This window comes from Grampus griseus (assembly GCF_964374135.1).
Source record: "Grampus griseus genome assembly, chromosome: 4".
NCBI lineage: Eukaryota > Metazoa > Chordata > Mammalia > Artiodactyla > Delphinidae > Grampus > Grampus griseus.
Window position 1 is genome coordinate 33,763,449 of NC_138997.1, and position 72,089 is coordinate 33,835,537.

At 36.9% G+C, this 72,089-nt stretch overlaps 2 protein-coding genes across 3 annotated transcripts; both read left to right on the plus strand.

Annotated features, from left to right (window-relative positions):
- Positions 1-27,037: 27,037 nt before the first annotated feature.
- On the plus strand, positions 27,038-28,192 carry NPY2R (neuropeptide Y receptor Y2; the record flags this gene model as incomplete). 2 transcript variants are annotated; one of them, XM_082653951.1, is made up of 2 exons in its annotated part: positions 27,044-27,134; positions 27,474-28,192. In XM_082653951.1, 2 exons carry the CDS (start codon positions 27,044-27,046, stop codon positions 28,190-28,192), a joined length of 810 nt encoding a protein of 269 aa, XP_082510077.1. The 2 variants fall into 2 exon arrangements, with proteins under 2 accessions (XP_082510076.1, XP_082510077.1); XM_082653950.1 differs by having other exon boundaries at positions 27,038-28,192.
- A 3,205-nt stretch (positions 28,193-31,397) lies between these two features.
- Positions 31,398-33,134, plus strand: LOC309822245 (F-box only protein 22-like; the record flags this gene model as incomplete). The annotated part of the gene is made up of 3 exons (XM_082653989.1): positions 31,398-31,430; positions 31,994-32,228; positions 32,386-33,134. The coding sequence occupies 3 exons, from the start codon at positions 31,398-31,400 to the stop codon at positions 33,132-33,134; spliced, it is 1,017 nt and encodes a 338-aa protein (XP_082510115.1).
- Positions 33,135-72,089: the final 38,955 nt, after the last annotated feature.

A 72,089-nucleotide genomic window follows, 5' to 3' on the forward strand; every position in this document is an offset into this window, starting at 1 on the left:
GAGTTCTAAGAAGTTCTAGGAGGTACAAACTTTCAAGCTTTCTATATGGCCTTTTAAATATAAAATTACAGGTTTTATCTATGGGTCATATTACCAAGCAAAGCAAGTGCATTCATCTCTGCCAGCTGTCTTGAATATGACATTAATCCTGTTTTGAACAACAGTACTTGTGATCCAAAATTACTTCACAATTTCATGACTAATGCACAATGAATTTGAGAGCCCAATGTTACCTTTAACTTAAAGAAAAATGCTGGAAATACGAATTCATGGAAATACAAAATGAAAGTTAACAAGCCTCACCAGAAAATTAACTATGATGGCTTACATCCTATTATGCATAAAATGATGACTCTAAAACTCATCAAAGATAAATGGTTGCTGGAATAGCCCTAAAAATTACCAAACAACGTTTTGTTTAGCAAAGATTTACTGAGTATGTTCTGTGTGCCAGTCACCTTACCAGTCACTGGAATAAAGTATAAAAAAATTACAATCCTTGTCCAAAAGGTTTATAAACTAGTTAAAGAGCTGACTGTATGAAAAATTAACTAGGTTGCAAAGTGTTAAGTGTACCAGAAGTCCACAAGCCACAAATTAAAGCTAGAGAAATGCATGGTTAATTTCCCCAGGGAAAAGTAAAAGTGCTTTACTAGAGATAATATCTGAGCAAAGGTTCGAAGAATGAGTAAGAGTTTGCCAATTAGTCATGGGAAGAGAAAACACAAGTATCTACCTCTAATGGTGTACTTGGCACAGTTTTAAACCCCTATGCCTTCTCCTTCCTCCTACTTCTTTCAGAGAGATGCATCTACATTCTTTTCTTCGCCTCATCCTTTTGTTCCTTTGCTCCCTCGTTCTAAAGTTTTCTGTAAAACCAAAGGTGCTTTATCTCTCCCAAGTGAATATACAGTTACCTAGTTGAGAAACGCTGCAATACATGACTTTTAAAGTCCCTTCTAGCTATAAAATTATGTGATAATTAGGAAACAATTATTCTTTTTACATATAAGATTTAAATTCTGAAAATGGAAATAAGTTCACAAAATGGAAATATCTAGTGAGAAATTCAAACAATAATAACTTTTTAATGATTTCTGTACAACAATGAAAGAGCCAATATGGGGGAAAAAATACCAATTTGCTTCATTTTCCCTTAATAAGACATTTTGATATTGAGCCACCTGCTTGTTTTATTCATTTGATCAATGTTGATATAACCCCATATATTAAAATTCTGAAAAAGCACTCAGGTAAATTCCAGTCAAACTGCTATTGATATTTGGCAATCCAGGCTTAGATCACTAAATGAATCTTTGGGTTAATTATGCATGGAATGTTTCTTTATATTTTCCTAATTCCTAAACTCTATTCTTTTGTATAGATAGTAAGAATTTCAAGTGTATTTAAAAACTACATAGGAGTATCTAAGACAGGAACAGGTACATAAAACAAGCATCCCCATCTGACTTAGCTTTATCTGCTCCTTCTTCATCAATAGGAAACAGGCAGGGTAAGGCCAAAAATAAGAGGACCGCGGCAATGAAAGATGTTGCCTGTTTATTCTTGAGTAGTCTCTCAGTTATTTAATCTACTTTATAATTACAGAACATGTTTTCAATACTTTCCTCAAAAATCTGAATAGCCATGTTCTTGACCCTTCCACTTAAAGGAAATAATATTTGAAAATGGGTATCTAACCCACCCCCAAGCACTAGAGTGCTAGTCTTTAATTTTCAAAGCATTTTTCCCTACCAGTTAAGAGAGCCAGAAAGATAACTTTTTCTTTAACTTGAAATAAGGATTTTAAAATTTTTATTGAATTAAAGTGTTTTCCATGTAATTCTTACATTGTCATTGCATTGTTTTCAAGAAATATTTAAATGTCGATTTCCATATGGGCCTGAGCTGTATCTTCTCTTCCTCTGGGGAATTAAAAATTGAAGTATTGGCCCTGATGTGTATTCAGAGTCTAACATAAAAGAAAAAGCATTTGTCTAAATATGTAATTTGATAAGACTAAATACACATGAGCTCTGCTTTAAAAACAAATAGCTCAGTATAACTTAAGAGCAAGAAAGTGTAAGCAATATTGAAAATAACTTTATGCTCTCAAAAGGATTTGTTGCTTTACAAAAGAGTTACTGAAGAATTCCTTTAAATGAAAGTCAACCATATTATTTGATTTATAAAATATTGAGTTAACAAGAAAAAATATATGTTAAGAATAAGGGTATGTATAGCATTTTATGAGCAACTAAGGCTGAACACATTTTTTATTCATTCTGTATTTCATTGAACAACAATTTTGTGGCATGAATTTGCTCTATGCACATGATGGATATCTAATCTTTAACAATGTTGCTGTAAACAAAGATTGATGTAATCAGGTCTAGGCCATGTGAAAGCCCATAATTTACTGCTCAAGAGACAAATTATAAAAGTTGATTATGTCACAAGGTTTTATGTCCCATAATAGATATGTGATTCACAGAGGAGATGAAATTTTATTTGTATCTTGTAGATGAGGAGTTCACAATTTGATGGAAGCTAGAATAGAGGGTCGAAATTCTAAGTAGTTGAAACAAGAGTAGCAAATGCTTGGTGATAATAAAGGGTCTACAAGCAGGATCAGTTGCATATAGTTTAAGATGCCTTTTGTGGCGTGACTGGGAGATTTTATGGGGAGATAAATAGCAGCCAGATAATTTAGAGTGTTGAACTCTCTGTTAAGTAGTTGCATTTTATTGTATTTATAATGTGTAGTCATTGAAAGGTTTAAAACAACAAAAAGTGTGGTCATTTTTGAGTTTAGTAAGAACATTCTGTTAGCAATGTAAAAGTTTTGGGGGGAAGGAAGAGTGCAACCTAGAGCAGTTATACACAGTCCAGACAGATCGTAATGAGAGAATTACACAGATAGCTTTAAAATACTCCACAGATATCTGGTTACCACCCTAAATTTAAAGAATCACATGGGACTTGAAACTGAGAATCTATATTTTAAACAATCTCCCTTATTAGTTATATATTTCTGCATAAGAAATTACTGCAAACTTTGCAGCTAACACAACAGACATCTATTATCTCAGTTTCTGTGGGTCAAGAATTGTAGCATGATTCAGTCAGGTCTTTTGCTTCAAGTTCTCTAACAAGGCAACAATCAAGACCTTGGCCAGGGCTGTGGTTTCATCTGAGGCTCGACCAGAAAAGGATCAACTTTTAAATTCAGCTGGTTGTTAGCAGGATTCAATTCCTTGTGGGTTGTGGAACTGAGAGCGCAGCTCCTTGCTAGCTGTTGCCTGGAAGCTTCCCTCTATCTCTCTTTTTACATGGGCCTCTCTACGTGGAAGTTTACTTCATCAAATTTAGTAAGGGAGAGCATCTGCTAGCAAGAAGGAAGTTATGATTTATGGGAGAAAGCTCCCATCACCTTTGCCTTCTTTTACTGATTAGAAGAATTCACATGTTACCCACACTCAAGAGTAGCATATTACACAAGGGATTGAATACCAGGATGTAGGAAAAATTGGGGACTGGATTAGAGTTTGTCCATGACACACTTCATGTGATTCTGACACTCATTCAGGTTTGAAAACACTGACCTAGAGAATTTAGGACACATACATACAAAATAGCTAGGATGAAAATTAGAGGACATATCTCAAAAATTTTGAAAAAGAAATATCCCATAGATCAGGTGATTATTTGTGTGCAAGGGGTGGTGTTAGGGAGGAGAGTGCTTGATTATCAAGCTTTGAACTTGGTGATTGAGTATATCAATGCCAGTAACAAAAATAAGAAGTCAAAAAAAAAAAAAAAAAGAAGAGAAAGAAACCTGTTTTGAAGAATAATGCTGGAATTGATGTGCCTATGGGATATGTTATGAAAATATATTTACAACTTTGAAATATGCCCCCCCAAAACAATAAGTGGCATGTCTTTTCAATGATATAGAGTGACATTGTTTACCAGGCCTACCGAAGTTTTGTTTTACTATCCAGGAAAGTGTTCTTTGTTCAACTTACTGTTTTTACAACTGCTTAAAGTCCCCAGACATAGTGAGGTTACACTTTAACTTGTATATTTTTGTCCAATAGAGTTACAAATAATTTATTTCCAGTACAAAAGATAACCCAAACGTTATGGCTTACTTTTCTGTAGGACATTAGTACTTCTATAACTAAATTAGCAATTGTATGTTAATATTCCTTCATCAATTGACTATGAATAACTAGATCCTCAAATGCTCTCTGGACCAACCTTACCATCTCACTGTCATTATTTGACAAGTTGAATAAAATATCTGACACATTTATACTTGTGTGAGTCATTTTATTTCTTCAATTTCACTTTTTGAAAATTATCCTTTAGTGATTGTGGAGGTACCACCAAGATGTCCAAGTGAACTCACTTATTGGAGCCAATTACACTGCACTGACCATGAGATTTCTCTCTGTGTCTCTCTCTCTTCCTCTCTCCCTCTCTCTCCCTCCTTCTGAAATTATTTTAAGTGGCAATAAAACTTTACCTTTGTTGACTCTCTGATTCTCTACGTTTTATTTATACTGATTTCTTTCTTTGTTTTTGTTCACTCAGGTTCCAGTTTGCACATAGCAAATGTCATTCTTCAGTAATGGCAACAATGACCAGAAAACCGGTTTTATAATCTGACCATTTGATAATTTCTAACAAGGTGACTGAGATCTATTCTCTGTTGCATGATAAAGACAGGGAATTCAATTTCTTATTGTTTTATGATAATCTATTTGTGCACAAAAATTACTATGGAATCATTTGGTGACCACTACAAAAGAGGAAATCTTTTTGAGGTCTGGAGTAATGGATTTTTGTCTTTCTGTGTTCACTCTACCCAGAGCTGAGGTTGTAGAACTGAAACTATAAGTTGCATGCTTGTGGGTCTGTAATTGAGAAAAAAGCCTTTATCTTTTGAATGAGTCCTACTTCCATTAGGTACTAACTAATTAGATTTTGAAGTTCCTCTAATCAAAGGAGCTCTGTTGTAATTGGTTTAGAGAATAAGACTAGTATAAGTCTCATACTCCCCCATGTTTGTAGAATAAAGAAGCTGAACTTTTCATATTATCATGTGCCAGAATTTTAAGGAAAATTTTCCTTTTCACTGGTATCTAAGAAATATTTTATATAAGAATATAAGTTCATGCAATCAAGGTAAATCCTGAGATAAATCAAATTACTTACATAAGTTTGATTTACTTTGAGAGGAGCCAAGATGGCAGAGTAGAAGGACGTGCTCTCACTCCCTCTTTTGAGAACACCAGAATCACAACTAGCTGCTGGATAATCATCGACAGGAAGACACTGGAACTCACGAAAAAATATACCCCACATCCAAAGACAGAGGAGAAGCCACAATGAGATGGTAGGAGGGGTGCAATCACAGTAAAATCAAATCCCATAACTGCTGGGTGGGTGACTCACAGACTAGAGAACACTTATACCAGAGAAGTCCCACTGGAGTGAAGGTTCTGAGCCCCACGTCAGGCTTCCCAACCTGGGGGTCTGACAATGGGAGGAGGAATTCCTAGAGAATCAGACTTTGAAGACAAGTGGGAATTGATTGCAGGACTTTGACAGGACTGGAGGAAACAGAGACTCTATTCTTGGAGGGCACACACAAAGTAGTGTGCTCAACAGAACCCAGGAGAAAGAGCAGTGACCCCAGGGGAGACTGAACAAGACCTACCTGCTAGTGTTGGAGGATCTCCTGCTGAGGCGGGGTGAGGCTGTGGCTCACTGTGGGGACAAGGACACTGGCAGCAGAAGTTCTGGGAAGTACTCCTTGGGGTGATCCCTCCCAGAGTCTGTCATTAGCTCCACCAAAGAGCTCAAGTAGGCTCCAGTGTTAAGTTGCCTCAGGCCAAACAACCAAGAGGAAGGGAACACAACCCCACCCATCAACAGTGAAGTGGATTAAAGTTTTACTGAGGTCTGCCCACCAGAGCAACAGCCAGCTCTACCCAACACCAGTCCCTCCCATCAAGCCTCTTAGAAAGCCTCATCCACCAGAGGGCAGACAGCAGAAACAAGAACTATAATCCTGCAGCCTGTGGAACAAAAACCACTTTTACAGAAAGATAGACAAGACGAAAAGGCAGAGAACTATGTACCAGATGAAGGAACAAGATAAAACCCCAGAAAAACAACTAAATGAAGTGGAGATAGGCAACCTTCCAGAAAAAGAATTCAGAATAATGATAGTGAAGATGATCCAGGATCTCGGAACAACAATGGAGGCAAAGATCAAAAAGATAAAAGAAATGTTGAACAAAGACCTAGAAGAATTAAAGAACAAACAAACAGAGATGAAAAATACAATAACTGAAATGAAAACTACACTAGAAGGAATCAATAGCAGAATAACTGAGACAGAAGAACAGAGAAGTGACCTGGAAGACAGAATGGTGGGATTCACTGCTGCAGAACAGAATTAAAAAAAAAAAAAGAATGGAAAGAAATGAAGACAGCCTAAGAGACCTCTGGGACAACATTAAACACAATTACATTCACATTTTAGGGATCCCAGAAGGAGAAGAGAGAGAGAAAGGACCAGAGAAAATATTTGAAGAGCTTATAGTCAAAAACTTCCCTAACATGGGAAAGGAAATAGTCACCCAAGTCCAGGAAGCACAGTGAGTCCCAGGCAGGATAAACCAAGGAAAAACACATTGAGACACATAGTAATAAAATTGACAAAATTGAAAGACAAAGAAAAATTATTGAAAGCAGCAATGGAAAAAGACAAATAACATACAAGGGAACTCCCATAAGGTTAACAGCTGATTTCTCAGTAGAAACCCTACAAGCCAGAAGGGAGTGGCATGATATACTTAAAGCAGTGAAAGAGAAGAACCTACAACCAAGATTACTCTACCCTGCAAGGATCTCATTCAGATTTGATGGAGAAATCAAAAGCTTTACAGACATGCAAAGGTTAAGAGAATTCAGCACCACAAAACCAGCTGTACAACAAATGCTAAAGGAACTTCGCTAAGTGGGAAACACAAGAGAAGAAAAGGATCTACAAAAGCAAACCCAAAACAATTACAAAATAAGTCATAGGAACATACATATCAATAAATACCTTAAACGTGAATGGATTAAATGCTCCAACCAAAACACATAGGCTTGCTGAATGGATACAAAAACAAGACCCAAATATACGCTGTCTACAAGAGACCCACTTCAGACCTAGGGAAACATATAGACTGAAAGTGAGGGAATGGAAAAAGATATTCCATGCAAATGGAAATCAAAAAAAGCTGGAGTAGCTATACTCATATCAGATAAAATAGACTTTAAAATTAGAAATAAAAAAGGAGAAGTTACAATGGACACCGCAGAAATACAAAGCATCCTAAGAGACTACTACAAGCAATTTTATGCCAATAAAATGGACAACCTGGAACATATGGACAAATTCTTAGAAAGGTATAACCTTTCAGATGGAACCAGGAAGAAATAGAAAATCTGAACAGACCAATCACAAGTAATGAAATTGAAACTGTGATTAAAAATATTCCAACAAACAAAAGTCCAGGACCAGATGGCTTCACCGGTGAATTCTATCAAATATTTAGAGAAGAGCTAACACCCAACCTTCTCAAACTCTTCCAAAAATTGCAGAGGAAGGAACACTCCCAAACTCATTCTATGAGGCCACCATCACCCTGAGACCAAAACCAGACAAAGATACTACAAAGAAAGAAAATTACAGAGCAATATCACTGATGAATAGAGATGCAAAAATCCTCAACAAAATACTAGCAAACAGAATCCAAAAACACATTAAAAGGATCATACACCATGATCAAGTGGGATTGATCCCAGGGATGTAAGGATTCTTCAATATATGCAAATCAATCAATGTGATACACCATATTAGCAAACTGAAGAATAAAAACCATATGATCATTTCAATAGATGCAGAAAAAGATTTTGACAAAATTCAACACCATTTATGATAAAAACTCTCCAGAAAGTGGGCATAGAGGGAACCTACCTCAACATAATAAAGGCCATATATGACAAACCCACAGCAAACATCATTCTCAATGGTGAAAAACTGAAAGCATTTCCTCTAAGATCAGGAAGGAGACAAGGATGTCCACTCTCACCACTATTATTCAACATAGTTTTGGAAGTCCTAGCCATGGCAATCAGAGAAGAAAAACAAATAAAAGGAATACAGATTGGAAAAGAAGTAAAACAGTCACTGTTTGCATGTGACATGATACTATACATAAAGAATCCTAAAAATGTCACCAGAAAACTACTATAGCTAATCAATGAATTTGGTAAAGTTGCAGGAGATATAATTAAGGTCCAGAAATCTCTCACATTCCTATATAATAATGATGAAAAAGCAGAAGGAGAATTTATGGATACATTCCCATTTACCATTGCAACAAAAAGAATAAAATACCTAGGAATAAACCTACCTAGGGAAACAAAAGATCTGTATGCAGAAAACTATAAGACACTGATGAAAGAAATTAAAGATGATACCAACAGATGGAGAGATATGCCATGTTCTTGGGCTGGAAGAATCAATAATGTGAAAATGACTATACTGCCCAAAGCAATCTACAGATTCAATGCAACCCCTATCAAATAGCCAATGGCATTTTTTATGGAACTAGAACAAATCATCTCAAAATTTGTATGGAGACATAAAAGACCCCACATCTCCAAGGCAGTCTTGAGGGAAAAAAACGGAGCTGGAGGAATCAGACTTTCTTACTTCAGAGTATATTACAAAGCTACATTAATCAAGACAATATGGTACTGGCACAAAAACAGAAATGTAGATCAATGGAACAAGATAGAAAGCCCAGAGATAAATCCATGCACCTATGGTCAACTAATCTATGACAAAGGAGGCAAAGATATGCAATGGACAAAAGACAGTCTCTTCAATAAGTGGTGCTGGGAAAACTGGACAGCTACATGTAAAAGAATGAAATTAGAACACTCCCTAACACCATACATAAAAATAAACTCAAAATGGATTTGAGACCTAAATGTAAGATCAGACACTATAAAACTCTTAGAGGAAAACATAGGAAGAACACTCTTTGACATAAATCACAGCAAGATATCTTTTGATACACCTCCTAGAGTAATGGAAATAAAAGCAAAAATAAACAAATGGGACCTAATGAAACTTCAAAGCTTTTGCACAGGAAAAGACACCATAAACAAGATGAAAAGACAACCCTCAGAATGGGAGAAAATATTGCAAACAAATCAATGGACAAAGGATTAATCTCCAAAATATATAAACAGCTCATGCAGCTCAATATTAAAGAAACAAACAACCCAATCCAAAAATGGGCAGAAGACCTAAATAGACATTTCTCCAAAGAAGACATACAGATGGACAAGAAGGACATGAAAAGCTGCTCAACGTCACTAATTATTAGAGAAATGCAAATCAAAACTACAATGAGGTATCACCTCACACCAGTTAGAATGGGCATCATCAGAAAATCTACAAACAACAAATGATGGAGAGGGTGTGGAGAAAAGGGAACCCTCTTGCACTGTTGTCGGGAATGTAAATTGATATAGCCACTATGGTGAACAGTATGGAGGTTCCTTGAAAAACTAAAAATAGAATTACCATATGACCCAGCAATCCCACTACTGGGCATATATCCAGAGAAAACCATAATTCAAAGAGATACATGCACCCCAATGTTCATTGCAGCACTATTTACAATAGCCAAGTCATGGAAGCAACCTAAATGCCCATCGACCGACGAATGGATAAAGAAGATGTGGTACATATATACAATGGAATATTACTCAGCCATAAAAAGTAATGAAATTGGGTCATTTGTTGAGACGTGGATGGATCTGGAGACTGTCATACAGAGTGAAGTACGTCTGAAAGAGAAAAATAAATATCGTATATTAACGCATATATGTGGAACCTAGAAAAATTGTACAGATGAACCAGTCTGCAGGGCAGAAATTGAGAGACAGATGTAGAGAACAAACATATGGACACCAAGGGGGGAAAACCACAGTGGGATGGGGATAGTGGTGTGTTGAATTGGGTGATTTTGATTGACATGTATACACTGATGTGTATAAAATTGATGACTAATAAGAACCTGCAGTATAAAAAAAGAAACAAAAAAAAAACCAACTAATAGTAAACTTTCTTTGGTTACTTGTATGGAAATATGTTAATATAAATGCTCAGACATTACATGAAATTTCTAAAAATCTTATGTTCTGGTATAATGTTATAATTCATAATTCTAGTTATTACTTTAAAATGTATATCTCAGAAATAACTAAATTTCCTTGTCAATTGCATGATCATGAACTTTCATCAAATCTTTAACTGTGGTCATTTTCTTTTTTTTTCCTGTACGCGGGCCTCTCACTGTTGTGGCCTCTCCCGTTGCAGAGCACAGGCTCCAGACGCTCAGGCTCAGCAGCCATGGCTCACGGTCCAGCCGCTCCGCGGCATGTGGGATCCTCCCAGACTGGGGCATGAACCCGTGTCCCATGCACCGGTAGGTGGACTCCCAACTACTGCACCACCAGGGAAGCCCCGTGGTCATTTTTTAAGTCTTTTGTCCTTTACAGAAAGTTCTGGGTGTACTCTGATGCTTTCGCAAAAATGTTCCTATAAAAGGGTTTCATCTTCAAGGAATTCATGGGAAAGACTCTGACAGGTACAGGTTTCTGGTAACTGACTATACTACTGAACTGAATGAATAAGCATTTTCAGAATTCTAATGGAAAACTGATGAGTTCATAAAACTGCTAACAAAAGATCAAGATAAAAAAATTAATTACATGAGACTGAGTGAACTGATGAGGATGATTATAATTTTTGTGACTTTCTGTTTGAATAAAAAAGAAAATCCCACAAGGACTCAGAGGCAAAAAATATACAAATTTATTTTCACTGCAAAGTAAAGGAGCTGTTACAGTGGAGGATTACTGGACTGAATGTCAATATTATGACATAGTATGAGTGTGTTTTGTGTTTGATAATTGCAATCGTTGTTTTTGTTGTGGTCATCCATTTACAATGCTTGGTGTCAGTTTATCTCTTGTAAAAATGTAAATAAATAAATAAATAATAATAAAAATTAAAACACAGCTCTGACTTTTCCCTGATGTAATTATCAGATGTGTGTTTGTTTTAATACTAATTGATATTAGTTCGTCTGAGCTTCCTAGATTTCTTATACTGTTTTACTGATCAAATAAGCTAACACAATGTTGATGATTATGGATAATGTAAAATTGTGTTAATCTAAATTAAACCAGTGTGACAAATTATTTTATATGAGCAGTAATCATGTTTCTAATGTGTCAGCTTAAAACATGATATTGAAGATCCTTAGTTAACTTTACAACCTTGGACTAATACTAAACCAGTTCATAAATAATATTTGGATCCCTGGATAACTTTTTACTTGAGAAAGAATACTGATACCTTAGCCATAAGGCATAGTTTTCATTTTTTTATTTTAAATTTTTAAAATTCTTTTTGTTGTGATTGTAAAAAGGATTGTTTTCTTAATTTATCATTCCTGATAGTTCATTATTACTGTATAGAAAAGCAACAGATTTCTGTATATTAATCTTATATCCTGCAACTTTACTGTATTCATTTATTATTTCCAGTAGATTTTTGGTGAAGTCTTTGGGGTTTTCTATATATAAAATCATGTCATCTGTAAGTAGTGACAGTTTCACTTCTTCCTTTTCAATTAAGCATAGTTTTTCATTATATGTCACTTCGATCCTTAGTTTAGTGTATTAAAGTGGCTATACTTTGGGGTCTTGCTAATGAATGTGTACTGTTATTTTTGTCACTTTCCAGAGAGATAAAAGTGATGTGTGTGACTCTAGGGGGTGAGATTTTCTTGTCTGCTGAATTGCTTGTGTATGATAATTACCATTTATATACTCTCAGTTAAATAGAAGGTAGCTAACTTGGTTAAATGCTATAGTTCTTATTGGTATTTGAGCCTCTGGTAGGAGCATGTATGTGTGTGAAATATGAAGTTTTCTGTTGTTCTCAAAGGAAGAAGAAAAAAGATTTGTTCTAAAATGAAGTGTGAGATTGTCCCAAAATATAAAAGAATTTAGTAAAGGGCAAAACTTGATTTTGTACAATTAGCTGAATAAAGTTTGAGAGAAGTGAAATTTATTACTTGGTTTATATTACTTAAGATATGATGGAATTATTAATTATGTTAAAATATTGGCAAAGTTCACTCAGGTTGAGGGTTTATTCAGATAGTATTTTTTAAGGAGCTTACAATCTTTTTATTTTCAAATATCATATTAATACATCTAGAACATGGTTTTCTCTCTGGTAGAATAACATTGTGTAGAGCATTTAGCTTACCCTTAACAAGGTATAGTAAATCATTTGTTTGTTTTACCTTCTATTCAATCTGCCCAGATTGTATATAATCTGTAATAATTTTCTGTGCTGGGGATTGACTGCATTATGCCTCTGATTATTTTAAAAAAGGCTATAGAAAATAAAAAGTTTTATTCATTCACATTATAAAAGGGATATGAAAACAATTAGATTTTTTGTTATGTTTCATATTTCTTAATTAGCTCCAAGAGTATTTGTAATATTTCCAGGCACAGAGTTGTTCAAGAGAAGGATAACTTTGTACACTAAAATGCTGCTAATATAGATCTTTCAGAGATTACAGATAGATTGGAGGATTTTGGAGGTGTTTTAACACCCTCACTGATGATAATGTGTCTTTAGGCTCAGGGGAAACATAAAATAAATTCTTATAGAAGAGTTATATGTTATACCCAATAGCAGAGTTTACTCTGTCCCTTTCCAATATTGTTGGTTATGGCAATAAATGAACTATAGTCATTCTGTTTCACCTGCAACTATAACATTTACTCTGAGGCTTTTAGCCTTACTATAAGCTCAGATCAGAATTTTTGTCTTAAGCCAAGAAGAACAGCTTCACAGCTTCAAGGAATGGACTGTAACAGAAACTCAAAAACTGATACTTCAAAGAATAAAGTCTTGTGTACAGATTCCCAGGCTGACTCACCTTGTGTGTCTTTGAGGTTGTGCCAGGGTACTGAGTCAAGATTTCTAGGGCTCTTTTTAGTCCAGAAGTGGACAACTTTATGAAAGCAGAGGAATTATCCAAGATCCAGTGGGTCAAAACTTAATAGGACCAAAAATACTGAAAAAGGACATTTTATTTTGATTATTTATTTGCAATATTGTTGATATTATGTTTTTGTCTTATAAGGAATATATGTGGAGGCCTTATTTCTTTCTTCTTAAGCTATCTCTAGCCCTTAATTTAGACTATGCATTTATAAACTGAATTTTAAACTATGCATTTGTAAAATGAAATATATTTTTAAATGGTATCTGATTCTCACTTACCCTGCAGAATTTGGAAACAAATATTGTGACTGAGTTTTCTTACTTTACAAAGCAATATAGTTACTTGCATAGGTTTAATAATAATCTGCCCTACATTATGCCAAGGCACAATTGGGCAAATTTATTATGCAATGAAGACCATTATACACAATACAATATTTGAGGATGATTCTCATTTATTCATGTAAGACAGGCCCACTACAAAGAAACAAGGATTGTACTTTATGTATGGAGTCACTACCTACAAACCCAACTAAAGAATACTATATGTAAGACCGCAAGAGTTGCACAACTCTTAAGATTAAAGTTAGTGCATAGCAAAGCATTCTAAACTCTCAACCCCAGGACAGCTAATCTTTTCTAGAACTAATCTCTGGACATGAGTTTGGGGAGGAAATCATTGAGGTTTTAGAAGGGAAGGAAAAAAAATTTGGCCCAGTGTTTGCCTGGTATGGATAATAACCCATTGTAGCTTTACAATCACCTGGAATATATTTGTAGGAATGAGTATCTACTTTTTAGTAGATAAGAATAAAGTAGGAGGTAAGGAAAGAATAGTTTTAAGAAATGTGGTGTTTAAGAGTAAAGATGTAATGGAAGAGATTATAGGATCAGGTAAATGTATTTAACTGAGAACTGACATGTAGTGGGAGAAGGCAAGATGCCTATTTGATAGTAATTACTAATACTTTCTAAGAGGCTACTCTGAGCTAGACTTAACACTCTGCGGTGTCAGATACTCTATGTATATTGTCCCATCTATTAATCTTTGCAACAGCTTTATAGGTTGGGTATTATTAACTCTGATTTCCAGATGAGGAATATGAAGCCCAGAGAACTTGCCCAAGCAAGTTGCCCCAAAATGGATGGTGAATAAATGGCATAATAAGGATTTAAATCCAAGTAGGGTAACCCCAGCCCTTTCACACTTAACCACTAGGCTGCAGCTGCCTCTCAGATGTGTGAGTGATTATTTATGTCAGGCACAAGCAGGGATTAACTTTAGAAATAAGAACTTGTGTGAAGAGTGGAATCGAGAAGGAATCGAAGGATTTGCATCCCTGAGTCAGAAGAATATGGACTTTCTTTAGCAGTTCAGGGATACCTAGTTTCTCAGCAGTTTAGGAATATATACTTTTCTTGCAGTGGAGAAGGATAACTTGTGCTTAGAAGAGGAGGTGAAGAAGGAGGGAGAGATCTGCTCAGAATTGTCTGTAAGAGAAGTGAGATCTAATTGGGCAAGGTAGTGATGGAGTAAGGAAGAGGAAATGAAGAGAGATGGAGAAGATAGTTTCAAAAAATTTGTGTAATGATAAGTTAACTGGTTAAAAGGAGGAATATCTGGAAGACTACCTTTTCATACCTCTCCTATACATGCAAATGTACAAGATACATTTAGTGTCATCTGTGTATGAGGCACTGTGCTAGAGGCAAATGATACAGTGGTGGCTAAATCAGACTTAGAGCTGCCCTCAGGGTCTCAAGGTCTAGTTGGGAAGATAGTTGTTCATCAGGTAGTAAAATCATCACATAGAAGTGCACAATTCAAAGTGTTACATGTGTTGAAGAGCCAAAGGGGAGTTAGAGCTCTCTGATAGGCAAATTTGACCTGTTTAGCATGGTGAGGGACTGTTTCTCTACGGAAGTGATTCTCTGACTTCTAACTAGAAAGTAAATTAAGCAAAGAGATATGTCCCTAGGAATTTACACTGGATACTTTTATATCTATAAATAATTTTATCTATGGAAACAAAATGTATTATCACATTAAATCTGTATGAACAGTAGGAAGTGAAAAAGTGCCCAGCAATTTCTGAACATAAAATGTCTGAATAATTCAGATAAAATTCTGTTCTGTCACTCTTGTTTATTTATTTGCCTCTTTATTTATTGGCATAAGAGAGATTTCCCCCTAGATTAGTGCTTGTCAAAAGTAGATATATATTTACATTATCTGGGGGGCTTGCCAATTGCAGAATGCATCTCTTACCCCAAGAGATTCTTTGGCTGCATTGTCTAAGGTAGAATCTTGGACTCGGCATTATTATGAGGGACCTCATACGATTTTGATGAAGGGAACCCTAGCACCACCGTTTGATAAAAGTAGCCCTAGTTCATAATTGTATTCCACATTTGTATTTTCTCCACTATGTTTATCTAGATATACTCTTAGTATCATACCTAAGTTACAACATATAATCCACTTAACAGAAGGCAATATTTACATTTTCTGTATGCTCTCCACATGACAGGTAAACTTAATTAAGTAACTGGTGTCCCCAAACAAAACAATTTCCTTATCATATTTCAGTGTGCTAGCAAACCAAGAGCAAGATGAATGAATCAGTCAAAAGCCTTATTATAGCTATTTTTTATACTCTCACAAAATGGAAGAGACCAAAAAGATGCCAGAGGACAGAATTGCTAGAAGATTATGTTTCTGTAATATTTGCTTTTAGTTATTAATGTTGAGAGAATAACTCAGTGATGATAAAGAAAATGTAGACTAAATCCCAGGAAATGAATTTTTTATTCAAGTGTGATCTAGATGTTAAATGATTAAATTGAATGTCTTGGTAATTATTTCCAAGAATTCAACAAAAGATTCTGAATATATCACCCATGCATGATACTTTGGTTTTCAGAAGGTTATTTCCAACAGAAAATGGTATCCAAGTGCTGGGTAAAGCCAAGAAGGCCTCTATCTAGGTTTACATTGAGTTGAGTTACTTCCTGCATGAAATACTTCCCTGATTCTTCCCCTTCCACTCACACAACTCTTATAAACAAAAACAAAAACTGAACATTCCTTCTTTGTGGCCTCAAATTGAAACTGAGCAGGACCCTGTGGGGATCCTGGGCACTAAAGCCTTTCTGAGTCCCTCATTTCTTGATTACAGGAAATAGGCTTCATTCAGCCTCCATGACCTTCCCTGAGTTCCAACGGGGCAGGTTCAAACAGCTGCTAATCGGGGAAGGGAGGGAATGCAGAGATAAGGGAGGATCAGTCAAGAAACAACAGTGCAGCCTTGGGGCAGGTCCTGGTTCCCTCTCAAGGGATACACATAACTATATCCTTGAGCTGTTTTTCAGAGACTGAAACCCCCACCAGGTGGGAGAAGTTAACTATATGCTGCCCACAAGCACGCAGACCCCAGATGGGTTGGAACCAGAAGGTTGATGATGCTGACTCCTGATTACCTCCCCACCAACCAATCAGAATAATGTCCATGAGCTGATCACACTGCCTTTGAACCATTACTATAAAATTTCTCACTACCCCCTCCAGGTTGGTACACACAGTTTTGAGGGCATTAGCCTGCTGTGGCCCTGTTTGCCTGACAAAGAAATAAACCTATTCTTTTTTACTTTACCCAAAACTGTGTCTCCAAGATTTAATTCTGTGTTGGAGTACAGAGGCCAGATTTGGCATTGAAATCCATTATGTCAAAGTCTACCAGAAAATCTCAAGCTGTTTATGGTACTTCTTTATTTAAAAGTCTACATACTTGGACTAGAAACAACCAGGTCTTTGTGTCATTCGCCTTGTATGGACATCATCTGGCACAGTACCTATAACAAATTATATACTCTATAAAGATTTGTTGACAGGAGTTGTGAGTAATAAAATGTTTACATGGATTTTTATATAATTCTTTTTTACTACAAAGAGTAGTGAGTCCTGAATTTAATCTTACTTATATTATTCATTTCACATTTTGAAATTTTTACTTTGAATAAGCCATTTCATCATCTCCAAAATAACATGTGAAAACTATATATAAATCTTTGACTTCTCATCTCTCAAAATAAACCAATAGTAATTTAGTATGAGAGTTTTGATTTTACTTGTACTTTTTTGAGAAAATTTTAAAACTAAATTTGTTTCAAGTGTATGATTCAAAAAATACATATCAAATTATGTCTCTATGCTACAAGGATAAACACTTACTAAATAAAGTTGATATTTCTAAAAGAGTGCAGGTTTCCCCTTTAGCCATGGGCCTCCTGTGCACGTTTCAGATAATCCAATGAACATTTGCATTGATTAAATTCTGAATTCCACATAAAAATATCCCTTCCTTTGTTCCATGTTAAAATTTGAACTGTAAGTCATTTGCATTTAAATATTCTTCTAGATTTGGCCCTTTACCAGTCTCAATATCCATTTGGATGATCACCAAAAGATAAAAATCTCAGCAAAATGCTGCATATGTTGCTTACAATCCTGCTTAATTACTTTGAATCTGTAATTTAAAATTCAAAACAAAAATAAAAATCCAGAATCCATAGAAATACAAATCATAGCAAATGATATTTATGTCCAGTTTAGGATTTAGCATACATTTCACTCTGAATGACTAGTTGCTTTTCTTGAATGAGACACCTGCCTACATAACACACTGCATACAAGGACTGTAAGAGAATCCAGACTGTGAGCTTTGTGAAATTCACTGTCTGGGCCACTTTTTGCCCACTCACATGTTTACTGGTCCACTTGTTCCAAATGAACTAAGTTTTCAATGAGATAGAAGGAAGCAGAACAAGATTACCTTTTCATCAGAACAAGTGTGATTAGACTGGCTAGTTTTTTAAAAAGGTAGACTAATTTAAAAGTTATTACACTTGCAGCTCCATTTACATAAACTAGTCTCTTTTCCTATGTCTACTTGGTACATCCTCCATTGTATCTGTTCAGATATGAACTTAACTCCCATTGTTCCTTTTCATATCCAATCAGAAATATATCTACAACCTATTGAGAATCAACAGTATAACAAAATGGACATTAGGATAGCTAGGCTCCATAATTTTTTACTATAGGAGAGTGTTATTGAAACTTTAAAAATAATTTCTGTAGAAAGGACTTAATAAGCCTAAGAATAAATAACTAAATTTATTGAACATTTAAATAAAGCAAAACAGAGTCAGTTTCAAATATACTAAGCACTATAACTAACTGTTAAGCTAACCTGATTATTAACATTTTCTAACTAGGGACTTGTTATTAGGATTTTTTTTCAGTCTGAGAATTTAAGTACATTATTTAATAAAAGCTAATAAGCCTCACTGAGCTTTTCTTACATGACTGGGTTTAGAGAATTCCTCTGCATGGGTTTGCTGTCCTTCCTCTTTCTGTTCTTTGCTCTTCCTCCCTTCCTTGGGCTGGTGTCCTGATTTATGGAGCTTACTTCTTTCTCCTTCTGGAATCAGCTTCCACATTCCAGCTGCACTACACTATTTCATTCTGTCTGTGATTTAAGTTAGGGTTGTATGGCTTGAAGCTTATTTAATAATCTCTCAGGAAACATTGAAATTAAGGGGAAAAAAATAGCTTTCTGAACTTTCCCCCAGGAATCAAAACACACTTGTTCTTTTCAGTGCTTTTATTAAAAAAATTAAAATTTAAAATTCAGTTTCATTTGCACTAGCCATATTTCAAGTGTTCAATAGCCACATGTAGCTAGTGGCTACCATATTAGACAGTGCAGATATAGAACATTTCCATCATTCCAGAAAGTTTTATTGGAAAACATTGTTTTAGATAATGCATATTTCTTTCTTTGCTCCCTTTACAATCGTTATAAATTACTTTTGTAATCAAAATAACTACGAAGTTATTTACACATTGGAGGATGCTTCCTTGCTCTCAAAATAAATTTAGACTGAAGGAAATCCATATCATGATTTACTTTATCTAAAAACTATGTATCATTAATGGCCTTCTATCCTGACATCATCTGTTTTTTTTAAATGAAGCACTTCTGTGAAATTTCTCATTCCAACCATCTAAAATACCAAACTGTTCAGTTATTCACCATGTTCTTTACTTCAGTCTCATTGAGAACACCTATTCAATCAGAAGTGGGGGAAAAAAATTACTTATTTAGCAATTAATATTTGGCTGCATTCCTTTTATGCACTGAGGAATGGTCTATGGGTAGGGAAAATGGTAGGAGAGTCATGTTTTGGATATTTTAGGAGGTTTGTCAAACATCACATACAAATATGAGAGGCTACAATATTGGAAGCCCATGGGCCAGGCTGCAGATATCTATCCATCTGTCTATCCATCTGTCTGTCTATCTATCCCTATCTATATCTCCTTATTTATTTTGGTCTGCACAGATCTGGGCCACCTGGGGGTTACTTTTTAAAAATTAATTTCCTTCATATAAAATCTGGAAGGTTTTTAATAATATGGATTTTTCTTCTCTTAAAATATCAGATCTCACAATACTGAATCTATATTTTTGCAGGGCAGTTCAGTGGAGTCTGAGAAGCAGCCTCCTCCTTTAGAAGAAGCATGTGCTTTGTGCTTTCTGACACATGATAGCCCCCAACCCTCCCTACTGGCTACTGCAGCCTAGGCTGCTGGTATATTGAGGTCATTGGCCCAAGCTAAAGGCATCTGAGTTTGAGTCTGCTCCCTATGTGAGGAGCAATCAGAACATATTCTAGTTAGATGTGAAATTGCCCAAGGAACTAAATGAGTTGACACAACAGAAATCAGGCAGTAAAAATTGTGTCCTGTCTCAATTTGTATTAATCAATATTTCACCACCACTTCCACCACTTTCTATCAGTGTCTTGATGGGGTTTATTGGCATTTATCGGAGTGGCTCATTGCTGCTGTACTACAGTGTATGTGCACACTAAAAGATATCTGTTAGATCTTAATGCACAAAAAAGTGTTGAGTTAATTGTCAAAACTATCCTTGATAATATGACACACAATAAAGCAACTTTAATTTCCATGGATCAGTTTCTCATGCAGTTGTGTACTTTATTGGAAAACATTAATCAAAGAAGTCATGCAATCTTAACAGGACTGCTGATTAGATGTCTGTGGAGCTATGTGACTCTTCTAAGACACATACGTGTCGGTAAGAGAGTGAGACAAATATTTGTATGTGCTTGCTAAGATGCTTCTGAAAAACAGTTTTAAAAGGAGGCAAAGTTGTTTTGTGCAACCTATGTCAGTGAAATCTGCTGAGTCCTCCAAAGCAATTACAGCACTCATCTGTTTTCCTGTGTATTTGTTTTTGTGATTGTTGTTTTAAGCCACTCCTACTCTTCTAGAGTTACAGCTCCTTGGCACATAGTTCATTCTTCACTGGTGCAAATATATTAAGAAACGTGGAACCTGTTGCAGAAAACACATGTGTGAACAAGGAATATTTCTCCAAGGTAAAAAATGTACAAAAATATTTTAAGTGGAACTGTGTAGAAAATCTTGGATATTTCTAGTTCTATGTATTTTTGTTTACTGGTAATTGAAAAGCCCAAGCTTCTTTGTTTTCTCAATAATTTCTCTTCTACTGTGGGCATAATTCTATACTAGCCAGAAGATCAATTTCAGATTAGGCTGAGTAAAAATGCCTTACATATGCAACACTATCAGGGTGTGGGCAAGCCCCCATAGACTGAAACCTCAATGCTTTTGACAAGAGGACTTAACTAATATTTTGGAGAGTATTTTTTGATTAGCTTACTCTTTTTTATACTTCACAGAAATTTCAAGTGAAGCAGTATGATCATCCTCATTTCAGAAATGAAGAGACTGATGCATACAAGGAAAGTAATGTGTGCTAAGCCCCAGCACAAGATATTGGAGGAAGGGCTTCGGTTTCCAGTTTCAGTCTTTTGTTTTCCTAGTTCTATGGGCTCTGCTGCCCCCTCTAAAAATGAACAAGGGGAAGAGAGATTGGCTGAAAACTGCGAGAAGGAATGGCTCTGAATTAAGAGTTTCTGGGAGGAATACTGAGGAAACAGACCCCGCAGCTTTGTTGACTGACTCCGCAATCCTGTTTTGCTCTGATGCTTTAATTCAGCCTGGCGGGCTCCAGCCATTAGCAGAGGGCATCGCCAGGAGGAGACTGTTGAGAGCATTTCGGAGGCACGCGCGCATCGTGGCACGAGTAGCTTGGGTCATGACCAAAGAGCGAAGGATCCAAAAGTCAGCTAACTGGACAGATCAAGATTTAGATTTGTCTTGTTTTGTTTTGTTTTTGTGACCCTTTGTTTTCTCTTTCCTATTCTAGCTTTTGCCCTGAGCAGCAGCGTACACCACCCGGGCTGCCCGCTTTTGAATCTGAATGCGCACTACCCAACTTGTAAACTGTCAACAGACACCAGTTCAGGAAATTGCAACCAATTGATCGCGGGCAAACAGGATCTGAACTCGCTTCTGCTTCCCGTTGGAGCGCAGCGACCGCCCAGTTAGAGTTGCACCGGCGCCCTGCGCTCCAGCCCTGGCGGAGGGTTGGTCTTCCGCGCGCAGTCGTGCGGCGCTTTTCCGTGGTTCTGCGCGGGGTCCAGCCCCCCACCTCTGCTCCTATAAGCAAAAAGGAGAGCGACTCCTGTTTGCAGTTCTGGGATTTTACCATCTCCGCCAAGTCGCTGGGCTTCTGCCTCCCAGATCCGCCTCGAGCCAGCTCGAGATCTCCTCTCACCCTCAGCGCCCGCAGCTGGGACTGTCCGCCCCGCCTTCGCCCTAGCCCTCGCCCTGGCCTTGGCCCTGGCCTCTCCTCGGAGGATGTGGTGAGCCCGGCCCTAGTCCGGGGTCTGTCCTCGCCGGGCCGTCTCTCATAGAACTGAGGAGCGGGAGAATAAGGGAGGGGGTGGTGGAAGGTAGGAGTGGTGCGAACACCCAGAGTATCAAACTTGGGGGTGGCCAGTGGGGGTCAGGGGAGAAGAGAAGCCGTTGCAGGCGGCTGTGGGGTCCCGGGAGGGGGCTCTGGGCAGGGTCCCGCTGCGCGCGTTCCAAGCCCTCCAGGGGGAGAGACCTGGACTCTGTTTCCAGCTCCATCGCACGGAGAATTTCCGTCCAGCCTTCCCCATTGAGAGACCCTTGTCCCCCACCCTCCGCCCCTGTTTCTTTTTCCTCGAGGGAGGGATTCGTCTCCCGCCTCCGGAGCCTCGGATCCCCACACGCTCCTCTGGCCGCGCAGTGCGGGGCGGGGCGGTGCCCTTGCGCTCTGCTGCGGAGGTGGGCTGCGGACCCCAGGGGCGCAAACCTCCTAGGGGCTCCGACTGTCAGGCGGACGCTGCGCTCTCCTGCTCTCCCGCGCGCGCGGCTGCCCAGCACCGTCGGATCGGACGGACTGGGCCTGCCTTTGGGAACCGCCCAGTGCCCTCTCCGGGTCGGCGGGCTAGATAATCATCAAACTGACAGGCGGCACACGTCTGGCTTCCACGTCTCAGCAGAAGCGCGAGGGCCGGGTCAGTAAGTGTAAGTCCTAACTGATTCACCTTCTGGTAATGAGAACACCCCAAAAGAAGCTTTCGGGTCCTTTGAAGAGGGATGGGGGAGGTCCTCATGAGTGTAGGGGCTTTTGTTCCACATTTAGGCCAAAGATGGGCATTGTGGGTGAGACCATCCCAGTTTTCTACACTCACTGGAATACTCCTCACCCATTGAAGAGTCTTGACTATTTCCCTGACTCTTCTTAGAGAGAGGTAATTATCTTTCCAGAACAGCAGGTTGTTACTGTTCCTGCCTCTTTAAAAATCAAACACCTGTTTAGCGGGGAAGGTCATACTGCATTCTCCAAAGCTGTTCAAGAACGGACACATTCATGTAAGCGTTCGCTGGTTCTGCACCAGAAGGTCTCACTCCCTGGTAGGAGCATATGATGGACAAAAAGGAGGCAAAAGGAAAAGCTTTAAGGCTTTTGGAAATAGGGACACATCGTGTAAACTCAGTGACATGAAATACACAGTGCTGTTTTCAAAGGTCAGAGGCTCAAATAGAAGAGGTACATTCCCAATCGCCTTGGTGAATATTTTCAACTTTCTGCTTATCAGGCAAATGGTCATGTCTTACATGCAACATTCTTGGATGTCCACACCCCCTCTCTCCAGGACTAATACATATAGGGCATATGGCATATTTTCTGGGATTCTTCCCTGAGAAAAATTCCTGGAAAGTTTTGTGATTGTAAAGGTATTAAGTTTTTACTAAGGCCAACCTGTGACAGTAAGAATACTGTTGCAAAAAAACCCCACAAATTTAAATATGGAGTCAAAGCATAAACTTGTTTCCCACTTAGATAATTTGAAGTTCTTTGACTTTCTGGGGGAAAAAAGTCCTGAAGCCATTTTCCTATCTACGAAGAAATAGTTCTATAACTGAATCTCTAACGATTCACTCGTTCAAGAAAACTACCACTCACAGTTCTCCTTGAATGTCTTGAACAGTGTGATGCCTCATTTTTACCTTATTTCATGGAAACGTTTTCCCCCTTTTCTATTCATCTTTGAATTGTTGTGCTTTTGAGTTTTTACTCTGGCGACTCCCTCTGTGTACTCTCTTATCCTCTTCCACTTTTCCAGAAGTGCAGTCATAAAATTATACATTCTCTGGGTAACACTCTGACCTGGTTGAAGGCCAGTCGTGTGCTTGAGAACAGCTATTAGAATCCACATGCTAATACCCTGTAGATCAATAATCATTCCTGTAGAGAAGCTTTAAAGAAGGGAATAAAGAAAATGAGACTGAAAAGAAAAAGCAAAATAAGTTAATAAATCAAATATGCTCCTAATAACCTTCAATCTTGGGCTTGCTCCCAATTTAGTTTGCTGCAAACCTCAAACTCAGACCTTCTGGAGTCTCATTAGTTCTGTTAAAGACTTGTCAGGATTGACTAATTGTGCTCTGTAGAGTCTCATTCTTAGTCTAAGGGAAATGAAAGGGCCCATCAAATAAAACACTCCAAGATTTGAATGGTTAGTTTCCACTTTCTCTAATCACTAAAGAAAGGAGGCAAGTGCAAAAGGCGGCCTGGACTCTTTAGAACATTCTATTTGAAATGTATGCAGAGAGAATGAGAATATATCAGTAAAGAAAATGCATGAGTATGTGAAAATCTCTATCATCTTTGTGATAAGCAACTATTAGTGTGTGTGTGTGTGTGTGTGTGTGTGTGTGTTAAGCCCTTGGAGAGAGAAAGTTTCCTTGTGGTATGTACTGACTAACAATTTTTAATGTTCTAATCAGAGATTATATCTTGGAACAACTTTCTTGTAGAGGTGGTTACCTGATTAAGAACAAGAAAATAAGCACAGAGATGTCATATCAGAGCAAGAATCCTATATAAGCAATTATCTTCAGTAAAGGAAAGGATCAAAATTGTTACTTTGTACTTTGCCGACCTCAATTATTCAGTAAAATTGTGCTTTCCTTATTTGCTAAGATTTAAACAATGGATGGAAACAATCCAGACTGTGTCCTACAAGACACAGCTGTGGTGAGGAGGCTGAAGGAAAACAACTGTGATGTGTCATGTGCTCCTTGCAGGATTAGAAGTGAGCACAGGTTGTCGAGATAAGTGAATAGGGAGGGCAGAGAGGCATGAGAAAGGCTGATGTGTTGCTGGAATTGGAAGTAGTTTGGTATGATAGAAGCATCAGGTATATCCTAAGATGTCAGGAGAGATGAAGGTAGGGTTGAGTTCAAGGAAAGCTTTGAATGTCATACTGTGGAGTTGGGGTTTTCTTGTGTATGTCAGTGTTACCAGCCTGTACATGCAGCAACTGTAGTGGGAGAGCAAATTAATGAAAGCATATATGCAGGGGAAGCTCAGCAGATCATGCAAAACAGAACCGATTCAAGAATGCAAAAGAGAAGGAATTTAACGCAGAAAATTGGTTACACAAGTGATGGAAGCCAAGCAGAGGATGTTGAGGCCACACAGGGATTAGCAAGAGCAAAGAATCATTACTACCTCCAGATAGAGGGACACAGGGAAAAAGCAGTATGACTGAATCCAGGGACCTTGTGCCTCCACTGGAAACAAAATCACTGCAGACCATTCCCGTGGGAGCCAGCCATAGAGGGAGCTGAGGCACTGGTAAGAGGAGAGAGGGAGGGAGAAGAGTACAGTGGCTTCTGGATTCTCCCTTCCTCCTGCCTCCTAGTTACCTGCCAGTGCCTCCTGTTGGCCAAGGGCAGCCAGCATCCCAATGTCCTGGGCGCCTGGAAATATGGTCAACAAGAGTCAGCCCTCCAGCATCAGGGGAAGAATGGAGCTGAGCAAACAGGCTCAGCCAGACATTGTCTGTGGCATGAATAAATATGACTCACCTACCAATGTAGGTAGATGTGATTATGATTAATAAAAAACAAATTCATTTCAAAGAGGTTCTGAATTAATGGTGGCAGCCTTTTTTCATTATGAGCATATTCAAAAAGTACTACCATTATGATGTTGGGCTCCGGATGTTTTTATAGACTTGGGAAGGTAACTTTATATTAGAAACTGATTAGTATTATTTGAAGCAATTTGGAGATGTTGGGGAAATGAAGTGATCACATCTGAATTTCAGAAAAAACACTTTAATGTCAGAGTATGCTCTATTCAGTAAATGTAAGAGCTTTAGAGTAGGGGCACTATCCTGTTGTTTTTTTCCCCAGCACAAATCCTAATTCCTGACAGTGGGTTTTAAATACTTGCTGAATGCATGTTTGAATAAGTATAAGCATCATGAGAGTGGAGCCACCTCTGGCATTTAGTAGATGCTTAATTATATTAGTTAAGTGAATGAATGAATGAATGAGGAAAGAAATGAAGGAAGGAAGGATAGGGAAAAGGGAGATAAGTTAGACAACTATTAGAGTTATTACAGCAAGAAATCAAGAAGGACAAAATTAACGTGGTAGAAATAAGAGGACCATTGGGAGAGATATTTAAGAATAGTCTGAGGGTTCTCTTAAACATGTGGGCTAAAGGAGATGAAAAAGCCTGTGTAGTTACCTGCTTCTTAGCTTTACGTGGCTTAATTAATTAGGATAGTATTGACCTAAGTAGGGCACACAGAAGGATTCTGAGGGTTGAGGTGGGTGACTAGAAAAGAAAGGTGTTAAAACTTTTGTATTCAGGGATTAGAGATGAAATTCAGATTGGACATATTTTCATACAGTTCCCATGTAGGATTCTGCTGTATGTCAGGTAGGAAGTTTATTTCAGATCATAAAAAAAGCTGCTGTTTTACACAGCCTACCTATTTTTAACGCTAATCCCTACATTAGAAAAACTGGCTATGAAACAGAATCTGCTCAGTTTATCTTAAATATTTTATGCTCCTAAAGTCCAAGCACCAGGCAAAGGATTTTAATATTTGTCTCTTTTCTGTGCAATTAGTTGCTATATTTATAAATGTAAAACAGTCAAGATATTGAAGCAAACTTTATCTACCTTAAAATTAATTTGATGAATTTATAGCAGTTATAAAATTAATTGATAATGTTTGTAATATCCATCTCACTTAAAATGGATTGAATCAATTTGGTCGCATTCACAAAGGAATTGTGTCTATACTATAGACATTACATTTTGCCTTCATAATATACATTTCAGGGATCTGATTTAATTCATCCATATTTGTGAATAGACCTATTAAGGGTCCACTTTATTGAAATGTTCTACTATATGCAAATTTAGGGATCAGAGGACAGGTACTTTGAGCCCCAACCAAAATGAAACCAACCCATTTGTGATATTCCTTGCACCCTTGAGTTTTCCTCGTTCCATATTTGTTCATTTTTTAAATTGTAGATTCTTGTGCTAGTTGATGAAAATGGGCCCATTAGGTGCAGAGGCTGATGAGAACCAGACAGTGGAAGAAATGAAAGTGGAGCAGTTCGGTCCAGGGCACACCACTCCTAGAGGGGAGCTGGCCCCTAACTCTGAGCCGGAGCTTATAGACAGCACGAAGCTGATTGAGGTACAGATCGTCCTTATATTGGCCTATTGCTCCATCATCTTGCTTGGGGTGATTGGCAATTCCTTGGTGATCCATGTGGTGATCAAATTCAAGAGCATGCGTACAGTAACCAACTTTTTTATTGCCAATCTGGCTGTGGCGGATCTTCTGGTGAACACCCTGTGCTTACCATTTACACTTACCTACACCTTAATGGGGGAGTGGAAAATGGGTCCCGTCCTATGCCACTTGGTGCCTTATGCCCAGGGCCTGGCAGTACAAGTGTCCACCATCACCTTGACAGTAATTGCCCTGGACCGGCATCGTTGCATTGTCTACCACCTGGAGAGCAAGATTTCCAAGCGAATCAGCTTCTTGATTATTGGCTTGGCTTGGGGCATCAGTGCCCTGCTAGCAAGCCCCCTGGCCATCTTCCGGGAGTATTCACTGATTGAGATTATTCCGGACTTTGAGATTGTGGCCTGTACTGAGAAGTGGCCTGGTGAGGAGAAGAGCATCTATGGCACTGTCTACAGTCTTTCTTCCTTATTAATCCTGTATGCTTTGCCTCTGGGCATCATCTCTGTTTCCTATATTCGTATCTGGAGTAAACTTAAGAACCATGTCACCCCTGGAGCTGCTAATGACCACTACCATCAGCGGAGGCAAAAAACCACCAAAATGCTGGTGTGTGTGGTGGTGGTATTTGCAGTCAGCTGGTTGCCGCTCCATGCCTTCCAACTTGCTGTCGACATTGACAACAAAGTCTTGGACCTGAAGGAGTACAAACTTATCTTCACTGTGTTCCACATCATTGCCATGTGCTCCACCTTTGCCAACCCCCTTCTCTATGGCTGGATGAACAGCAACTACAGAAAAGCTTTCCTCTCAGCCTTCCGCTGTGAGCAGAGGTTAGACGCCATTCACTCCGAGGTATCTGTGACATTCAAGGCTAAAAAGAACCTGGAAGCCACAGAGAACAATGGTCCTAATGATTCTTTCACAGAGGCTACCAACGTCTAAGGCAACTGCCATGTGAAAATATATGGATGAATTCTGACCAGAGCTGTAAACCTGGTTGAGTGGGGCGTGCAGGTGCATCCTCATTTCCCATTTTAAGGAAGCATCTGAATGGAAGCATCTGCAGTGTAATTCATGGAAAACTGGTTGTCAGAGTCTAGTAAAAACACTCAAATTCAAAGACAAGGCAACAAAAGTTTGCTTACAGTTGCTTAGATTGTAGGTTGAATTATGAATAAAAGCAGAGAGAAATGGTTTTGACTGTTTCCCAGAGTGAAGGAAACATGAACAAGGAGTTGGTGTTATCAGCATTGCTAAGAGGTGGTGGGCAAAAAAGTTGACTTTAAAATCACATTAGGGCATAGAACGGGGATGACGTATAATTCACTGCTCCCCCCTCATCTGATGAAAAGGCTGTCAACACCAATTTCCCTAGAAAGCCACAGACTCTTCTCTATTGTATTTTGCCTTTTTGTTATTCTTCCTATGGACTAAAACCATCAGAGAACACTGCAGGTAAATGTTACCAACTATTTGAATGACTTCAAGGAAATAAACCGAAATTTTCTATGTAATTAGTGTTTTGACAAATGATGGGGGGAATCTTTACCACCCAGTTAGCCAATTGTTTTTTAAAACCAAATGCACATTTAATGAAAAGTTTCTTCAACTTAGAATCAAAGGCTGAAATTCTCAGAGAAATGTAAACCATCATTTAACTTCTCATTTCAACTTGTCCCTGCTTTGTATAGTTACTATTTGAATAACAAGTAAGCATGCCACACAATACTTTTAATCATTGCTAATTGTAACTTTTTGAACACATTTTACTCCTATGTTGGAGCTGAGTTTGTCTTCACTAAAAATTAAATCAGATTAGGAGATAGTTTTGTGGCATTTTGCGGTTATTTGTAAGCAGTTTTTGCACAGGTACATACTCTAATGTGTTTACTGCAGTGTTATTATTATTTACTTTTGAAATTCATCTTCCATGGACCCATTCATGATTCATAAAACAATGTAATTTCATCAAAATGGAACCCATCTGGTAAGAACTATTAAAAACATTACATTCATTCCACTTTAAAAATGTTCAGTTTGGACCAGTTTCAACATAAGTTATCCTCCTTTCAAAATAATTAGCTATATTTTTGGATAACTTCTGAATATATACATAATAAAATTTTACCTATAAATAGTGGAACATAGATGCTGTAATACTTTTCTTTTAATGATTTTGTGAATACAATTTTTATTTCAATATTATCCAACCAAAGATGCTTAAAACCCTATTACATTCATGAAAAATAATTGAGATATTAAAATAGCTGTACTTCTTTGAATGTTGTTAATGAGGTTTCATTGTAATCATATTTTTTATAAGTATGACTGAATTTGTGAATAGATTCCTTAAATTTTAAGTAAATTCAGCATGACTGTTGCATTTAGTTATAAACATTAACTTTGTGAACAGGAGCAACTTATTTTATGGATACATTTAAAATTCGTATTATGGCTCTTACTGAATTATTTTCATGCTAGAAATAAAAGACTGGTCTTGAAGTAGACTGCACTTTTGGAATACTGAAAAAGAATGAAAACAATGGAAGTTAGATTAAGTGTAAGACTGAATAAGAAGTTGACAAATAATGTATATCTGTAACATATAATTGAATAATTCATTTTTCTCTTGGACTTGGCGTAACTGTCCCAGAAGAAGCTTTTTGTCTTTTAAATAGCAGTTACTTTGCTTAAGATGCTAATAGATAATTGTGCTCAAAGATTTTTTTTCCTCTTGGAGAATTCTTACACTGTAGGAAATGTGCATGCTACTGTATCACCTGTTGTCATAGTAAATTATTAGAATCCAATTAATACTTGTGATCTAATTAATTATGTTAACTCATTAATAAAATGTCTTTTATGTAGTGATTTTATCTGTTGAATAAAAAGAATTTAGGAAATTAGAGAAATGTGTGTTAATTTATGTCAGAGTTCCTGTCCAAGATGAGATAGCCTTTGACACAACTAAAGAAAGGGAAATCATGGTGGCTCCTACACAGTTAGTCTAGTGCTCTCTCCAGTCTGTACATGAACTTGAGTCAATGGACTCATTCCTGTGGTTGCAGATATAAACCATATTCTGACAATGCCTGAATATACCTCTATTTTCAGACCTGACCTTTCTTCTGGACGTCAAACCTCTATCAGCCCACTTGACGTGCCCACATAGTTTCTCACCAGCAGATCAAACCCAGTGTGTCTAAGTCAGAACCTGCCATTTTGATCCACACCCCACCCCACCTCCACTTTGTTTCCCTGTATTGCCTGTCCCAGTCATGACACTGCTATCCACCCAGTTCCCAAAAGTGTAAGCACTTTGGAGTCACTCTTGTCTCTTCTGTCTCTTTATAACACATGTCCAATTAATTCTCACATTTTGTGCTGATTCCTAGATGTTTCTTGAATCAATTCACTTTTCTCCATCCCTGTACTCCCCACCATAGTTCAGGCGGTGATTATCTCCCTAGACCCCTATATCTCTCAACTGGTTTAATGTAGCAACTTCCTAATTGTTCTTTCTATATCTCATCATTTTCCTATCCAATCCAACTTTGCCCACTAGCCAAGTGATTTTTCAAAAAACTCAAATTTTATCAAATCACTTTTCCCCTCATCATTCTTATGCCAAAATCTTTCTATGACTTGGAAGGATGTATAGTACCTCGTTGTACCTATATGTTTTACCCCTTGCAGATTCTCTCTTTTTCCAATCTTTGCTACATATGGAGCATATGAAGGCAGGGGACCAGGACTGTTTTAATCATTGTGTTATCACAGGTACTTGCAGTTCCTGGCACCAAGTAAGTGCTCAGTAAATATCCATCAAGGAAATTGAATTGATGAGTCAAGTAAATATTAAAGCAGATTTGAAGATACATCCATAAGGATGTAAATGATAAGCTACACGATAGGAAACCATCTTTATCATACAACTTGTAGAAAAGTAAGGTTTTAGCTATGCTGGAATCCAGTAAAGGTGCATATTTGTTCAAGATTAGATTGGCTTTATTTTTTGAAGGCCATTAAGGATAGACATTGGCATAGTTGAAGGAGCTCTATAAATAGATTCCACTTATGGCTCACTCAGAATTATCTAGAACCTTGTACAAGGGAAGCATGTAGCAGCCAATGAAGTCTATTAGTCATGATTCAGATAGCTAAGGAGAAGCGATCACAGGTATTTCCAGTAAAAAGTCATTTAATACAGGAAATTAAAATCTTGCAAAACCATTGGAGGAACTGGAAAAGTGAAAGTTAGGAAAAGCCTCCACTGACATTGAGGAAACAAGGAAGTGCAAAATTGCAGGAAACCACAACGAATACCTACAGCAGCAATGTGGACAATACACAGGAATAAGCATAAATTTATCTGTGAAAATGTTATTGCCTCCTGCTAAAGCCACTCTCCTGCTCATCCCTCCCATAGACTCAGTAATGTCTTTTGTTTCTCTTCTGCTTTCCAAAATTCATGTGAGTATCTCTCACTTGTGAAATATAACTCAAGCCTTGCTGGCAGGGATTTGGGGAAATGTAGTTCTTAGGTTTCCAGACCCTACAATACAGGCAAGAGCTTTGAATGGAGAATATGGTGCTTAATTGCTGTCCAACAATCTGGCAATCTTGAGAACTGCCCAAATGGTGCAATTTCTAGTTGCAACCACATTTTCTCCTTCTCTGTACCTCTGGGTTCTTCAGAGTTGCAGTGATGCAAGTTAACTATGCCTTTTTTCTCTTATCCAGGCCAATGTGTTAAAGATACTCTTTAAGCCCGGCCGTAGTGCTCCCGGGGACCTTTCCCAGAGGAGCCAGGTTTTCTCTGCCCCCGGCTCTCCCTCCGAACCGGCGCCCGACGCCTCCCCCTCCCGGGGACTTTGGATCCCGCAGGAATCTCCTGCAGTTGCGCTAATGGGTGGTGGGGGCCGGTGGTTTGTGAGCCGCGGGAGAGAGGGAAGTGAACGTCCGTTCACAGCCCTTTGTGCGTTTGCGTCCCCAGCGTGTGTCGCTTATGGAGGGAGTGTGTGCGCAGAGTGTTGCGGACCCATCGGAGTGTGACCTGAATCTCCGCGCGCTTGGCGATTGCCGGCCACCTGGAGGAGCATTGCTTGGTCCGCGTGGTAGCTGAAAAGCTTGAGTGACGCCAATGGGATCAAGGAGCAATCCACCTCAGGAAATAGAAATTGGAGAATCTGGTTTTGCTCTATTATTTCCTCAAATTGAAGGAATAAAAATAAAACCCTTTCATTTTATTATGGATCCAAAGAAATTAACACTAGAAAGGCATCAACTCACTGAAGTAGGTCTTTTAGATAACCCTGAGCTTCGTGTGGTCCTTGTATTTGGCTATAATTATTGTAAAGTGGGAGCCAATAATTATCTGCAGCATGTAGTGAGCACTTTCAGTGATATGAATGTCATCTTGGCTGGAGGCCAGGTGGACAACCTGGCATCGCTGACCTCTGAAAAGACCCCTCTGGATATTGATGCCACCGGTGTGGTTGGACTATCATTTAGTGGACATCGTATCCAGAGTGCCACAGTGCTTCTCAATGAGGATGTCAATGACGAGAAGACTGCTGAGGCTGCGATGCAGCGCCTCAAAGCAGCCAACATTCCAGAGCAGAATACCATTGGCTTCATGTTTGCGTGTGTTGGTAGGGGCTTTCAGTATTATAGAGACAAGGGGAATGTGGAGGCTGATGCATTTAGAAAGTTTTTTCCTAGTGTTCCTTTATTTGGCTTCTTTGGAAATGGAGAAATTGGATGTGATCGCATAGTCACTGGAAACTTTATATTGAAGAAATGTAATGAGGTAAAGGATGATGATCTATTTCACAGCTATACAACAATAATGGCACTAATTCATCTTGGGTCATCTAAATAAAACCACCTGTAAAGTGGCTTTCACAATGTATAACTTTTGGGTTCTGTCTTTTCCAGAAAATGGAAACTTGGGATATGTATATTACAAACAAAAAACTTTATATGTATCTGTTTTGTAGCTTTGACATTCTGAAGATTATTTGGTAGTTTTTAATATATTAGATGAAGGACAAGTTTGTACATAATGTAATGCAAGACCGGGAGTTGAGAGCTTTTGCATCAGGCACAAGTGAACCAATTATGGCTATACTGCACCAGATATGTAGCTGCTGTGTGATAGGACTTTAAATAGTCTTCTGCATAGGAAGACTGAAAAAGGATTCATCAACAGAAAGGAGATTTAAGACATTCCATGACTACCTCTGCAATGTTAGATGATCTTTCAGCAGACTCATGAAGATATTTTTCTCCCTTAATAAAGGAGAAAAATACACAGATGGCTTGGGAAATTTTTCTCTGCTTTACAATTTTTTTCAGAAGCTGTAACAAATTGCTGACTTTTTACTTATTTGATAAATGTTAAAGAACTATTTTTGTTTTAGTACTCTAAAGTTGCTTAGTCAAATAAATTGCCAAGACTAATCAGTATTTTATTACCTTATAAGGAAAAAAATTTTCCTTTTCCCTCAATAAAGAAATTGCAACAGAAAAAAAAAAGATACTCTTTAAAACTGGCCTATTAGTACAGGTGGACTAAGGAGTAAAGTACCAGTAAAGACCATTTTGGAAAGGAGGAAGAAAGATTTATACCAAGACTTTAAAAACAACAATCTAAAAACCACACAAGGATATACATTCTGAGTTAGCCTCCTAGGATGAGCAAAGGAAATGATGTTTCAGGGAGAAAATAATTTTAAAATTTTCAAATTCATGAGATGAAATATTAAATTATAAGGCAACAAAAGATAAAGAGTTTACTTTTCCTTAAGAAAATAAAGTCTAAAGAAACACAAAAATAGTGGAGAATACAAACATCTTCATGATTATGTCTTATGACATTAAACAAAGGTAGGAGTTTTATTTAACAAAGGATTACTAAGTGTTGATTTGTGAAGATTTATAAAAGACACCTGTCTGTTAGATCACTGACCTTTTTCTGCCTTGGTACACTGGTCAGATGTCCATATACTTTACAAGTTTTCCTGGGTATGGAAGAGTTTATAGGAAAGACTGTGAGTTATGACATTCACATGTTATCTGTAACTCCAACTCTTTCTTTTTAATTGGTGAATGTGTAAGTGAATGGAAGTAAACAGAAATGACTAACCCTGAATCTACTCTCCTTTATAAAAAAATCATTACCAAGTTTAAACACTTTAACAAATTACTTGCAAAACACCACATATGCTACAGGTGTGAGTTGTCACATTAAAATTTAAACATGCTGCATTATCTTCAAAAGAAACAAAGAAAAAGCAATTGAAGATTTTAAATTTGTTTTTTGCCCTTCTCATAGGAAAGTAACACACATCGTAAAAAAAAAAAAGTACAGATATGTATATATGCACAAATACACACATTTAATTACAAACAAAATCACGATGATGTACACTATCATTCGATATTGTATATTGCCTGTTTATAAACCATCCAACTATGTAACAGTGGTTATTAACCTTTTTCCATATGACACACAATTCCTACCAGGGCCCTGTGAAAGTATTTACCAGTGGCCTGTGGGTAGGACAGGGTGAAGACAGTGGGGGAATGCATTTTGGAATGTGAACAAAAATAATTTGGATATAAGTTGTTCTGCATAAAAGCTCCTTGGTGAGAGTTACCAACCAGTTGATAATCGAAGATGATACATATCATACTGGTGCTTATCATTTTGAACATCAACACATTTAAAAATGTCATCTATTAGGATAGAATAAGCTACAATCAGCCTCTAAGTACACATAGATCTATTGTGCAATTATTCCTGTTCTCTGATAGAAGAAAATCGGAGTCTTGTTTTGAGAATGCAATTGAAGGGAAGAGAAAAGTGGATTCAGTGCATGTATTTAGAGTCAGGACTGCTGAGTGCACTGTGTATATTAAGTTGGAGCCAAATATCATCACTCAAAATAGATCTACAATTATATCTGGATCCCATCAGACTTGACCATATTGAGGGATGTAACGACAGGGTCTAGGGGAACAGAGATAATGTAATTTTAGATTCACTGAAGTAATAATAAGAGAGGTTTGACACTGAAGGATTTCTTCTGCCTTTTTGTTCCAGGAAAAATAATTTACTGGAAGTAAAATCTTCCTGCTTACTACTACAAGGACAACTCCATGTAAACAGCTTTTGTCAAAGGCACAAAAAGCCACAAATGGACAGATACAGTACACTTAATAGCTTATGACCTCTAAAGCTCCACAGGAGATATACAAACCTGGTTTGTCTCCATTATAAGGATTTTACATTTACTTTCTGATGTTTAGCTTAAATGTCTAAAATTAGATGTAGGCATTCCTTACCTAGGAGGACCTCATGAGAATTACTTATAACTGTCATTACATTCCAAGACAACATGAAACAGATGATTATAGTCATGAGTATTCATTAAAATACAGGTCCCAGCAGCTTTTTTTTCCTCTAGTGGATATAATTTAAAGTATACTAATGGAATTTTGGAACTTTTGATATTGTGATGTGGTGCTATGCAAAAACATAGTTGAGCATATACCTTGAGCTTAGAGTTTTGCTATTAGTGCTAATCACTTGTACTGATAGATTATTCAACATCTCTTACTGATTACACTTTGCCCACCAGCACATTTTTACAGGTATGACTGTACAACAGAGTTATGTTGTCCTTGCAGAAAACTCAACAATTAATAACATTCTTTACAATATCTTCTGTTATTCCCAAGCGTAAGTCCCTCTCATGAGTTTCCTCCTGTTGTCCTCCTCTCTAGTTCTGTTTTCTACTGACAGAGATTGGCTGGAAGGACAAGTGAGGTGAACAGGGTTCCAAGGAGCATGTAATATACTCCATAATGCTGGGAAGACCAGTGGGTGAATCTGCATCAGGCAACGCTTAAAGTTGGAGAGTCAGAGCAACAGCCGATTTCAAGGGAGCAGTCTTAAAGGGGTCATGGAACTAAGCATCAGCATCTGAACAGGGCCTGGACCAAACCAGGAAGCAGAAACTGTGAGATAAGAGAGAGGCAGGAGCAAAGTAATAGCTGAACCACTGTGGAGAGCAATGCTAAGTGAAGGGTCCTGGACAAAGGTGGAAAATCTTAGATAAGTATCTCCTTATGTAAACTGCGTATACTCATGACAGCAACACTCAATCCTTTTAGTTAAAATTACCTGCAAGCTCTCATAACTCTCTAGAAGAAGACATTTTAATTAATTATCAGGGTTTTTTTTTAATAGCTGGGAGTTCATTCATTCAACACATAATTACATAAGTTTACTGAACCTTAAAATAGAAAATTCTTGTGATAATTACTTCCTGATTTTCACCCTATTCAGAATGAGGTGTATGAGAGAGAGTGCTTTCTATGGAGAGAGGGAGACATGGAGGGGAAAGAGCAGACAAAACATTCTAAAGAAAAGGGGCAGAAGACACCCAGTAGTTTTCTGTTTGCCTTCATTGTGTACATCAAACTGGTACCAATTCACTGGAATATTCACTGAATTTCTGCAGCACTGCTGAAATCCCAGCCAGCCCTAGCACTCAGTCAAACCCCTACCATTTTATATTTTAATTAAAGTAAAATTTACAGTTAAAGGCACAGATTTAGGTACATAATGCCACACATTTTGACAAGTGTATACACATATATAACCACTTACCTCAATCAAGATATAGATGATTCTCATCACTTCATAAAGATCCTTCATGTTCATTTTCAATCACCTCCACCTTATTCCAATAGCAAGCCATAGATTAATTTTGTCTATTCTTCAATTTCATACAAATGGAAACATAGACTATATATTGTTTATATCTGGCTTATTTTACATAATATAATGCTTTGGAGATTCATCCATTTGCTGTACATTCATTCATTTTTACTTTATTACTGGGTCATGTTCAATTTTGTGAGTACACTACAATTTATTTATCCATTCTCCTCTTGATAGACATTTGGGTTATTTCAGGGTTTTGACTGTTATGACTAAATCTGCTATAAATTTTCTTTCCTAAGTCTTTTTGTGCACATATATTTTTATGTCCCTGAGGAAAATACAAGCAGCAGAATTACTAGGTCATGGAATATATATATAGTGAACTTTATATAAGAAACTGCCAAAACATTTTTCAAATGGGGGTTACACGTTCACTTGAAAAATATGAGAGATCCAGTTTTTCCATACTTTTGCAACATTTGGTGTTGTCAGATGTTTAAATATTTTCCATTGTAGTGGAAATTCCATAGTGCTTTGGATTTGCACTTATCTGATGATTAATGATGTTGATCACACCTATTCATCATTCATATATCTTCTTTGGAAAAGTCTATTCTTTATTCATGTCTACTGTACATTTTTTAAAATTGTATATTTTAGTTTTTTATTGAATTGTGGATCCCTATAAATTCTGGATATATACTGAATATAAACTTGATATATTCTCCTAAATACATGTATCACAAATGATTTTTCCCAGGAAGTGATAAAAGTTTTTAATTTTGATCAAATTCAATTGATCATTTTTTCTTTTAACATTAGTATTTTTTGTGTCCTCTCTGAGAAATATTTGCTTACCCCAAGGCCAGAAAGATATTCTGTTTTCCCAGAAGCTTTACAGTTTTAGCTTTCACATCCATGATTCATCCCAATTAATTTTCAGTTTGGATTTATTTATTTTTCATATCTTTATCTAATTGTTCTGGCACCAATCACTAAAAAGACTTTAATGAGAAGCAAGAAGAACTACAATCCTGCAGCCTGTGGAACAAAAACCACACCCACAGAAAGATAGACAAGATGAAAAGGCAGAGGGCTATGTACCAGATGAAGGAACAAGATAAAACCCAAGACAAACAACTAAATGAAGTGGAGATAGGGAACCTTCCAAAAAAGAATTCAGAATAATGATAGTGAAGATGATCTAGGACCTCAGAAAAAGAATGAAGGCAAAGATCGAGAAGATGCAAGAAATGTTTAACAAAAACTTAGAAGAGTTAAAGAACAAACAAACAAAGATGGACAATACAATAACTGAAATGAAAACTACACTAGAAGGAATCAATAACAGAATAACTGAGGCAGAAAAACGGATAAGTGACCTGGAAGACAGAATGGTGGAATTCACTGCTGCAGAAGAGAATAAAGAAAAAAGAATGAAAATAAATGAAGACAGCCTAAGAGAGCTCTGGGACAACATTAACTGCACCAACATTTGCATTATAGGGGTCCCAGAACGAGAAGAGAAAGTACCTGAGAAAATTCTTGAAGGGATTATACTCAAAAACTGCCCTAACGTGGGAAAGGAAATAGCCACCCAAGTCCAGTAAGTGCAGAGAGTCCCATACAGGATAAACCCAAGGAGAAACACGCTGAGACACATAGTAATCATATTGGAAAAAATCAAAGACAAAGAAAAATTATTGAAAGCAGCACAGGAAAAATGACAAATAACATACAAGGGAACTTCCATAAGATAACAGCTGATTTCTCAGCAGAAACTCTACAAACCAGAAGGGAGTCGCATGATATACTTAAAGTGATGAAAGGGAAGAACTACAACCAAGATTACTCTACCCGGCAAAGATCTCACTCAGATTTGATGGAGAAATCAAAAGCTTTACAGACAAGCAAAAGCTAAGAGAATTCAGCACCAACAAATGCTAAAGGAACTTCTCTAAATGGGAAACACAAGAGAAGAAAAGGACCTACAAAAACAATTAAGAAAATGGTAATAGGAACATACATATTGATAATTACCTTAAATGTGAATAGATTAAATGCTCCAACCAAACCACACAGGCTTGCTGAATGGATACAAAAACAAGACCCATCTATATGCTGTCTACAAGAGACCCACATCAGCCCTAGGGACACATACAGACTGAAAGTGAGGGAATGGAAAAAGATATTCCATGCAAATGTAAATCAAAGGAAAGCTGGAGTAGCAATACTCATATCAGATAAAATAGACTTTAAAATAAAGAATGTTACAAGAGACACGGAAGGCCACTACATAATGATCAAGAGATCAATCCAAGAAGAATATATGACAACTATAAATATATATGCACCCAACATAGGAGCACCTCAATACATAAGGCAACTGCTAACAGCTATAAAAGAGGAAATCAACAGTAACACAATAATAGTGGGGGACTTTATCACCTCACTTACACCAATGGACAGATCATCCAAAATGAAAATAAATAAGGAAACACAAGCTTTAAATGATACAATAGACCAAATAGATTTAATTGATATTTATAGGACATTTCATCCAAAAACAGCAGATTACACTTTCTTCTCAAGTGAGCATGGAACATTCTCCAGGATACATCACATCTTGGGTCACAAATCAAGCCTCAGTAAATTTAAGAAAATTGAAATCATATCAAGCATCTTTTCTGGCCACAACACTATGAGATTAGAAATGAATTACAGGGAAAAAATGTAAAAAACACAAACACATGGAGGCTAAACACTACATTACTAAATAACCAAGATATCACTGAAGAAATTATAGAGGAAATCAAAAAATATCTAGAGATGGGCTTCCCTGGTGGCGCAGTGGTTGAGAGTCCGCCTGCCGATGCAGGAGACACGGGATCGTGCCCCGGTCCGGGAAGATCCCACATGCCGTGGAGCGGCTGGGCCTGTGAGCCATGGCCGCTGAGCCTGCGCGTCAGGAGCCTGTGCTCCGCAACGGGAGGGGCCACGACAGTGAGAGGCCCGCGTACCGCAAAAAAAAAAAAAAAAAAAAAACCTAGAGACAAATGACAATGAAAACACGATGATCCAAAACCTATGGGATGCAGCAAAAGCAGTTCTAAGAGGGAAGTTTATAACTATAAAAGCCTACCTCAAGAAACAAGAAAAAATCTCTCAAAAAAACTGCCTAACCTTACACCTAAAGAAACTGGAGAAAGAAGAACAAAAAAAAAAAAACCCTCAAAGTTAGCAGAAGGAAAGAAATCACAAAGATCAGAGCAGATATAAATGAAATAGAAACAAAGAAAACAATAGCAAGGATCAATAAAACTAAAAGCTCGTTCTTTGAGAAGGTAAACAAAATTGATAAACCTTTCACCAGGCTCATCAAGAAAAAGTGGGAGGGGACTCAAATCAATAAAATTAGACATGAAAAAGGAGAAGTTACAACAGACACCACAGAAATACAAAGCATCCTAGGAGGCAACTACAAGCATCTCTATGCCAATAAAATAGACAACCTGGAAGAAATGGACAAATTCTTATAAAGGTATAACCTTCCAAGACTGAACCAGGAAGAAAGAGAAAATATGAACAGACCAATCAAAAGTAATGAAATTGAAACTGTGATTAAAAATCTTCCAACAGGGCTTCCCTGGTGGCGCAGTGGTTGAGAGTCTGCCTGCCAATGCAGGGGACACGGGTTCGTGCCCCAGTCTGGGAGGATCCCACATGATGCGGAGCAGCTGGGCCCATGAGCCATGGCCACTGGGCCTGCGCGTCCGGAGCCTGTGCTCCGCAACAGGAGAGGCCACAACAGTGAGAGGCCCACATACAGCAAAAAAAAAAAAAAAAATCTTCCAACAATCAAAAGTCCAGTACCAGATAGCTTCACAGGTGAATTCTATCAAACCTTTAGAGAAGAGCTAACACCCATCCTTCTCAAACTCTTCCAAAAAATTGCAGAGAGGACTTCCCTGGTGGCGCAGTGGTTGAGAGTCCACCTGCCAATGCAGGGGACGTGGGTTCGTGCCCCGGTCCGGGAAGATCTCACATGCCACAGAGCGGCTGGGCCCGTGAGCCATGGCCGCTGAGTCTGCGCATCTGGAGCCTGTGCTCTGCAATGGGAGAGGCCATAACAGTGAGAGGCCCACGAACCACAAAAAAAAAAAAAAATTGCAGAGAAAGGAACACTCCCAAACTCATTCTGTGAGGCCACCATCACCCTGAGACAAAAACCAGACAAATATACTACAAAAAAAGAAAATTACAGACCAATATCACTGATGAATAGAGATGTAAAAATCCTCAACAAAATACTAGCAAACAGAATCCAAAAACACATTAAAAGGATCATACACCATGATCAAGTGGGATTGATCCCAGGGATGTAAGGATTCTTCAATATATTCAAATCAATCAATGTGATACACCATATTAGCAAACTGAAGAATAAAAACCATATGATCATTTCAATAGATGCAGAAAAAGCTTTTGACAAAATTCAACACCTGTTTATGATAAAAACACTCCAGATAGTGGGCATAGAGGGAACCTACCTCAACATAATAAAGGCCATATATGACAAACCCACAGCAAACATCATTCTCAATGGTGAAAAACTGAAAGCATTTCCAATAAGATCAGGAACAAGGCAAGCGGGTCCACTCTCACCACTATTATTCAACATAGTTTTGAAAGTCCTAGACATGGCAATCAGAGAAGAAAAAGAAATAAAAGTATTACAAATTGGAAAAGAAGAAAAAACTGTCACTGTTTGCAAGTGACATGATACTATACCTAGAGAATCATAAAGATGCGACCAGAAAACCACTAGAGGTAATCAATGAATTTGGTAAATTTGCAGGATACAAATTAATGCACAGAAATCTCTTGCATTCCTATGCACTAATGATGAAAAATCAGAAAGAGAAATTAAGATAATACTCCCACTTACCATTACAACAAAAGAATAAAATACCTAGGAATAAACCTACCTAGGGAGACCTAAGACCTGTATGAAGAAAACTATAAGACACTGATGAAAGAAATTCAAGATGATACCAACAGATGGAGAGATATACCATTTTCTTGGATTGGAAGAATCAAAATTGTGAACATAACTATACTACCCAAAGCAATCTACAGATTCAATGCAATCCCTATCAAATTACCAATGGCATTTTTTACAGAACTGGAACAGAAAATCTTAACATTTTTATGGAGACACAAAAGACCCTGAATAGCCAAAGCAGTCTTGGGGGAAAAAAACGGAACTGGAGGAATCAGACTCCCTGTCTTCAGACTATAATACAAAGCTACAGTAATCAAGACAATATGGTACTGGCACAAAAACAGAAACATAGATCAATGGAACAAGATAGAAAGCCCAGAGATAAATCCATGCATCTATGGTCAACTAATCTATGACAAAGGAAGCAAGGATATGCAATGGACAAAAGACAGTCTCTTCAATAAGTGGTACTGGGAAAACTGGACAGCTACATATAAAAGAATGAAATTAGAACACTCCCTAACACCATACACAAAAATAAACTCAAAATGGATTTGAGACCTAAATGTAAGACTGGACACTATAAAACTCTTAGAGGAAAACATAGGAAGAACACTCTTTGACATAAATCACAGCAAGATCTTTTTTGATCCACCTCATAGAGTAATGGAAATAAAAACAAAAATAAACAAATGGGACTTAATGAAACTTCAAAGCTTTTGCACAGGGAAGGAAACCATAAACAAGACGAAAAGACAACCCTCAGAATGGGAGAAAATATTTGCAAATGAATCAATGGACAAAGGATTAATCTCTAAAATATATAAACAGCTCATGCAGCTAAATATTAAACAAACAAACAAACCTATCCAAAAATGGGCAGAAGACCTAAATAGACATTTCTCCAAAGAGGACATACAGATGGCCAAGAAGTGCATGAAAAGCTTCTCAACATCACTAATTATTAGAGAAATGCAAATCAAAACTACAATGAGGTATCACCTCACACCAGTTAGAATGGGCACCATCAGAAAATCTACAAACAACAAATGATGGAGAGGGTGTGGAGAAAAGGGGAACCTCTTGCACTGTTGCTGGGAATGTAAATTGATATAGCCACTATGGAGAACAGTATGGAGGTTCCTTAAAAAAGTAAAAATAGAATTACCATATGATCCAGCAATCCCACTACTGGACATATACCCAGAGAAAACCATAATTCAAAAAGACGCATGCACCCCAATGTTCATTGCAGCACTATTTACAATAGCCAAGTCATGGAAGCAACCTAAATGCCCATCGACAGATGAATGGATAAAGAAGATGTGGTACATATATACAATGGAATATTACTCTGCTATAAGAAGGAAGGAAATTGGGTCATTTGTGGAGTCGTGGATGGATCTGGAGACTGTCATACAGAATGAAGTAAGTCAGAAAGAGAAAAACAAATATCATATATTAATGCATATATGTGGAACCTAGAAAAATGGTACAGATGAACCGGTTTTCAGGGCAGAAGTTGAGACACAGATGTAGAGAACAAATGTATGGACACCAAGGGGGGAAAGTTTTGGTGGGAGGGGGTGTGATGGTGTGATGAATTGGGCAATTGGGATTGACATGTATACTCTGATGTGTATAAAATTGATGACTAATAAGAACCCGCTGTATAAAAAAATAAATTAAATTTCTTTTTTTAAAAAAGAGACTTTCCCACATTGAATTACACTGGCATCTTTGTTAAAAATCAATTGACTGTAAATGCTTCAAACTGTTTCTGGCTATTATATCCTCTTGATCTATTTGTCTCTCCTTAAACCAATTCCACACTCTCCAGATTATTTTTATCTTAAAATCTGGTAATTATATCTGCCAAATTTTCTCTTTTTTGCAATATTATTTTGGCTATTCTTAGGCCTTTGCATTTCCATATAAATTTTACCAGCTTGTCAATTTCTGTAGAAAAACACTCCAGCATTATGACTGAGGTTACATTGACTGTGTAGATCAAATTAGGGAGAATTGACATCCTAACAATATTAAGTCTTTTAATACATGACCATAGTATATCTTTTAGTATATTGTATTTTAATACATGACAATAGAATAGTGTTTATTTGTATTATTTAATTTATCTTAATATTTTATGCTTAGTGTAGCTGTCTAACATACATTTTGGTAAAACTTATTATGTATTTTATGCTTTTAGATGCTATTAAAGTTGGAATTGTTTTCAATGTCATGGCCCAACTAGGCATTACTAGTATACAATTAACATCTTTTTTTGACATTGAAAACTTCTCATATTGATTTTAACACTGCTTGTGCAAGTGACAAGATAAGTGATGTAAATAATTCTACTCTTTGTGAATGAAGATGGTTTTTATTCTTCTTGCCAAATCTTAATGCTATTTATTTCATTTTCATGCATTATTGCTCTGGTTAGGACCTCTAGTAAAATGGTGATAGAAGGGTTGATAGTGAATACCTCATTTGTTTCTAACCTCTGGGATGGTTGGGGTGAAAATGTTTAATATTTGCCCATTAAGTATAATAACCAATGGGGTTTTTTGTAGATGCTGTTTACCAGATTAAGGTTGTAGTTTGCTAAGATTTTCTTTTTTCTTTTTGAAATATCTAATGGGTTTTCAATTTTCTCAAATAATTTTTCTGCATCTCTTGAAATGATATGTTTTTCACGTTTGTATTTTAATGTTATGAATTAAATTGGGTTTTTAATGTCACATCAACCTTACATTCCTGGTATAAGTCTCACATGATTTGGATGTATTCTTTTTTTAATGTATTCTTCAAACCACTTTGTTAATATTTTGTTGAAGATTTTTGTATCTATGCTCATAAGGAATATTAGTCTATAAAATTATTATCTTGAAAACATTTCATAAAACATTTTAGCTAGTGTTTCCTCCTTTTCTATTTTATGAAGGAGTTTGCATAGTTAGTATTGTTTCTTTCTGAAGTATTTGACAGAATTCACCAATGAAATCATCTAGGCTTAGAGGTTTTCTCTGTGGGAAGTATTGTTCCTTTAAATTCCAATATCTATGTTAGATATTGGACTGTTCATTTTTTCTCTTTCTTCTTAGCTTGGTTTTGGTATATTTTCTCTTTCAAGGAATTTGTTTCTTTCATCTAAGTTGTTGACATTTTGACATTAAATAGATTATAGTATTCCCTGTTACTTTTTTTTATAGCAATCCCTTTGACTTCTCTCTCAAAAGGGGCAAGAGCCCAAATAGAGAAATCTGTTAAGAAGTCAATCTAATGAGTGATGATCAGAGCCTGGTTTTTGTTAATCTAGTGGGTTCATTAAAGAGATGAATAAATTAGAAACATTTTAGAAATGGAATGGACAAGAATTGCTCTGTATTCTATAGCTTTCCTTCTGTCAATACATCCTAAAATAGGGTCTCCATATCTAAAGATTGACAGTACTGATACTCGGTATATTTTTTAAATTTAATTAGTTTATTTAAACTAAAAAACAGTTCACCCATTTCTCCCACTCCCCCTCTCTGCCTCTTGCAACCAGCAATCTATTCTATGTATCTATAAGCCTGGGTTTATTTTTGTTGTTGTTTTTCTTTAGATTCCACATATAAGAGAGATCATAGTATTTGTCTTCTCTGACTTATTTCACTTAACATAATGCCCTCAAGGTTCATCCATGTTATTGAAAATGGCAAGATTTCATTCTTTTTATGGCTGCATAATATTCTGTTGCACGTTTTGATATATATATATATATCACCACTTCTTTTTTTTTTTTAACATCTTTATTGGAGTATAATTGCTTTAAAATGGTATGTTAGTTTCAGCTTCACAACAAAATGAATCAGTTATATATACACATATATTCCCATATCTCTTCCCGCTTGCATCTCCCTCCCTCCCACCCTCCCCATCCCACCCCTCCAGGCGGTCACAAAGCACCGAGCTGATCTCCCTGTGCTATGCGGCTGCTTCCCACTAGCTAACTACCTTACGTTTTGTAGTGTATATATGTCCATGCCTCTTTATCGCTTTGTCACAGTTTACGCTTCCCCCTCCCCATAGCCTCAAGTCCATTCTCTAGTAAGTCTGTGTCTTTATTCCTGTTTCACCCCTAGGTTTTTCATGACATTTTTTTTTTAATTCCATATATATGTGTTAGCATACGGTATTTGTCTCTCTCTTTCTGACTTACTTCACTCTGTATGACAGACTCTAGGTCTATCCACCTCATTACAAATAGCTCAATTTCGTCTCTTTTTATGGCTGAGTAATATTCCATTGTATATATGTGCCACATCTTCTTTATCCATTCATCCGATGATGGACACTTAGGTTGTTTCCATCTCTGGGCTATTGTAAATAGAGCTGCAATGAACATTTTGGTACATGACTCTTTTTTTTTTTTTTCCATTTTTTTTTTAACATCTTTATTGGGACATGACTCTTTTTGAATTATGGTTTTCTCAGGGTATATGCCCAGTAGTGGGATTGCTGGGTCATATGGTAGTTCTATTTGTAGCTTTTTAAGGAACCTCCATACTGTTCTCCACAGTGGCTGTATCAATTTACATTCCCACCAACAGTGTAAGAGGGTTCCCTTTTCTCCACACCCTCTCCAGCATTTATTGTTTCTAGATTTTTTGATGATGGCCATTCTGACTGGTGTGAGATGATATCTCATTGTAGTTTTGATTTGCATTTCTCTAATGATTAGTGATGTTGAGCATTCTTTCATGTGTTTGTTGGCACTCTGTATATCTTCTTTGGAGAAATGTCTATTTAGGTCTTCTGCCCATTTTTGGATTGGGTTGTTTGTTTTTTTGTTATTAAGCTGCATGAGCTGCTTATAAATTTTGGAGATTAATCCTTTGTCAGTTGCTTCATTTGCAAATATTTTCTCCCATTCTGAGGGTTGTCTTTTGGTCTTCTTTATGGTTTCCTTTGCTGCGCAAAAGCTTTTAAGTTTCATTAGGTCCCATTTGTTTACTCTTGTTTTTATTTCCATTTCTCTAGGAGGTGGGTCAAAAAGGATCTTGCTGTGATTTATGTCATAGAGTGTTCTGCCTATGTTTTCCTCTAAGAGTTTGATAGTTTCTGGCCTTACATTTAGGTATTTAATCCATTTTGAGCTTATTTTTGTGTATGGTGTTAGGGAGTGATCTAATCTCATACTTTTACATGTACCTGTCCAGTTTTCCCAGCACCACTTATTGAAGAGGCTGTCCTTTCTCCACTGTACATTTCTGCCTCCTTTGTCAAAGATAAGGTGACCATATGTGCGTGGGTTTATCTCTGGGCTTTCTATCCTGTTCCATTGATCTATCTTTCTGTTTTTGTGCCAGTACCATACCATCTTGATAACTGTAGCTTTGTAGTATAGTCTTAAGTCTGGGAGCCTGATTCCTCCAGTTCCTTCTTTCGTTCTCAAGATTGCTTTGGCTATTCGGGGTCTTTTGTGTTTCCATACAAATTGCAAAATTTTTTGTTCTAGTTCTGTGAAAAATGCCAGTGGTAGTTTGATAAGGATTGCATTGAATCTATAGATTGCTTTGGGTAGTATAGTTATGTTCACAATTTTGATTCTTCCAATCCAAGAACAAGGTATATCTCTCCATCTATTTGTATCATCTTTAATTTCTTTCATCAGTGTCTTATAATTTTCTGCATACAGATCTTTTGTCTCCTTAGATAGGTTTATTCCTAGATATTTTATTCTTTTTGTTGCAATGGTAAATGGGAGTGTTTTCTTAATTTCACTTTCAGATTTTTCATCATTAGTATATAGGAATGCCAGAGATTTCTGTGCATTAATTTTGTATCCTGCCACTTTACCAAATTCGTTGATTAGCTCTAGTAGTTTTCTGGTAGCATCTTTAGGGTTCTCTATGTATAGGATCATGTCATCTGCAAACAGTGACAGCTTTACTTCTTCTTTTCCGATTTGGATTCCTTTTATTTCCTTTTCTTCTCTGATTGCTGTGGCTAAAACTTCCAAAACTATGTTGAATAAGAGTGGTGAGAGTGGGCAACCTTGTCTTGTTCCTGATCTTAGTGGAAATGCTTTCAGTTTTTCACCATTGAGGATGATGTTCGCTGTGGGCTTGTCATATATGGCCTTTATTATGTTGAGGAAAGTTCCCTCTATGCCTACTTTCTGCAGGGTTTTTATCATAAATGGGTGTTGAATTTTGTCAAAAGCTTTCTCTGCATCTATTGAGATGATCATATGGTTTTTATCCTTCAGTTTGTTAATATGGTTTATCACATTGATAGATTTGCGTATATTGAATAATCCTTGCATTCCTGGAATAAACCCCACTTGATCATGGTGTATGATCCTTTTAATGTGCTGTTGGATTCTGTTTGCTAGTATTTTGTTGAGGATTTTTGCATCTATGTTCATCAGTGATATTGGCCTGTAGTTTTCTTTCTTTGTGACATCCTTGTCTGGTTTTGGTATCAAGGTGATGGTGGCCTCGTAGAAGGAGTTTGGGAGTGTTCCTCCCTCTGCTATATTTTGGAAGAGTTTGAGAAGGATAGGTGTTAGCTCTTCTCTAAATGTTTGATAGAATTCGCCTGTGAAGCCATCTGGTCCTGGGCTTTTCTTTGTTGGAAGATTTTTAATCACAGTTTCAATTTCAGTGCTTGTGATTGGTCTGTTCATATTTTCTATTTCTTCCTGATTCATTCTTGGCAGGTTGTGCATTTCTAAGAATTTGTCCATTTCTTCCATGTTGTCCATTTTATTGGCATAGAGTTGCTTGTAGTAATCTCTCATGATCTCTTTTATTTCTGCAGTGTCAGTTGTTACCTCTCCTTTTTCATTTCTAATTCTATTGATTTGAGTCTTCTCCCTTTTTTTCTTGATGAGTCTGGCTAGTGGTTTATCTATTTTGTTTATCTTCTCAAAGAACCAGCTTTTAGTTTTATTGATCTTTGCTATTGTTTCCTTCATTTCTTTTTCATTTATTTCTCATCTGATTTTTATGATTTCTTTCCTTCTGCTAGCTTTGGGTTTTTCTTGCTCTTCTTTCTCTAATTGCTTGAGGTGCAAGGTTAGGTTGTTTATTCTAGATGTTTCCTGCTTCTTAAGGTGGGCTTGTATTGCTATAAACTTCCCCCTTAGAACTGCTTTTGCTGCATCCCACAGGTTTTGGGTCATTGTGTCTCCATTGTCATTTGTTTCTAGGTATTTTTTGATTTCCTCTTTGATTTCTTCAGTGATCACTTCATTATTAAGTAGTGTATTGTTTAGCCTCCATGTGTTTGTATTTTTTACAGATCTTTTTCTGTAATTGATATCTAGTCTCATGGCGTTGTGGTCAGAAAAGATACTTGATACAATTTCAATTTTCTTAAATTTACCAAGGCTTGATTTGTGACCCAAGATATGATCTATCCTGGAGAATGTTCCATGAGCACTTGAGAAAAATGTGTATTCTGTTGTTTTTGGATGGAATGTCCTATAAATATCAATTAACTCCATCTCGTTTAATGTATCATTTAAAGCTTGTGTTTCCTTATTTATTTTCATTTTGGATGATCTGTCCATTGGTGAAAGTGGGGTGTTAAAGTCCCCTACTATGAATGTGTTACTGTCGATTTCCCCTTTTATGGTTGTCAGTATTTGCCTTATGTATTGAGGTGCACCTATGTTGGGTGCATAAATATTTACAATTGTTATATCTTCCTCTTGGATCGATCCCTTGATAATTATGTAGTGTCCTTCTTTGTCTCTTCTAATAGTCTTTGTTTTAAAGTCTATTTTGTCTGATATGAGAATTGCTACTCCAGCTTTCTTTTGGTTTCCATTTGCATGAAATACCTTTTTCCATCCCCTTACTTTCAGTCTGTATGTGTCTCTAGGTCTGAAGTGGGTCTCTTGTAGACAGCAAATATATGGGTCTTGTTTTTGTATCCATTCAGCCAATCTGTGTCTTTTGGTGGGAGCATTTAGTCCATTTACGTTTAAGGTAATTATCGATATGTGTGTTCCTATTCCCATTTTCTTAATTGTTTTGGGTTCGTTGTTGTAGGTCCTTTCCTTCTTTTGTGTTTGTTGCCTAGAGAAGTTCCTTTAGCAGTTGTTGTAGAGCTGGTTTGGTTGTGCTGAACTCAGCTTTTGCTTGTCTGTAAAGGTTTTAATTTCTCCATCAAATCTGAATGAGATCCTTGCTGGGTAGAGTAATCTTGGTTGCAGGTTTTTCTCCTTCAACACTTTCAATATGTCCTGCTACTCCCTTCTGGCTTGCAGAGTTTCTGCTGAAAGATCAGCTGTTAACCTTATGGGGATTCCCTTGTGTGTTATTTGTTGTTTTTCCCTTGCTGCTTTTAATATGTTTTCTTTGTATTTAATTTTTGACAGTTTGATTAATATGTGTCTTGGCGTATTTCTCCTTGGATTTATCCTGTATGGGACTCTCTGTGCTTCCTGGACTTGATTAACTATTTCCTTTCCCATATTAGGGAAGTTTTCAACTATAATCTCTTCAAATATTTTCTCAGTCCCTTTCTTTTTCTCTTCTTCTTCTGGAACCCCTATAATTCGAATGTTGGTGCGTTTAATGTTGTCCCAGAGGTCTCTGAGACTGTCCTAAGTTCTTTTCATTCTTTTTTCTTTATTCTGCTCTGCAGTAGTTATTTCCACTATTTTATCTTCCAGGTCACTTATCCGTTCTTCTGCCTCAGTTATTCTGCTATTGATCCCATCTAGAGTACTTTTAATTTCATTTATTGTGTTGTTCATCGTTGCTTGTTTCATCTTTAGTTCTTCTAGGTCCTTGTTAACTGATTCTTGCAATTTGTCCATTCTATCTCCAAGATTTTGGATCAACCTTACTATCATTATTCTGAATTCTTTTTCAGGTAGACTGCCTATTTCCTCTTCATTTGTTAGGTCTGGTGGGTTTTTATCTTGCTCCTTCATCTGCTGTGTGTTTTTCTGTCTTTTCATTTTGCTTATCTTACTGTGTTTGGGGTCTCCTTTTTTGCAGGCTGAAGGTTCATAGTTCCCGTTGTTTTTTGTGTCTGTCCCCAGTGGCTAAGGTTGGTTCGGTGGGTTGTGTAGGCTTCCTGGTGGAGGGTACTAGTGCCTGTGTTCTGGTGTATGAGGCTGGATCTTGTCTTTCTGGTGGGCAGGTCCACGTATGGTGGTGTGTTTTGGGGTGTCTGTAGACTTATTATGATTTTGGGCAGCCTCTCTGCTAATGGGTGGGGTTGTGTTCCTGTCTTGCTAGTTGTTTGGCATAGGCTGTCCAGCACTGTAGCTTGCTGGTCGTTGAGTGAAGCTGGGTGCTGGCGTTGAGATGGAGATCTCTCGGAGATTTTTGCTGTTTGGTATTATGTGCAGCTGGGAGGCCTCTTGTGGACCAGTGTCCTGAAGTTGGCTCTCCCACCTCAGAGGCACAGCACTGACTCCTGGCTGCAGCACCAAGAGCCTTTCATCCACAGGGTTCCTTAATTTGTGATGATTCGTTGTCTATTCAGGTATTCCACAGATGCAGGGTATATCAAGTTGATTGTGGAGCTTTAATCCGCTGCTTCTGAGGCTGCTGGGAGAGATTTCCCTTTCTCTTCTTTGTTCTCACAGTTCCCAGGGGCTCAGCTTTGGTTTTGGCCCCACCTGTGCGTGTAGGTCGCCGGAGGGCGTCTGTTCTTTGCTCAGACAGGACGGGGTTAAAGGAGCCGCTGATTCGGAGACTCTGGCTCACCGAGGCCGGGGGGTAGGGAGGGTCACGGAGTGCGGGGCGGGCCTGCAGCGGCAGAGGCCGGTGTGACGCTGCAGCCTGAGGTGCACCGTGCGCTCTCCTGGGGGAGCCGTCCCTGGATCCCGGGACCCTGGCAGTGGCGGGCTGTACAGGCTCCCCGGAAGGGCGTGTGGCTAGTATCACCACTTCTTTATTCATTCATCCATCAGTGGACACTTAGGTTGTTTCCATATCTTGGTTACTGTAAATAGTGCAGCAATAAACATGGGGGTCCATATTTATTTTCTTTTTCTTTTTTTTCTTTATTGGAGTATAATTGCTTTACAATGGTGTGTTAGTTTCTGCTTTGTAACATAGTGAATCAGCTATACATTTACATATATCCCCATATCTCCTCCTTCTTGTGTCTCCCTCCCACACTCCTTAACCCACCCTTTTATGTGGTCACAAAACACCAAGCTGATCTCCCTGTGCTATGCTGCTGTTTCCCACTAGCTATCTATTTTACATTTGGTAGTGTATATATGTCCATGCCATTCTCTCACTTCATCGCAGCTTACCCTTCCCCCTCCACGTGTCCTCAAGTCCATTCTTTATGTCTGTGTCTCTATTCCTGTCCTGCCCCTAGGTTCTTCATAACTATTTTTTTAAATTCCATATATATGTGTTAGCATACAGTATTTGTTTTTCTCTTTCTGACTTACTTCACTCTGTATGACAGACTCTATGTCCATCCACCTTACTATAAATAACTCAATTTCGTTTCTTTATATGGCTGAGTAATATTCCATTGTATATATGTGCCACATCTTCTTTATCCATTCATCTGTTGATGGACATTTAGGTTGCTTCCATGTCCTGGCTATTGTAAATAGAGCTGCAAAAAAGTCATGTACCACATATTTCTTTTCAAATTATTGTTTTCATTTTCTTTATATAAATGCCCAGAAGTGGAATTACTGGATGATATACTAGTTCTATTTTTAATTTTTTTAGAAAACTGTATTCAATAGTGGTTGCAACAATTTACATTCTCACCAACAGTGCCTGATTCCTTTCTCCACATCCTCACCAACACTTTTCATTTCTTGTGTTTTGGATAATAACCATTCTAACATGTGTGAGGTGATATCTCATTGTGGTCTTAATTTTCATTTCTTGATGATCAGAGATGCTGAGCATCTTTTTATGTGTCTGTTAGACGTCTGTATGTCTACTTTGGTAAAATGTCCACTCAGATCTTCTACCTATTTTTTTTAAATCAGATTGGATATTTTTTGCTATTTGGTTATATGAGTTCTTTATATATTTTGGATATTAGTCTTTTATCAAATTTATGATTTGCAATTATTTTCTCCCATTCAGTAGGTTGTCTTTTCATTTTCTTGGTAGTTTCCTTTGCTGTATAGAAGTTTTTAAGTTTTATGTAATCCCAGTTGATTATTTTTGCTTTTGTTGCTTTTGGTTTTGGTGTCAGTTTCAAAATTTCATCACTAAGACCAATGTCAAAGAGCTTACTGCCTATCTTTTCATCTATGTTTTTTATGGTTTCAGGTCTTATCTTCAAGTCTTTAATTCATTTTGAGTTAATTTTTGTGTATGGTGTAAGACGGTTGCCTTTCATGGTTTTTTTTTTTATTTCATCTAAGTTACTACAATTTTGACATTAAATTGGTCTTAATATTTCCTTATTCTTTTAATTTCTCTTAGGTGTATATTGTTATCCTCTCTTTCATACTTGATATTGGTAATTAGGTTTCATACTTAATATTGGTCATTGGTAATTAGGTTGCTCTCTTCTTTTTTCCTTGATCATTCTGCCAAGAATTTACCAATTTTATCAATCTTTTCAAAAACCCAACTTTTGACTTTGTTCGTTTTTCTATTGTTAGGTGTTTTCCAGTTCATTGATTTTGGCCATTATTTTATTATTTCCTTTATTTGCTTTGGGTTTAATTGACAGTTTTTATACCTTCTAAAATTTGAAGCTTCGATCAATTATCTTAAGTCTTTCTTGTTTTGTAGTGTAAGCATTTAGAATTAAAATTTTTTCCCTTTTCAGTTATATTCCTTTCCTGAATTTTGATATACAGTATATTCCCTATTATTCAGTTAGATTTTTTCTTTTTTTTAGTTTTTATTTTATGTTGGAGCATAGTTGTTTAACAATGTTGTGTTAGTTTCAGGTGAACAGAAAAGTGATTCAGTTATACATATACATGTATCTATTCCTTTTCAAATTCTTTACCCATTTAGGTTATTACAGAATATTGAGCAGAGCTCCCTGTGCTTACAGTAGGTCCATGTTGGTTATATATTTTAAATATAGTAGTGTGTATATGTCAATCCCAAACTCCCAGTCTATCCTTCCCTCCCACCCTTCCCCCCTGGTAACCATAAATTTGTTCTCTGTGAGTCTGTTTCTGTTTTGTAAATAAGTTCATTTGTATCACTTTTTTTAGATTCCACATTTAAGCACTATCATATGATATTTGTCTTTCTCTTTCTGACTCACTTCATTCTATATGACAGTCTCTAGGTCCAGCCATGTCTCTGCAAATGGCACGATTTTTTTCCTTTCTATGGCTGAGTAATATTCCATTGTATATATGTACCAAATCTTCTTTATCCATTCATCTGTCAATGGTTATTTAGGTTGTTTCCATGTCTTGGTTATTGTAAACAGAACTGCAATGAATATTGGGGTGCATGTATCCCTTTAAACCATGTTTTTCTCTGGATATATGCCCCAGAGTGGGATTGCTGGATCATATGGTAGCTCTGTATTTAGATTTTTAAGGAACTGCCATACTGTTCTCCACAGTGGCTGTACCAATTTACGTTCCCACCAACAGTGTAGGAGGGTTCCCTTTCTCCACACCCTCTCCAGCATTTACTGTTTGTAGATTTTTTAAATCTACAAACAGTTCATGTGGCTCAATATCAAAAAAACAAACAACCCAATCAAAAAATGGGTAGAAGACCTAAATAGACATTTCTTTAAAGAAGACATACAGATGGCCAAGAAGCACATGAAAAGATGCTCAACATGGGTAATTATTAGAGAAATGCAAATCAAAGCTATAATGAGACATCACCTAACACAAGTCATAATGGCCATCCTCAATTAGATTATTTTCTTTTATGATCCCTTTTTGACCTATGTCTTTTGGGGGCATGTGTTATTTAATCTTTAAATATTTGGAACTTTTTTAAACCTATTATTGCTCTTGATTTCTAATATAATATTTTTGTTGTTGAAAACATATTCTGTATGACTTCAGTTGCTTACACTAAACATTAAGTAATGATCACTGAGAGATGGGAAAAAAATAAGATAAGCCTGACAATTGTCCCAGATTACTGTCTTTAGAAAGTCCCCAGGGTACAACACATAGAGAGGGAACACAGATAGAGACCAAGAGTTTCCTTGAGTTCAGAAATTAATTTGAAATTTGGGAGAGGAGAAAAAGGATAGAATTTGTAGATCAGAGTACAAGATAGTAAAAGGTGCACACAGAGAGGCCTACAGAGAAACATAGGTTTCCTTTGAATATTCATCTATAGATCAGTAAGCTTGTCAAGAAAATATCCAAGATTAGAGAAAAAAACTACCTTAGAGTATTAGAGGTATAGTACACAGGGAACATGCAAAAAAGAGTGATGTTCCAATCAGCCAGAGTGAAAAACTTCATAATTCACAGGGCACTGGGTAGGGTACCCAGAATATTCTTGCCTAAGTAGTGAGGAATAATTAGACTCAGACAAAATTCTGCTGTGGTTCTTCCCAGGAAATCTTGAATGCAAGACCTGAAAGGATCAAACTTTTTCCAAGTAACCTAACTGCATTACAAAATATAGCTCAAAATGCTTATATTTATACCAAATACATACAGGACTATACAGGGTAAAACTAATAAATTCTGTCATCTAATTAAAGATTACAAGGCATATGAAAAACAAGAAAATATAATCCATGATGACAAGAAAAATAAATAAATCCAAACTGACCCATAACTGACAAGATGTTAGAATCAGCAGACAAGGACATTAAAAACACTTGTTATAACAATTCCATATATTAAATATTTTAGCTATAGATATGAAAGTACATAAAATTATTCAAATCAAACTTTCATAGATGAAAATTACAGTGGCTGAGATAAAAACTCTCCTGAGTGGCAGATTAGGGAAGCAGAAGAGAAAATTAGTGAACTTGAAGACATAGCAATAGAAATTATTCAAAGGGAAACACACAAAGAAAAAAGAATTTTTAAAAATGTAAAGAGCATCAGTGATCTGTGGGAAAACTTCAAGGGGCCTTACATATAGATAATAATCCAAAAAAAGAGATAATATGGATTCATAAAAATACTCAATAATCCAAGAGTTAACAACTAAGGATAAAGAACAAAAAACCAAATGGGAATATTATAAAACAAATAGCAAGATAAATTATATATAATCTTATCAGCAATCACATTAAATGTGAATAGTCTTAATACTCCAATTTAGAAGGCAGAGATTGTAGTAGCTGAAAACTGAGATACAACATAAGTGTGCATCCACAGTACATTGGATAAATACATAATTATACATTCACATAGTTAAGTACTATAGAACAATCTTTCAGCTTTACTGAGGTATAATTGATATCAAAAAATATGCTTATATTTAATGTGTACAATTTGGTGAGTTAGACATACATCTAACCCAATGATACCATCTCCACAATCAAGGTAATAAACATATTAATCATCTTCAAAAGTTTTCTGTGTCAGAAGGAATGAACTCTTGTTGCATGAAACAACAGGAATGAATCTCACAAAACATGATAGCATAAGAAGCCAAACACAATGGATTACATACTATATAATTAATTTTATATAAAGATAATAAACAGTCAAAATAAATCTATTTTGTTAGAAGTCAGTATAATGGCTACCTTGGTTTCCCAGAAGGGGTCACAAGGGAGGGTTCTGTAACTTATTTTTTTAATTGGGATATAGTTGTTTTACAATGTTGTGTTAGTTTCTACTGTACAGAGAAGTGGAGTTCCCTGTGCTATACAGCAGGTTTAGTTATCTATTTTACACATATTAGTGTATATATGTCAACCTCAGTCTCCCAATTCATCCCACCCCTCACCCCCCACTCCCAGCTTTCCCCCCTTGGATGTGTAATGTTTCTAATGTTTTGTTTTTTTGATTGCATGTGTTTATATTTTTAAAGTTCTCCAAACTGTATTTATAATTTGTATATTTTTGTATACATATATTATTCTGCAATAATATGTTGCAGATGTTGAATGCCAGCATTCAATGCTGGTGAGATTAGGAAAACTAAGGCTATCTTACATCATTGATGGAAATGTCAATTACTACAATAATTTTGGAAAGCAATCTGGCAATTATTATTAAAGTTCAACATAAATGCGTAATTTGAAACAGCAACTCACTTTTGGGAATCTGTTCTGTGAAGAAAAGGTAGCAGTATAGAAGGATACATGAAAAAGAGATATTTGAAGTGCTCAAAAACTGGAAATGATTCTAAAATCCATGATTAGGAAAATGGTTGAATAAACTAGCCATGGTTTATTATGCAGCTATTACATAGAATGTGTTTTATATATAACTGATGAACTGGATATATAACTGATAAGGAATTTCCATTATGTGTTATTAATTGAGAGATTCCTAAAGCAAATACACACAAATGTCTTCAAATGTGCATTTCATGATATAACCAGATTATTAACATTGTTTAGCTACAGGGAATAAGGTGGAAAAGGAAAGAGCAGGGACAAAAGAAAATAAGTTGAGAAAGAATATATATATATATATATATATATACATATATATACACACACACACATATACACACACAAAGGTGAAACCTTGAAAGTAAGTCTTTGTTCATATAAGGAGTGTAAGTTAAATAAAATTATCTGGTGTCACTAAAGATAATGATAGTGATAATTATTATGGGACGTGTGTGTGTTTGAACATAAAATAATGTGTATTATTTAATTGTTAAGGAAAATCTCTGGTTATAATACAGCATTATGACATGATCCCACCTATTTATAATTTTAGATGAATATAAAAATTACCTGAGCAACATACCTCAAAATATTAAATGTAGCTATCTATAGTTGTGGTATTAGTGTTTTAGTCATTTACTTCATGTGTACTTTCTATAATTTTCTGAATTAACTCAAATTAAAAATTAAAATGCATATATAGTAACAGAAAATGGAAAGAAGGGAACAAATAAAAATAAATAATCTAAGAATTCAACCCAGGAAATTAGAAAAAAAACTAAGTTACTAGAACAAAGGAGTTAATAATAACAGAGAGAGAGGAGGAAGATGGCGGAAGAGTAAGACATGGAGATCACCTTCCTTCCCAGAGATATGTCAGAAATACAACTACATGTGGAACAACTCCTACACAACACTTACTGAATGCTGGCAGAAGACCTCAGACCTCCCAAAAGGTGAGAAACTCCCCACGTACCTGGGTAGGGCAAAAGAAAAAAGAATAAACAGAGACAAAAGAATAGGGACGGGACCTGCACCAGTGGGAGGGAGCCGTGAAGGAGGAAAGATTTCCACACAATAGAAGCCCCTTCGTGGGTGGAGACTGTGGGTGGTGGAGGGGGTGGAGCTTCGGGGCCTTGGAGGAGAACGCAGCCACAGGGGTATGGAGGGCAAAGCGGAGACATTCCACCCAGAGGTTCGGTGCCGACCAGCACTAACCAGCCCGAGGTGTTTGTCTGCTCACCCACTGGGGCGGGGGGGTTGGGAGCTGAGGTTCGGGCTTCGGTTGGAGCGCAGGGAGAGGACTGGCAGCATGAACTCAGCCTGAAAGGGGTTAGTGCACCACGGCTAGCCAGGAGGGAGTCCGGGGAAAAGTCTGGACCTGCTGAAGAGGCAAGAGACTTTTTCTTCCCTCTTTGTTTCCTGGTGCGCGAGGAGAGGGGTTAAGAGCACCGCTTAAAGGAGCTCCAGAGACGGGCGCGAGCAGCGGCTAACAGCGTGGAACCCAGAGACAGGCATGAGATACTAAGGCTGCTACTGCCACCACCAAGAAGCCTGTGTACGAGCACAGGTCACTCTCCACAAGTCCCTTCCAGGGAGACTGTGCAGCCCGCCACTGCCACAGTCCCGGGATCCAGGGACAACTTCCCCAGGAAAACACAGCACGGTGCACCTCAGGCTGGTGAAACGTCACGCCAGACTCTGCCGCTGCAGGCTTGCCCCGCACTCTGTGCCCCTCCCTTCCCCCGGCCTCAGTGAGCCAGAGCCCCCGAATCAGCTGCTCCTTTAACCCCATCCTGTCTGAGTGAAGAACAGACGCCCTCCAGCGACCTACATGCAGAGGTGGGGCCAAATCCAAAGCTGAGCTACTGGGAGCTGTGAGAATAAAGAAGAGAAAGGGAAATATTTCCCACCGGCCTCAGGAGCAGCGGATTAAATCTCCACAATCAACTTGATGTACCCTGCATCTGTGAAATACCTGAATAGACAACAAATCATCCCAAATTGAGGAGGTGGACTTTGAGAGCAAGATTTATTATTTTTTCCCCTTTTCCTCTTTTTGTGAGTGTGTATGTGTATGCTTCTGTGTGAGATTTTGTCTGTAGAGCTTAGCTTTCACCATTTGTCCTAGAGTTCTATCTGTCCGTTTTATTTTTTACTTAAAAAATTTTTTTCTTAATTATTTTTTATTTTAATAACTTCATTTCCTTTTATCCTCTTTCTTTCTTTCTTTCTACATTTTCTCCCTTTTATTCTGAGCTGTGTGGATGAAAGGCTCTTGGTGCTCCACCCAGGAATCAGGGCTGTGCCTCTGAGGTGGGAGAGCAAACTTCAGGACACTGGTCCACAAGAGACTTCCTAGCTGCACATAATATCAAATGGTGAAAATCTCCCAGAGATCTCCATCTCAACACCAACACCCAGCTTCACTCAACGACCAGCAAGCTACAGTGCTGGACAGCCTATGCCAAACAACTAGCAAGACAGGAACAAAAGCCCACCCATTAGTAGAGAGACTGCCTAAAACCATAAGTCCACAGACACCCCAAAACACACCACCAGACGTGGACCTGCCCACCAGAAAAACAAGATCCAGCCTCATCCACCACAACACAGGCACTAGTCCCCTCCACCAGGAAGCCTACACAACCCACTGAACCAACTTTAGCCACTGGGGACAGACACCAAAACCAACGGGAATTACAAACCTGCAGCCTGCAAAAAGGAGACCCCAAACACAGTAAGATAAGCAAAATGAGAAGACAGAAAAACACACAGCAGATGAAGGAGCAAGATAAAAACCCACCAGACCTAACAAATGAAGAGGAAATAGGCAGTCTACATGAAAAAGAATTCAGAATAATGATAGGAAAGATGATCCAAAATCGTGGAAATAGAATAGAGAAAATGCAAGAAACATTTAACAAGGACCTAGAAAAACTAAAGATGAAACAAGGAATGATGAACAACACAATAAATGAAATTAAAGATACTCTAGAAGGGATCAATAGCAGAATAACTGAGGTAGAAGAATGGAGAAGTGACCTGCAAGATAAAATAGTGGAAATAACTACTGCAGAGCAGAATAAAGAAAAAAGAATGAAAAGAACTGAGGACAGTCTCAGAGACTTCTGGGACAACATTAAGTGCACCAACATTCAAATTATAAGGGTTCCAGAAGAAGAAGAGAAAAAGAAAGGGACTGAGAAAATATTTGAAGAGATTATAGTTGAAAACTTCCCTAATATGGGAAATGAAATAGTTAATCAAGTCCCGGAAGCACAGAGAGTTCCATACAGGATAAATCCAAGGAGAAACACACCAAGACACATATTAATCAAACTGTCAAAAAATAAATACAAAGAAAACATATTAAAAGCAGCAAGGTACAAACAATAAATAACACACAAGGGAATACCCATAAGGTTAACAGCTGATCGTTCAGCAGAAACTCTGCAAGCCAGAAGGGAGTAGCAGGACATATTGAAAGTGTTGAAGGAGAAAAACCTGCAACCAAGATTACTGTACCCAGCAATGATCTCATTCAGATTTGATGGAGAAATTAAAACCTTTACAGACAAGCAAAAGCTGAGAGAGTTCAGTACCACAAAACCAGCTCTACAACAAATGCTAAAGGAACTTCTCCAGGCAAGAAACACAAGAGAAGGAAAAGACCTATAATAACAAACCAAAAACAATTAAGAAAATGGGAACAGGAACATACATATTGATAATTACCTTAAATGTAAATGGATTAAATACTTCCACCAAAAGACACACACTGGCTGAATGGATACAAAAACAAGACCCATATATATGCTGTCTACAAGAGACCCACTTCAGACATAGACACACATACAGACTGAAACTAAAGGGATGGAAAAAGATATTCCATGCAAATGGAAATCAAAAGAAAGCTGGAGTAGCAATTCTCATATCAGACAAAATAGACTTTAAAATAAAGACTATTAGAAGAGACAAAGAAGGACACTATATAATGATCAAGGGATCGATCCAAGAAGAAGATACAACAATTGTAAATATTTATGCACCCAACATAGGAGAACCTCAATACATAAGGCAAATACTAACAGTCATAAAAGGGGAAATAGACAGTAACACATTCATAGAAGGGGACTTTAACACCCCACTTTCACCAATGGAGAGATCATCCAAAATAAAAATAAATAAGGAAACACAAGCTTTAAATGATACATTAAACAAGATGGACTTAATTGATATTTATAGTACATGCCATCCAAAAGAACAGAATACACTTTTTTCTCAAGTGCTCTTGGAACATTCTCCAGGATAGATCACATCTTGGGTCAAAAATCAAGCCTTGGTAAATTTAAGAAACTTGAAATTGTATCAAGTATCTTTTCCGACCACAACGCTATAAGACTAGATATCAATTACAGGAAAAGATCTGTAAAAAAATACAAACACATGGAGGCTAAACAATACACTACTTAATAACGAAGTGATCACTGAAGAAATCAAAGAGGATATCAAAAAATACCTACAAACAAATGACAATGAAGACACGATGACCCAAACCCTATGGGATGCAGTAAAAGCAGTTCTAAGAAGGACGTTTATAGTGATAAAATCCTACCTTAAGAAACAGGAAACATCTCGAATAAACAACCTAACCTTACACCTAAATCAATTAGAAAAAGCAGAACAAGAAAAACCCAAAGTTAGCAGAAGGAAATAAAGATTAGTTCAGAAATAAATGAAAAAGAAATGAAGGAAACTATAGCAAAGATACTGAAACTAAAAGCTGGTTCTTTGAGAAGATAAACAAAATTGATAAACCATTAGCCAGACTCATCAAGAAAAAAAAGGGAGAAGACTCAAATCAATAGAATTAGAAATGAAAAAGGAGAAGTAACAACTGACACTGTAGAAATACAAAAGGTCATGAGAGATTACTACAAGCATCTCTATGCCAATAAAATGGACAACCTGGAAGAAATGGACAAATTCTTAGAAATGCAAAACCTGCCAAGACTGAATTAGGAAGAAATAGAAAATATGAACAGGCCAATCACAAGCACTGAAATTGAAATTGTGACTAAAACTCTTCCAACAAACAAAAGCCCAGGACCAGATGGCTTCACAGGCGAATTCTATCAAACACTTAGAGAAGAGCTAACGCCCATCGTTCTCAAACTCTTCCAAAATATAGTAGAGGGAGGAATACTCTGAAACTCATTCTACGAGGCCACCATCACCCTGATACCAAAACCAGACAAGGATGTCACAAAGAAAGAAAACTACAGGCCAATATCACTGATGAACATAGATGCAAAAATCCTCAACAAAATACTAGCAAACAGAATCCAACAGCATATTAAATGGGTCATGCACCATGATCAAGTGGGGTTTATTCCAGGAATGCAAGGATTATTCAATATACACAAATCAACGTGATACACCATATTAACAAATTGAAGGGGAAAAACCATATGATCATCTCAATAGATGCAGAGAAACATTTTGACAAAGTTCAACACCCATTTATGATAAAAACTCTCCAGAAAGTAGGCATAGAGGGAACTTCCCTCAACATAATGAAGGCCATATATGACAAACCCACAGCCAACATTGTCCTCAATGGTGAAAAACTGAAAGCATTTCCACTAAGATCAGGAACAAGACAAGGTTGCCCACTCTCACCACTCTTATTCAACATAGTTTTGGAAGTTTTAGCCACAGCAATCAGAGAACAAAAGGAAATAAAAGGAATCCAAATTGGAAAAGAAGAAGTAAAGCTGTCACTATTTGCAGATGACATGATACTATACATAGAGAATCCTAAAGATGCTACCAAAAAACTACTAGAGCTAATCAATGAATTTGGTAAATTAGCAGGATACAAAATTAATGAACAGAAATCTTGGCATTCCTATAAACTAAGGATGAAAAATCTGAAAGTGAAATGAAGATGACACTCCCATTTACCATTGCAACAAAAAGAATAAAATATCTAGGAATGAACCTACCTAAGGAGACAAAAGACCTGTATGCAGAAAATTATAAGACACTGATGAAAGAAATTAAAGATGATACAAATAGATGGAGAGATATACCATGTTCTGGGATTGGAAGATTCAACATTGTGAAAATGACTCTACTACCCAAAGCAATCTACAGATTCAATGCAATCCCTATGAAACTACAACTGGCATTTTTCACAGAACTAGAACAAAAAATTTCACAATTTGTATGGAAACACAAAAGACCCCGAATAGCCAAAGCACTCTTGAAAAGGAAAAATGGAGCTGGAGCAATCACGCTCCCTGACTTCAGACTATACTACAAAGCTACAGTAATCAAGACAGTATGGTACTGGCACAAAAACAGAAAGATAGATCAATGGAACAGGATAGAAAACCCAAGATAAACCCACGCACATATGGTCACCTTATCTTTGATAAAGGAGGCAGGAATGTACGGAGAAAGGACAGCCTCTTCAATAAGTGGTGCTTTGAAAACTGGACAGGTACATGTAAAAGTATGAGAATAGATCACTCCCTAACACCATACACAAAAATAAGCTCAAAATGGATTAAAGACCTAAATGTGAGGCCAGAAACTATCAAACTCTTAGAGGAAAACATAGGCAGAACACTCTATGACATAAATCACAGCAAGATCCTTTTTGACCCACCTCCTAGAGAAATGGAAATAAAAACAAAAATAAACAAATGGGACCTAATGAAACTTCAGAGCTTTTGCACAGCAAAGGAAACCATAAACAAGACCAAACAACAACCCTTAGAATGGGAGAAAATATTTGCAAATGAAGCAACTGGCAAAGGATTAATTTTCAAAATTTACAAGCAGCTTATGCAGCTCAATAGCAAAAAAACAAACAACCCAATCCAAAAATAGGCAGAAGTCCTAGACATTTCTCCAAAGAAGATATACAGAGTGCCAACAAACACATGAAAGAATGCTCAACATCATTAATCATTAGAGAAATGCAAATCAAAACTACAATGAGATATCATCTCATACCAATCAGAATGGCCATCATCAAGAAATCTAGAAACAATAAATGCTGGAGAGGGTGTGGAGAAAAAGCAACACTTGCACTGCTGGTGGGAATGTGAATTGGTACAGCCACTATGGAGAGCAGTATGGAGGTTCCTTAAAAAACTACAAATAGAACTACCATATGACCCAGAAATACCACTACTGGACATATACCCTGAGAAAACCATAATTCAAAAAGAGTCATGTACCAAAATGTTCATTGCAGCTCTATTTACAATAGCCAGGACATGGAAGCAACGTAAGTGTCCATCAACAGATGAATGGATAAAGAAGATGTGGCACATATATACAATGGAATATTACTCAGCCATAAAAAGAAATGAAACTGAGCTATTTGTTATGAGGTGGATGAACCTAGAGTCTGTCATACAGAGTGAAGTAAGTCAGAAAGAGAAAGACAAATACCATATACTAACACATATATATGGAATTTAAGAAAAAAAATGTCATGAGGAACCTATGGGTAAGATAGGAATAAATACACAGACCTACTAGAGAATGGACTTGAGGATATGGGGAGGGGGAAGGGTAAGCTGTGACAAAGTGAGAGAGTGGCATGGACATATATACACTACCAGATGTAAAATAGATTGCTGGTGGGAAGCAGCTGCATAGCACAGGGAGATCAGCTCAGTGCTTTGTGACCACCTAGAGGGGTGGGATAGGGAGGGTGGGAGGGAGGGAGATGCAAGAGAGAAGAGATATGGGAACATATGTATATGTATAACTGATTCATCTTGTTATAAAGCAGAAACTAACACACCATTGTAAAGCAATTATACTCTAATAAAGATGTAAAAATAAGTAAATAAATAACAGAAAAAATTAATATCAGAACAAGAAAACAAAACTACAAATCATATCAAGAAATGTTCTTTGGAAAAACATGCTCCCAAAGGATACATGCACCCCAATATTCATTGCAACACTGTTTACAATAGCCAAGACATGGAAGCAACTTAAATGTCCATGTACAGAGGAATGGATAAAGAAGTGGTACATATATACAATGGAATATTACTCAGCCATTAAAAAGAATGGAATAATGCCATTTACAGCAACATGGATGGACATAGAGATTGTCATACTGAGTGAAGTAAGCCAGACAGAGAAAGAGAAATACCATATGATATCACTTATATGCAGAATCTAAAAGGAAATGATACAAATGAACTTATCTACAAAACAAACAGACTCACAGACTTAGAGAACGAACTTATGGTTACCAGGGCGGAAGGGTGGGGGAAGGGATAGATAGGGAGTTTGGGATCAACATTGGATAACAAACAAGAACCTACTGTATAGCACAGGGAACTCTGCTCAATGTTATGTAGCAGCCTGGATGGGAGGGGAGTTTGGGGGGGAATTGATACATGTATATGTATGGCTGAGTCTCTTTGCTGTGTACCTGAAACTATCACAACATTGTTAATTGGCTATACTCCAATATAAAATAAAAAGTTAAAAAAAAGAAGAAATGTTCTTTGGCTAAAACCTCCATTAGAAGGCATAATAGATAATCAGGACAGGAAGGTGAAGTGCAACTAAGCAAAATTATGACAACCAATGGAGGAAAAACAACGTATAACTTTAAAACAACTTTCCAAAAATAGTTTTTCAAATATGTGCAAATGAACTTGAAAAAATAAAATGGATGATACTCTAGCAAAATATTCATTGCCAAAATTTGGCACAATAAATATACAGAATCTAAACACAAATCAGTGGGCCAAAGAGGAAAAAATAATCTGAGAAAATTAACAAAGAGCCATTCTCTACCCTCTACCCACCCAGAAAAGATGAGCCCCCATAGTTACAGATTACAAGCTCCATCCATCCCAATTCACCAGTACTCTTGCTCTGTTGGTTGTTCATATTGTGAATCCTACTCCTGACTAGTCCCTAGATGGTTTCACAAGTGAATAAAAGAAGAACCTTCAGAATTTTTCTTTTATCAAATCTAGCATAACATTGATTACAAATACTTGACGTTTTAATTTATTTATTTATTTTTAATAAATTTATTTATTTTTGGCTGCGTTGGGTCTTCATTGCTGTGTGCGGGCTTTCTCTAGTTGTGGCAAGCGGGGGCTACTCTTTGTTGCAGTGCACGGGCTTCTCATTGCAGTGGCTTCTCTTGTTGTGGATCACAGGCTGTAGGCACATGGGCTTCAGTAGCTGTGGCTCGAAGGCTCTAGAGCGCAGGCTCAGTAGTGTGGTACACGGGCTTAGTTGCTCCACAGCACGTGGGATCTTCCTGGACCAGGGCTCAAACCCGTGTCTCCTGCATTGGCAGGTGGATTCTTAACAACTGAATCACTAGGGAAGCCCCACTTGACATTTTTAAAAAATGAAGAATATTTGTGTGATTTGGTCAGTGCTTTTCCAGCATCTCCTACAATATTGTCATCCTTATTCTCCTTGTATCTTCAAAATGCTAATATTAAAATTTCCCAATTTGAAAATATGTCTGGAAAAATACCATTGGGTCATGGTGCATGATTATTTTAATGTACTTCAGTACTTGAATGGATTAGGATTTAGAATAGATACATTAAAATTTTTTAATATATTTAACTGAAATCAAATTCTAGCATCACACTTAACCATGTAATACTAGAAAAGTTTTCATTATGGTTAGAACAAGACAGGGAAACCCACTCATTTTAACATTATTCTATATGTTTAGTAGGTATGCATTAGCCAAGAGAAGATGAAATAAGGTAGACAAATGAAAAAGAAAGGCAAAAATAGTTTTATTTGTAAACAATATAATTATATGCATAAAACCCAGAGATTTAACATAAAAAAGAAGAGACAAAAAATTGTTTGGTGCAGATTTAATATACAAAATCAGTAGCTTTGCTAGATACAATAATGTAATGAACACAAAACTAGAAGGTAAAAGAGAAGAAAATATCCAATTCGTAACATCATCAAAAATAATTTATATGTTAAACAACAAATGTACAGGAGCTATGTGAAGAAAAATTTTAATGGCTACAGAAAGAATTAAAGTTTAAATAGAAATATATATTGCTAATACAGAAAAATACCCAAAACCAAAAAGTGTTAATTCTCCTTAAATTCTAATTAGATTGGAGAATCCTGATAACAACAATTTATATTTCATTTGGAAAATAAAGCATGAATAACCTGGAATTTTATGGAAAAGAATGACAAAACCCCTTTTCCATCAAATATTAACTATTATATCAAGTTATACTACTTAAAACTATTTTGTATTAACAAATTAATACACTGAGATAGCAATAGGATTTGTTGAGGGTCTAGTGAGAAATGTCATTACATTTAAAATTTGATAAATGTGGGATTTCAAATCAGTGGTGGGAAATGAATTGTACAACAAATGGTATAGAGATAATCTGGTTTTTCATTGGGTTATAGATTTGGGGAAAGAAAACATATATACATAGATATTCCATTCCATATTCATTTAGCCAAAGACAGAAAGTTCTAGGAGAAGCATAATGGCCACACATGGCAGGAACAGATGAAACACAGCCTCCCGGGGGCCCCATGGTCCTAACTTGGGCAAGAAACTGCCAGTGATACTGTGCAAATAAGACAGCACCTTGACAATCTGGAAAGCTTAATTTTTGTAATATCATTGTCCTTTGTAATCCAGGTTGCTATTTCATTCTGCAAGAAACTACTGGCAAAGCACATGCTTGTATTTGAGAAAATGTTTGCAAATATCAGGCTCTTCTGGAACTTGAACAGAAACTAGCTTTACTACTCTTGGGACAGAATAAACAATCAAAATCATTTTCTTTAAACAATATCTTCTGTTGTTTCATTTATTTTTTCTCAGAAAGCCTATGCTCTAGAAGAGTGACTTTTTTGGAAAAAATAATGTTGAATTGCTACCTCATTTATGATGTCAAAGTATATTTTAACTGAATCAATATTTTATATATTAAAAATAAAATTGTAAAAGAACTAGAGGAAAATGTGGGTAATTAGTTTAAAATCCTTGAAAATCTCACTTTTTGATACAAGAAATAAAATTCAGAAGAGAAAACAAAGCTGAGAAATTTAATTTTTTTCAAGGAAAAATAGCATCAGAAGAATTAAAAAATAATAAATTAGGAAAATATTTACAAAGTGAATGAAAAAACAGAATCTTGATGAGATACCTGCAATCCCATGTTTATTGTGGTATTACTCACAATAGCCAAGATACGCTGACAACCTAAGTGTCTGTCAACAGATGAAGAGATAAAAAAGGTATGATATATTGGCATAGGTACACAATGGAATATTATTCAGCTATGAAAAAGAAAGAAATTCTGCCATTTGCAACCACATGGACGGCTCTTTAGGACATTATGCTAAATGAAATAAATCAGACAGAGAAAGACAGAGAAAGACAAATACTGAAGTCAGACAAATACTTCACTTATATGTGAAATCTGAAAAGGCTGAACTCATAGAAACAGAAACAGAATTGTAGTTATTAGGAGCTGGAGGGTTGGAGAAATGGGGAAATTGTGGTCAAAGGGTACAAACTTCCAGTTGTAAGGTCATTAAGTTCTGGGGATCTAATGTACAATATGGTGATTAGAGTTAACAATACTGTATTACATACTTAAAAGTCAATAAGAGTAAATCTTACCACCAAAAAAAAAGAAATGGTAATTATGTGTCTTGATGGAAGCATTAGTTAACACTTCCATGGTAATCATTTTGCAATATATGTGTACCAAATCAACACTATATACCTTAAACTTGCACAGTATGTCAGTTATATCTCAATAAAGTTGAAAAATGCATGTAACACGCAAAGGGTAAATCAATAACAACGGCTAAAGACTTCTTTGAGATATAGGGAGAACTGTACTGATACAGGCACTGATATTCAAAACTACTCCTTGTTAAGATATGCACATTCAAATGCAAGATTGTGATTTTTACCTGTTCGAAAAGTTTGATCATGCACACTTTAGTAAACACAGTTGATGATGTTTTGTAAACTTAAGTGTAAATTCTTTGTAATGAAATTTGTCAATGTATGCACATCAATTTTTAAATGCACAGATCCTTTAATCAGTTAATCTAAATTCTACACATTGTGTCCTACAGATATATTTGTGAATAATCTCAGTGTAAAAGAGGTTCCAGCGGTCTATGAACCTGATCTATGTTCTTGCCCAGATTTTGCTATGTGCTTGCCGTTTATTGTTAAGAGGTAATAAAAGCTATTTTCAAACAGTACAATACTAACTCTGTTTAGAAGAAGAATGTATAGATATGCATAGAAACTACTAGAGAGTTATAATTCAAAGTATTAAAAATGATTCTGCATTGCAGAACTTTTGTTCATTTTTTTCTATATTTTCTAATTTTTATGACATAAATATATTTGATTTATGCATTCAGAGAAAAACACAATGTTGTATTTAAATTCTGTTATTCCAGGAGTTCCCTGGCGATCCAGTGGTTAAGGCTCTGCACTCCCAATGTAGGGAGCACAGGTTTGATCCCTGGTCGGGGAACTAAGATCCCGCATGCTGCATGGAGCAGCCTAAAAATAAAATAAAATAAAATAATAAAATAAATGAAATAAAATATAAAATGCTGTTATAGGACTTTCCTGGTGGTCCAGTGGTTAAGACTCTGTGCTCCCAATGCAGGGGGCCCAAGTTCAATCCCTGGTCAAGGAACTAGATCCCACATGCAGCAACTAAGAGCCTGCATGCCACAACTAATGATCCCTCATGCCAAAACAAAGATCCCTCACGCCACAACAAAGATCCCTCACACAGCAACAAAGATCCCATGAACTGCAACTAAGACCTGGTGCAGCCAAATAAATAAATAATTTTTTTTTTAATAGTACTCTTCAAAAAAAAAATGCTGTTATTCCTCCAGTATCCTTAGTTCCCTCTGTCATCCACTATCAATGACATCCTGACTAAACTGAATTTTTATCTCCACATTATCTGTCTCATTTTAGCTCCAATCCTACATGTCCAACAGATAACTTCTCTTGCTAATTTCATAAACACCTTGAAACTATCACATCAGTATACGTCTCCTTCATTGAAGATTTATTTTTAGCTGCCTGGTCCACTGGAAAAGATCAAGTTAATGGAGTCTCAATATGGGATAAGTGATAACACTGAGATAGTGTGTTTTCACTTCAATAGGAAAAAAATTAACTCAGTGAGAAGAATTATCACTTCTAAACTCTTGGATATCAGTGAGGAATAAAGTTTAGGACATTTTGTAATCATCAGAGGGCATTTCTCAGCCTGAATTTATTGCATATAGGGACTTGCATTTTCTGCCTAAATATACTGCCTGCTATGCAGAGAAACAGGGGCCAGTTCTTTGTTCTGTTACTACTTAAACCCTGTAAAGGCAGCTCTGTAAAGGACAAAAATGTGGCCTTTAGTGAGGTTTCAGGCTGTAGCTCTTTAGCATATGTTTTCCCAGAGTATGATCAGAATATGTGTAGGGTCTATATATACTTGTAAACCGGCCCATTTTCTTTTAGGCACACTGACTCTTTAGATTCCTACCAGGGCTTCAGAGACTCACAGTAGCTTAAATGTAACAGGAAGATACTTGGGTAACGTTTATTACTCTTTTCAACTTGGCATAGCTAAGCAGGGCAAGAGATATCATAAAGAGTAAGGAATATTTAGCGATCCCGACCCCAGTTCTAGAGTCTTGACTTCATCTTTTACTCCCTCACACTAGGACACTTCTGGCTTGATTGGTGCCCTCACCCACATGATTTTTGTTAAAAATCAAGACATTTTTAAAGAGGTGTTTTTCCTTTGGCTTCTTTGCAGACGTGAACTGCAGATCAGTATATAGTCATTTCATTTTCTTTCTGGGAATTTATGAAAGATATAAAATTATTAATTAGACAACCTATCAACTAAATTAAATTGATCTTATTCTGGCTGACAGAGAGCCCAAGAACATTATTAAGGAAAAAAATTAAAAGTAACTCATTCCTTTTAGAGAGCACATGAAGCAACACAAATATAGTCACTTTGGTGTAAGTAATCCAATTGAGGCATTTAGAAAAAATTTACTTGTGTAAATCCATTTGTTTTGTTGTTGTTGTTGTTTTTTGTTTATTTTCAACATCTTTATTGGAGTATAATTGCTTTACAATGGTTCCATTTGTTTTATAATTTATCATGTACACCCTACTTCTATATGTGAAAAAGGTATCTGAAATGTAGACCAAAAAATAAAGTTTTTTAAAAAGATTTTATTCAGAATTTGGCTATTGGGGAGTTAATTACAACATTAAATAACATGGGGGGGGTAATATGTGTTTTTTGTAGCCAAATTAAAACTACTGTTATCCTCATTTCTGGTATCTCTTGACCCAAACTTCTCTGTAACATATTTGTAGGCAGTCACAATTAATTATTAAATTAGAGAATGAATATTTTATGTATTAAACAAATATTAGCACCAGCTTATAGGATGATAAGGGTTTGCTAATGAGAAAGTGAGACTTGCATAAATTGTTTAAGATTTAACAAATTTGTGCTTACAGTAATGAAAGAAAAAATTTTAATTGTATAGAAATATATGTAGCCCAGACTAAGAATGATGCTGAGATCAGATCTTTTTTTGCAATGTAAGGCATTGCAAACGAGTAAACCTAGAGATTAATAAAATGCTAAAATGGGATGAAGGGAAAATCAGTTTAACAAAGATTTAGGCTTGAGCCAAGAGAACTCTTGTTCATAAGAAGGATCTCTTGT